This window comes from Acomys minous (genome assembly GCF_964271855.1).
Source record: "Acomys minous genome assembly, chromosome: 6".
Lineage (NCBI taxonomy): Eukaryota > Metazoa > Chordata > Mammalia > Rodentia > Muridae > Acomys > Acomys minous.
The window spans coordinates 93,170,534-93,237,559 of NC_140487.1; the positions used below are offsets into that span (position 1 = coordinate 93,170,534).

At 50.7% G+C, this 67,026-nt stretch overlaps 3 protein-coding genes across 11 annotated transcripts; all 3 read left to right on the forward strand.

Moving 5' to 3' along the window:
• Window positions 1-699: 699 nt before the first annotated feature.
• On the forward strand, window positions 700-41,998 carry MKNK1 (MAPK interacting serine/threonine kinase 1). 7 transcript variants are annotated; one of them, XM_084786625.1, is made up of 14 exons: window positions 700-793; window positions 8,658-8,810; window positions 16,674-16,780; window positions 18,841-18,942; window positions 21,462-21,559; window positions 25,007-25,086; window positions 26,479-26,552; window positions 28,376-28,480; window positions 32,167-32,222; window positions 35,306-35,401; window positions 37,031-37,225; window positions 37,859-38,023; window positions 39,078-39,121; window positions 41,899-41,998. In XM_084786625.1, exons 3-14 carry the CDS (start codon window positions 16,765-16,767, stop codon window positions 41,981-41,983), a joined length of 1,116 nt encoding a protein of 371 aa, XP_084642751.1. In that variant the 5' UTR covers window positions 700-793; window positions 8,658-8,810; window positions 16,674-16,764; the 3' UTR covers window positions 41,984-41,998. The 7 variants fall into 7 exon arrangements, with proteins under 7 accessions (XP_084642751.1, XP_084642747.1, XP_084642752.1 ...); XM_084786621.1 differs by lacking the exon at window positions 41,899-41,998 and adding an exon at window positions 40,567-41,860; XM_084786626.1 differs by lacking the exons at window positions 39,078-39,121; window positions 41,899-41,998 and adding an exon at window positions 40,567-41,860 and having other exon boundaries at window positions 37,170-37,225.
• Window positions 41,999-47,743: 5,745 nt separating this feature from the next.
• Window positions 47,744-51,293, forward strand: KNCN (kinocilin; the record flags this gene model as incomplete). Of its 2 annotated transcripts, none has more annotated exons than XM_084786674.1 (4): window positions 47,744-47,897; window positions 48,901-48,969; window positions 50,008-50,109; window positions 50,886-51,293. In XM_084786674.1, the coding sequence occupies 4 exons, from the start codon at window positions 47,744-47,746 to the stop codon at window positions 50,963-50,965; spliced, it is 405 nt and encodes a 134-aa protein (XP_084642800.1). In that variant the 3' UTR covers window positions 50,966-51,293. The 2 variants fall into 2 exon arrangements, with proteins under 2 accessions (XP_084642800.1, XP_084642801.1); XM_084786675.1 differs by having other exon boundaries at window positions 50,038-50,109.
• A 6,108-nt stretch (window positions 51,294-57,401) lies between these two features.
• Window positions 57,402-62,061, forward strand: TMEM275 (transmembrane protein 275). 2 transcript variants are annotated; one of them, XM_084787819.1, is made up of 2 exons: window positions 57,402-57,478; window positions 60,670-62,061. In XM_084787819.1, the coding sequence occupies exon 2, from the start codon at window positions 60,748-60,750 to the stop codon at window positions 61,270-61,272; it is 525 nt and encodes a 174-aa protein (XP_084643945.1). In that variant the 5' UTR covers window positions 57,402-57,478; window positions 60,670-60,747; the 3' UTR covers window positions 61,273-62,061. The 2 variants fall into 2 exon arrangements, with proteins under 2 accessions (XP_084643945.1, XP_084643944.1); XM_084787818.1 differs by having other exon boundaries at window positions 57,417-57,469; window positions 59,891-62,061.
• The last annotated feature ends 4,965 nt before the right edge of the window (window positions 62,062-67,026 follow it).

Consider the following 67,026-nt stretch of genomic DNA (forward strand, 5'->3'; position numbering starts at 1 on the left):
CCCGTCTCAGGCACCTGCAGCCTGCGGAAGTGAGGCAGGGAGACTGGTTGAGGTACTAATCTAATTAGTGTACACACACACACACACACACACACACACACACACACACACACACGGCAGAAGAAAAAGATCTTTAACAACATTTGTTTTAACTGGTTTAGTGGCACACGCCTTTAATCCCAGCACTCGGGAGGCACAGGTAAGTTTGAGACCAGCCTGGCCTACATAGTAAGTTCTAGGGCAGCCAGGGCTATCTAGTGAGACTGTTTCGAAAAACAAAAAGGTTTTAATTACTGGAAGTAGTATTTTATTCAAACCCTCGTGAAATCCTGTATACACAGACCTTTATAGAAATTGTACAGGCATGCCTGGTGGTGTGCGTCTGTAATCACACAACTCTGGAGACTGAGTCAGACTGAGGCCAGGGTATATAGCAAGGCCTTGTCTCAAAATAAACTTCACTTAACAAAGCTGCCCTCAGGTTCATAACAAGGCTCCGTCCTGGCTCGCAGAGGCAACTATGTGCACATGAGGGGTCTTCCTCTTTCCACTTGAAAAAGTTAAGACACATTAGCCAGCAGCAACCTGCCAGAGCTCGGATAGGACGCCCCAGCGCAGTGTTTTGGACTTGCTTCTTGCCACGTTTGGCCCCCAGGGCGCAGGCGTGACTCCTCCCCTCACGCCCCTTTCTGCCCAGGCCCTCCCCCTCCAGTCTAGCTCCGCCTCTTCCGCGTTCTCGACAGAGGCCGGCAGGTGGGGGTGCGCGCGGCCGCTCCCGCGGTGGTCAGCTAAGGTAAAAAGTGAGACAGCGAGGAGTCCCTCCGCGGGGACCGGGGCCGGGGTTTGGAGTGTGGCGGTGCGCCCGGGAGGGGCAGCCGGGGCCTTCTGAGCAGCTCGAGGTCATGACCCGATTCCTCTGTGGAGGGGCAGCCGAAGGGGGACATCCTTTTAGGGCTGTCCTCAGAGCTGTTTCCCTGCCCAGACTCCAGCGTGTAAAATCCCATTCCGGGGCTCTCAGCCTGTGCCCAGGGACACGCTTGGATTGTGATGGGTCGGGACCCGGTGTGTACCGGCGGTGGGAGCTCAGCCTTTATGGGGTTTGAGCCTTAGACCAAACCAAGGATCCGCTCAAAGCTGTTGCAGGGCTCAAGGCTCAGACAGTGCACTGGCATGAGCGCGTTTAAAATATGTGTACTTCGTTGTGTTAAATTAACTGTTTCCACTTATCTTGCAATACAGTGTTTAAAAGCCCATGCCACATTTTTTTTTTCAGCAGAGAGAATTAGGAGTGTGGGTAGGATGCGGTCTCTCTCCTAGCTGTAGGATTGTGGACTGTAAGAGTCTAGAAATGAGCGTGGGAGTGCTTGACTTTGGGGGTGAGCCAGGCTTTCCCATCTCCTGGGATATATATTGTATCCTAGGACAAGTCAGTTTCTCTCCCGGAGCTTTCTCTCTATTAAAATGGGTAGGATAATGTCATCGTGAGGGTTAAGTATGATTACGTGTAAACTGGCCTCCATGCAGTAGGTACCGATACACAAATAACTGTCGGGATTTCTAGGAAAGAGTGTTTTGATCTGGCATATTTCAGGGAGGCCCTAGGGGGAAAGCTGGTGTAACCTGAACCTCGGAGCCTCTGTGGGATTGACTGGTGGACTTGACCTTGAAGTATGAGGAGGGAGCTGAAACGTGTTGACCACAGGCCGTGCGTGTGCCAAGCACAAGCTCAGTGTCTAGTGTCTCCCTGGATCCGCAACCATCAAGCCAAAGAGCGTCAGCCCACCGTCCTAGATGCAGGGGCGGGGCTGTGTACAGAAGTGAGCTAGTGGGAACTTCCGAGCCCCTCCCTCGCATCTGCTCCCACCACAGCGTTCCTCCTCTTATAACCAGGGGTCTTTAGCTTGTGTGGGAATGTCATTGCTCTGGAGCTTTATAGAGTATTTGGCCATCAGAGGGCCTGGCAGCAGCCAGCCAAACCATGGGGAGAGAAGTTCTGAGAACAAGCTGGCACATTGCAGCACATGCTTAGCCAGGAAGAGCGTGGTCTCCCGGTGTGTGGTCTGGAGCGATTCAACAATATGGCACCTTTTTGCAGCCTCTCCCAGGGTGCTCACAGCACATCTTATGACCTTCTTGGTGACGCCTCTCACCCTCCTGCTGGATTAGATGCTCCTATCCAGTATCCTATAGTAGAGACTGAACTTGCAGTAGAGTTCTTAGCAAAGTCTGTCTTGGGGTACGGAAGGAGCCAGGTCCGTGTCACAACTCCTCTTCCTGGTACAGGACTGGCACATAGTAGGTCTCTGTAATGCTTGTGGTTAAATGAGTCAGTGACCTCTTTTTTTTTTTTTTTTTTTTTTTTTAATCTTCTCGCTTTGGTCCTTGTTTTACAAGCTGCCAGGATTAGGAGGAGACCTTGTGTTCTCCTTCGTGGCTGAGGAGGGCCCTGGTTTAGATGGATGATGCCCTACTTACAGGCATCAGGGGCACAGAGGTGCAGGAATTCATCAGGAGCCAAGCTTCTTCGTGGCTGTTATTGATTTCAGGCCCTGGTTTTGCTGTTGTTGAATTTAGTTATGAGAGAAGTTGTGCTGTGTTCAGGGACCTGTATAGTGTGTGATGTAGTTCATGCAAGGGAAAGCTCACAGGTGGCTGACTAATCAATTGTTCTGCCCTTGGCCTTGGTAAACAGTAGTCCTTTCCATGTGGGACCAGCAACTACAAATTCACATTTTTCCTTGCCAACAGCCCCAGCATATGGAACAGAAAGTTTTTTGTTGATCATAGGGTGTGTGTGTGTGTGTGTGTGTGTGTGTGTGTGTGTGTGTGTGTGAAAGTGACTGTGTGTGAGTGTATGTGAGTGTGTGTGTGAGTGTGTGTGAGTGAGTGTGTGCGTGTGTGTATGAATGCAGGTGCCCAAGTCCATCAGAAGAGAGTGTTAGGTTCTCTAGAGCTGCAGTTACACATCATTTTGAGCCACTCAACATGTATGCTGGGAACTGAACTCAGGTCCTTTGCAAGAGCAGCACATGCCCTTAACCACTAAGCCATCTTTCTGGCTCATTACAAAAAAATTTTTTTTAAGTTATTAATTTTAATTCTTTAGGATGGAATTTCTCTGTGATGCCAAGGCTGCCCTCCAGTTACTAAGCTTACCCTGTCTATGAGGCCTCCCCAGCTCTACATGGTTGATGAAGCTAACATTATCAAGGACTCACTATGAACTGGACTGTAGCTTTAAGTACCTTAAGCTATTTTATAGACTCAGACACCAAAGCAGATAGGAATAATTTTCATTGTTCTCAGGTCCTATAGTCTGGGTTTTTAGTACAGTTGTAATGGCAGTCATCTACCCAATGGGGTGAGCAAGAAGGGGAGCCCTCTTCTTCAGAGAGTGGAAGCCATCCTTCCAGCAGCATCTCCCTGCATGCTGCAGAGATGTCCCAAGAGGAGTCCAAGATGTCCCAGCAGGGTGGACAGAGGAAAGAAGCAAATCCACATGAGCATTAGTAGATCTGAGCTTGGAAATATAATATATTTAGAAGAGTGTTGGGCTGGCGCTATCACTCAGTGGTAGATCCCTGGCCTAGCGCTCACAAGGCTCTGACTATGATCCCCAGGAACACAAAAACCATCTGTTTATTGTTGGCTAGTAAAATGCACAGCTTTAGGGAAAACTCAGTCCTGGACCTTTCAGTAAAGATTCCCAATGTAAGATGGGAAGATTCCATTCAGCAACATATACGACACTCTTGCTGCGAGGACTGAGAAATAAGCACCAAGGACAAGGACGTGGTATTTGCTCTCCTACAGGGAATTGTCTCCTCAGAGCCTTCCCCTTCGTGCATAGCTAGGAGGATGGATCAGTACATAAATAGCTGATGGCTTGAGTAAACGAAGTTCAGAGTGTGAAACCAAGTGGGAGTTTGTGGGGAGGAGAAATCGGTCCCTGCACGGCCAGATTCCTGATGGAGAAGTTCAGCTGGAACATGGAGGGAGCAGCTCGTTCCTGGGAGAAAGGGCAGCTGGAGCCATGTCTGGAGGCAGAAATGCATGGGAAGGCGCACACACGTGCATGCGCGCGCATACACACACACACACACACACACACACACACACAGGCACGGGCACAGGCACATGGGGGAAGAGAAGGAATTCTGCTGTGCCCTGTGGGGAGAGAAGAACCTTAGCATTCATCGTGTCAGCTCTGTGGCCTGCAATGAGCCACATAGTTTACACACTGTAATTTACTTAATCCTCACAACCTCTGTAATAGAGGGATATTTATCCCCAATTTAAAGACTAGGAAACCAGACCTCAGAAGGATTAAAGTAGCTTTGCTAAGGCCGGGTAGCCAGGAAGCGACACCATGGTTCATACCAGCTTAGGAAAGTGGATTCCAAGGCTCGTTTTATTTCCCTTGTGCCACAGGGCTCTGGGTGTCATGGCAAGGCCCCTGTTGACTGTGGCTGTGGGACAGAGGCTGACTGGAACAAAGAAGCTTCCAGAATAGGGATGTGAATGAGGAGGCTTCAGCTGTGAAACCCAGGAGATAACACGTCTAAGTCTGCTTGTGTAGGTTATCTGGCTTGCACTCATGGCTGCTGTCACGATTCTGTCATTCGGTGCCCTTAGCTCCTGTGATCTTAGAAAGAGTTTATAGAGGCTGTGGGCACCCTTGGATTTCTGCTACAGATCCCGAGACACAACTGACAGTATCATAGTGCTTCAGTTTGTTTTGTTTTGTTTTTTCCACCATCCAATTCAACATGAGTCTGAAATGGACAGAGCAGGAGCCTGGCCTTGGGTCCAGGCATTATGGTCATCCCCATTGCGTTTCTGTCTTCTTCCCCCGGCGTACAGGGCTCACTTGAGAGGTCTTCTTATGCCGTGTGTTGCTTTGCTTTCCCCGCCTTGGGGCTGCCTAAAGATAAAGTAGATAGGATGGACCTGGATTCAGAAAGAAGGGTTTAAATTCCAGACCCTTGCCTGCCCCCCCCTCCCCAACCCCGGACCCCCATGGCCAAACAATAGGTAGCGTGCAGATTTGAAGTTGGTCTGTCTGGGTTTGAGCCCTGCCTCTGTCACCTACTAGCTGTTTGATTAGGACAGGTTTTTTAACTTTGCCTAGTTTCAGATTTCTTCATCTGGAAAATAGGGTGCAGATATTGTCTACCTTGTGGGGCTGCTATGAAAACTAAAATGACGTTAAACAGCTCGGTAGGAGATTCTTAGTAAACGATAGTTGTATCAGTAGCGATGTTAGTAATTGCGTCAGTACCCGCAGTGGTACTGGTTTCAGAGGGAGTGTATCTTAGGGCCGTTCTCCCCACTGTCTTCCTCTGACATTGCCGTTTTCTCTTTTCCTTGCCAAGACCGCAAGGTGACTCCATCCCAGGGTTCCAAAGCACCACGAAAAGTACCTGGTGGGAAATAGTCGCTTGATAGAAAACTCTCACGTGGCTCGTGTTTTCCACACCTCTCTCCACAGTAAATGGGACCAGAGCAGGTGTTCGTTTCCTTTTCCGCAGCCTTCAGCAAGGGCAGCAAGCAAGGCCTCTCCAGTTCCCTTGCCAAAAAAAACAACAATATGGTGTCTCCAGGAAGTTGTGTCTAATTTAGCTCCTTCCTGCTTACACCTCCCTCCCCCCACACCCCTCCTCCATGCCTGGCCTTCACCTGAGTGCGGTCCTATTGTTCTGTTCCCCATGAATATGGAAAAGTTCCCTCTGATTATAAAGGGGGGATGAGATCAAGATTTTCTCATGAGAACCTTTTCTGTACTTAAAGCCAGAATCCAGTTAGGCCTCATCTTCGCTTCTCCAGGCTACACCGCCTGGCTGCTTTCACCTCATCCTCAAAACCTATTTTCCATCGCTTGGATCCCATTGGTTATGGTTCTTTTCTCTCTCCAAGGTTTCCCCCTCTTCCTGGCGGTGACCCAGACTGTGCTCAGTCTGCTAATAAGAGTCCAGCTAAAACAGGTTAAGGGGAGGATGCTTCAGAGGTCTCTGACTCATTAGGGCAACAGCGTTGTGCCAGGTGGAGGGACCCAGAGCCGACTCAGGTTAGTCCCTAAGGGGAGGCGTGTGATAAAGCATCACAGATGCTCTGGGTGAGCTACCCACACGCGTGGGAAGCTGGGAATGATGTAGGGCAGTCAGGTAGAAGCAGCCGGTGGGCCCCTTTGCCTGCACTGCAGATAAAGACTTCTGGAAGAGAGGATAAGCGCAGTATAGGATGACGGATCTGGGCAGCGAAGGGAGGCCCGAGTCACCCCTGCAGAGGCAGTGGCACCTGTTAGACATCAGGCTCCGGTGGGCTTTTGGGATCAAGGGTGGCTTTAGCCTTGTCTGTGTGCCCCAGAGGATCTCTGTCTTGAAAGTCAAGGGATGGGTCCCTTGAGTTTCAAGCTCTTGGTGAAGAGGGGAAAAGGCTCAAAGGAGTTAGGAGCGATCGGGCTAACTGGGCTCTTAGATTCCTGTACGGATAGCTAGAAGAGCCAACCCCATCTCTGCTTCTGGCCGTGCTGACCCCATGTTCTCTCCGGCTGTAGTTTCCAGGGTGTGTAGATTGCTGTCCAGAGCTGCAGTTGCCATGGGGAAGCTGCCTCGCCAAGTATGATAATGGGAGCTGTGCAGTACCTCATAAACGCCAGGCATGGTGTCACAGTTTGATAGGTACACTCTAATTGTCACAGCACGTCGTTGTCCCTGTTTTGTAGATGATGGCGGTGAAGAGGGAGTAAGGCGTGCGTCCACTGCTGCCTTGCTAGTGGATGCCAGGGCCGGATGCTAAATCTAGGTCCTCGTGTTGGAAAGCCCATTTGCTTTCCACTTCCTCAGCCCTAGAGTGGCTCCAAACAGCTGTGGTGGAACTCTGAATCTTGCTTTTGTTTATTTTTACAGTAGACTAGTTGTTGGCAAACTATAGTTTGTGACCTTTTTATTTATTTATTTATTTTTGAAGAGACTGCAAACTAAAAGTGATTTCTTGCAGTTTTAAGTGTTCAGAGATGGAGAATCAAAGGAGGTAAACATTTTGGGAGACACGAAAAGTATATAAAATTCAATCTGCAGTATCCATAATTAAAGTTTGGTTGACATGTGTCATAATCATCCATTTATGTACAACCTGTGGCTGCACTTTTCCCTAAAAAAGGCAAAACTGAGCAACCGAAGCAACAACCATGCGGCACACAAAGTGTGAAATAGTTACTGTCTGGCCCTTTACAGCAAAACAATTGCTAGCCTCTAGTAGCACTAAAGGCAGCAGGTTAAAGGTCATAGGTTAAAGGCTGACTCTGAAAAGGCATTCGTGACCACAGGAAATCATATCAGCCAGGCTTCCTTGCGCTCTAGGAATAGTCTCACCGAGCCTGGGAGATTCCTTTGGGGATTAAAAAGCCCAATAGATAGGGCTGTCCAATGTGCTGAAGTCTCTGGCGAGCAATGAACAGGATACGCTGTGAAAGAAGCAATTCATTCAGATCCACTGGAGCCTGTTTGTGCCAGATACTTTATTAAATGCTAAAATATCTAAATGAAAATACCTACATCCTGCCTTTAAGGGGCTGGCAGGCTGGCAGGGGAATCCGGTGTGTGTTTTGTGTTGTAGTGGAAATGCCATGAGCTCGGTGAGATGCTGAGGGGGGTAGAAAAGGAAGTCTAGACTGCTTCTAGAGTTGGTAGGATCCTCTCAGTAATTTGCTGTGGGCCTTGAAAGATGAGCAGGAACTCCCCTGCAGGGAGCAATAGATAAGGCTGAGGGAGAGGCCTGGCCACTTGAGCGTTTGGAACTTACGTGGATGGGGGAGAAATGACTTAATGGTTCCATGACTGGATGACTGGCAGGATGATGTGACCAGATAGAGAAGGGGAGAAAGCAGGAGGAAGGAAGCCGTGGTGGGGGCTGGGGACGGGTCCAGCTTGGGGAATGTGATTTGAGGTAACATTGAAATGCATCCAGGTTCCAGTTAGAAACCTTAGAAATTTTGGCACAGAAGCCCAGAATTCAGACTTAAGCACATTTTCAGTGCTCCTCCCCAGAGAAAAGGGGAAGTGAAAGTGTGTTTCACGGAGCAAAAGTTGAGCAACTTGGTCACATGATAACTAAAGCCGGGGGTTAAAAATGGCGCTGGGCCTACAGGAGATGAAGTCATCACATTGGGAATCAGCAATGATTGTTTTTGGCACAAAAGTGCCTCCGTTCTCGCCACCTGCTGCTCTCAGGGTCTGCTTTATCTTGCTGGCACTGTTACCTCTTGCCTGTGAGACTTGGGCCTGGCCACCAGGAGCCAAGCAAGCACTGAAGCATCTCTCACAAGCAAGCAGCTGGGAAACGTCAGCTCTGTGTGAGACTCTCAGAGCCAAGAGAAGGGTCCACCTCCGTCATCGTGGTGAGTTGCACCTTTCAGTGTCTGTAGTCCTCAGTGGGAGCAAACCTGAAGTGTTTTTATTTAGACCCCTGACGAATCTTCCAGGGCTCAGCATCAGTATTTTCAGATACCTAGCGGTCGGCCCTTAAAGCCCGGGGCCTCTGTGTGTACGTCTGCGTCTGTGTCACTAGCAGAGCTGGGGCACTAGGGCTGATCAGGGTCTCCTCTGGGCCTGGAGAAACCAGCAGTTTCACACTGTCCCTCCTTCTGCTTCTTGAAGGTTGCCACACTGGATGAGGCAGATGGCAAACTGAAGGGCCTTAGCTGGACAGAGGCCAGCGAGTAACTCCCTGTGGCTGGAAGACAACGACCTCGGGATTCCTCTCAACCTGCGGCTTCACGAGCCTCTCTGCTGAGTTGAAGAACCGTGTGGGTAAGGCTGGGTATACAGCTCACCTCCTCCCTTTTCTTTTTAAGTCACATCCTTATTTTGTATTCGTTGGGGATAGGGGTGCCGTGCTGTGTGTGGAGGTCACAGGACAACTTTCAAGTGTTAAGTTCTCTTCTTCTGCCACGTCGGTCCCAGGGGTCAGACTCAAGCCATCAAGATTGGATACCGGTTCTTTTGTTTTTGTTTTTAAGTTTTTTTTTGAAACAGGGTTTCTCTGTGTAGCCTTGGCTGTCCTGAAACTCACTTTGTAGACCAGGCTGGCCTCGAACTCACGGAGATACGCCTGCCTCTGCCTCCTGAGTGTTGGGATTAAAGGGCCACACCACGGCTGCACTGCCAAGACAGGTTCTTTCATCCACGGAGCCATTATGCCAGCCCCCACTTTCCTTTTCACATTACTTTGTGTTGAACGTCTCCCATATTTCCAGAGAAAAGGGTGAGTTCCAGGTCATCTAAGCAGTTGATGGTTTTCAATATTTGCTTGAGCACCTTGGCTTAGCCACCTCGTGTCCCAGGAACTTCCAGTGGCAGCTACTTAGTAAACAGGTTCACATTTCTTCTGGAACAAAATAGCAGAGCTACGTAAGGGAAGTAGAACAGTAAGTAAAACGTGTTTATTTGCTTTTAACTATAAAAATAAAACTTCCACGTCGTAACAAGATGAAGCCAAGTGCAGCAGAAGTGTGGAAAGTGAAATCCTCGTGCCTGTTGAATGTTGTTCTTCCCAAGGAAATGTTGGAAATTTCTTTGGTTTATTTATGTCTCACACGTAGCTCGGATACTGAGATTGTGGCGTGTTCTGTGTTTTGCTCTAGCTGGAGGCCTCGGCATGCCTGGCAAGTTATCAGTCAAGCATCAGTGATATTTGGGAGACGTGAGGGTTGAGTAAGGTTGTTTTAGCCCGGCCTGTGCCTTTTCCTAATGCTCAGCTGCTGTATGTCACCTGTCCTCACCGGAAGCTTCCTGGTGGCCCTGTCATCTCCCCCTGCTCCCCACCTCTACCCTCTAAGCTCTCCCCACTTCTAAGATGGTACTACTGTTCTTACGGTTGCCTTTGGCTAAAAATCCATATATTCATACACCTATGTTGAGGCCCCACTCTGTGGCTGGCTCCAGGAGTTAGAGAAGAATCAAATGGTGTCCCCTCTTCAGAGCATGGTCATAAACTGTGACTCCTCCACTGCCTTGCTGTCGTTTGGCAGGACTATTTCTGCCTCTGTGGCTTCTTCCCTTCCCACCCCCGCCACCCTTGCCTCTGGTGTAGGCCTTCCTTACCTCTCTCTGGCTTGTCCCAGCCTCAGTCTACCCTGTCTCTGAGCGGTTGCTGTTTGCACTGCATACCATAGCCAGCTGGGAGGCTACAGTGCTCCCGACTCCCTCCTCATTGCCTAGAACACAGGTTCACAAGTGTGCCACACAGAAACCCTTCCAGGGGATCTGCAGGACCAGAACTCTTTAAAGTAGTGACCTAGTATTATTTATTGCTGCATAGCGACAGTGAGGAAGCTGCTGACAGGTTCGTTGCACGGGTCAGGGCAGTGGTGCAGAGCTGTGCCTGTAGCCGTGCTGTCCCTCACTGCCACCTACCTGAGAGTGTCCTTGATGAAGCAGCAGAAGGTGGTGATTTTGCTGAATCTCACCTGAGGACCATCTTCCGGTACTCTTATGTGACGTATAGAAGATGCATGTCCAGGGCACAACGATGGTGTGCCAAGGAATGGTGCCTGTAGCACTGTTTGGGTTGTAAGCTGAGCAAAAAGCAGCTGTTGTCACTCTTCCACACAAGAGTGACTGCTGGTATCAAAGGTCAAAAGAAGGCAGGGACCAGTGATGGAGGGCCCTGTGAACTGTATTAATGAGCTTGGATGGCTAGCGTAGCCTGCTGTCATCAGACTTTACACTGTGCTCCCATCCCAAGCCCTGCCCTTTACTACTGCCTCATTTCACAGTCTGTAAACACACACTTCCTGTTCCTGCTTCCACATCCCTCTGATGTCATTCCTTCCACCTGGAATTGCAATATGGCTGCGAAGGCTCCTTGTGATCCTAAGATCCAAGCAGAGGGAGAAGATGGGTCTGAGTGTCTGGGCATCTGAGTACCATGGCCTTCTTCAAGGCCTGCAAAGTATCACCCTAATGCCAATTTCACTGCAGCTGATTTGAACCGCATGGCCCAGCCTTTCTACACATGGAAGCCCAGAGGGAAAAAAAACCCTCCAGCTCTGTGGGCTCTCACAGACTTTCCTCTGAAGAAGCTAATTTCATCTATGGCTCCTGGCATTTATTGTCTGTTAAATTTGACCAGCTTCTGCTCAAATATACCCTCTCCTTTTCCCTTATACCTCGCGATGTCGTCAGAAACCACATCCAGCAATTCCCAGGTCAGACAGGAGAAGATTGTCACCTTATATACTTCATTCTGGACTGGCATGAATAATGTGCTTAGACATTGGCTTGTAGTTCATCTTCTATAAAATGACAAAACACAAAATACTACGTTACCTCAGAGCAAGAAGAGACTTCTGGAAGGTTGAAGTTCATTAATGTAGCAGTGAGGATGCGACTCTTAGGCCTTTGAGATTATAAAAGCTAGAAGCGAGCTGCCCAGCCTTTTCGACACTGGAGCACATTGTGTAAACAGTGAGCCGAGGGGCTGGAGGCCTGCTGAGATATCAAAGCCTCAATAGCACATGTCTTAGAGTTTCTGTTGCAGTGGTGAAAAAGCAAGTTGGGGAGGAAAACTTTTATTTCAGGGTACACTTCCAGGTAACAGCCCATCACAGGGGGGAGTCAGGGCAGGAACTCAAACAAGACAGGAACCTGGAGGCAGGAGCTGATGCAGAGCCCACCGAGGGGTGCTGCTTACAGGCTTGCTCCCCACAGCTTGCTCAACCTGCTTTCTTATAGAACCCAGCACCACCAGCCCAGGGGTGGCCCCACCAACAGTGGGCTGGGCCCTCCCAGCATTAAACACTAGTTAAGAAAATGCCCTACACCCAGATATTATGGAGGCATTTTCTCAGCTGAGGTTCCTTCCTTTCAGATGACTCTAGTTTGTGTCAAGTTAACAGAAGACTAGCCAGCACAGTACCAAGTCAAGAAGCCTTGTACCAAGATTCATAAGCAATAGCATTGGTGCCTGGTTGTCACCAGCTGTCACCTTTGCCTTCCGGCATTTTGTTTGAGAACAGTGTCATGATAGGTTAGAAACTTAAATTCTTAAACCAGACTCTAGGCTTCAATTCTAGCCCTGCCTCTTACCCACTGCGTGGTCATGGGAGTGTCACTTTTTGCCCATTTGTATCAGTCTCCTCATTTGTAAAATGTGGACGCTAATAATGCTTACCTCAGAGTTGAGAAGCCTGCACCAGTGAGTGTGTAGAGTGTAGTACTTGTAAAGGGCTTCAGACATGGCCTGGCACATGAGGGACACGTGAGTGTGCACTGTATGTGTTACGGTGTGCCCCAGCATACTGTCTGTTGCTACAGAGGCACAGATGACCCCGGTCTTTCTTGTCCCCTCTTCCCTTGTCTCACACGGCTTGCTGAACCGCTTCCTTATGTGCCTGTCAAACTTCCTTCAGTTCCTCCATTTCCTTTTCTGTTTATGGTTGTATTACGGTTGGTGATGTGGATGGGACCAGGGTCCACGGTCATTCCTACTAAGCTACTCCCAGCCCCTCAGTTTCCTCCCATTGTCCGTTCTCCTCAGCTGACCCTGAGGACACAGCTGGATTTGTCTGTGATTGCTTCCCCGCCCCCCCCCTCCCCGCCCAATTCTTCCTTTTCTAGAAAGCCCTTGCAGATGAAGAAAGTACTCAGACAGGTCGGGATCCTCCAAGAGCTGCGGAGTTGGGTCAGGGAGGGAAATAAGAGCTGTTTGCAAAGTTGAGTTAACCAGATGACCCTCCGGCATCCTACATGAAATGTCACAGCTGGTGATCTGTATATAGACTCTATTAAGGAATGGAGTGCACATCTGGTAACCTGAGGGAAAGTAGCCTGATGAGTCAGGCTCTGTCGAGAAATGGCAGCTATTTTGGAAAGTAGACCGTGAGGTTATCTGCTGGAGAGATCAGTGGCTAGCACCTGTTGTTATTATGGGTTGTGCCCCCACCCCAGGACTCCCTGGCATCTCCTAATTGCTCTGAGTGAAGGTCCCAGGCTAAGTTTTAGATCCCTATCCTTAACACTTGCGGTCCTTCTAGGTGCAATCTGCTCATGTGGGTGTACACGTGTGTGTGGTCTATACACGTAAGTGCAGATATACATTTGCACACGGAGGTGTGGAGGCAGGAGGTTGACGCTGAATATCTTCCTTGGTCGCTCTCCAGCTTTTTTTTAGACAGAGTCTCATTGTGTAGGCCTGCCTTGACTTTTGATTTGTAGACCAGACTGACCTTGAACTCACAGAGATCTGCCTGCCTCTGCCTCCTGAGTGCTGGGATTAAAGGTGTAAATCCAGCTAAACGTTGAATTTTTATACAGAGAAATCTAGACACAATTTGAAAAACTGTGATTAACCTCAAATTTGATAAGTTTTTTTTCCTTCCCCAGTGCTGAACATCAAACCCAAGGCCTTGAGCATGCTAAGTCAGCCCAGCCACTGATCTCCTCTGCACACTCCCCAACCCTGAGCTGCATGCACCACCCCAACCCTGAGCTGTATGCACCACCCCAACCCTGAGCTGCATGCACCACCCCAACCCTGAGCTGCATGCACCACCCCAACCCTGAGCTCCATGCACCACCCCAACCCTGAGCTCCATGCACCACCCCAACCCTGAGCTCTATGCACCACCCCAACCCTGAGCTGCATGCACCACCCCAACCCTGAGCTCCATGCACCACCCCAACCCTGAGTTGCATGCACCACCCCAACCCTGAGCTGCATGCACCAACCCAACCCTGAGCTCCGTGCACCACCCGAACCCTGAGCTCCATGCACCACCCCAACCCTGAGCTCCATGCACCACCCCAACCTTTAGCTCCATGCACTGCCACCCCAACCCTGAGCTCCATGCACCACCCCAACCCTGAGCTCTATGCACCACCCCAACCCTGAGCTCCATGCACCACCCCAACCATGAGCTCCATGCACCACCCCAACCCTGAGCTCCATGCACCACCCCAACCATGAGCTCCATGCACCACCCCAACCATGAGCTCCATGCACCACCCCAACCCTGAGCTCCATGCACCACCCCAACCATGAGCTCCATGCACCACCCCAACCCTGAGCTCCGTGCACCACCCCAACCCTGAGCTCCGTGCACCACCCCAACCATGAGCTCCATGCACCACCCCAACCCCGAGCTCCATGCACCACCCCAACCTTGAGCTCCATGCACCACCACCCCAACCCTGAGCTGCATGCACCACCCCAACCTGAGCTGCATGCACCACCCCAACCCTGAGCTGCATGCACCACCCCAACCCTGAGCTGCATGCACCACCCCAACCCTGAGCTCCACGCACCACCCCAACCCTGAGCTCCATGCACCACCACCCCAACCATGAGCTCCATGCACCACCCCAACCCTGAGCTCCATGCACCACCCCAACCCTGAGCTGCATGCACCACCCCAACCCTGAGCTGCATGCACCACCCCAACCCTGAGCTCCATGCACCACCCCAACCCTGAGCTCCATGCACCACCCCAACCCTGAGCTCCATGCACCACCCCAACCCTGAGCTCCATGCACCACCCCAACCCTGAGCTGCATGCACCACCCCAACCCTGAGCTGCATGCACCACCCCAACCCTGAGCTCCATGCACCACCCCAACCCTGAGCTGCATGCACCACCCCAACCCTGAGCTCCATGCACCACCCCAACCCTGAGCTCCATGCACCACCCCAACCCATTTCTTTTATTTCTAAGTAAAATTTGATCCAGACAATAATGGGGTAAAATGATAAATTTCAGTCACATATAATTTTTAAAATCTTCAAAAGAAGGAAGAGGGAAATAAAAACCACCATCACATAGAGCCGAACCATAAACTAAAAATGACTTAAAAGACTGTATAGACTACCCATTATAACACTATCTGCTTTGTTGGCATTCTTTACATTATAATATTACCAGGCTCATGTGTTTCTGCCTGGACTTCCCATTTCTATTATATGTCTGTGTGTGTGCATACATACCTATGCACACATAATACAGTTTTTGAAGCACATTTGCATTTGACTGTGTCATTGGGATCTTATAACAACCTGGCAAGTAGACAGAGATGGTGTACTTTTAAATTTATTCTCAAGATGAAAGAACAAGGGTTTTGTTTTGGTTTGGTTTGGTTGTTGTTGTTGTTGTTGTTGTTGTTGTTTATTTTTAAGACAGGGTTTCTCTGTGTAGTCTTGGCTGTCCTTGGCTAGCTCTATACACCAGGCTGGCCTTGACCTCACAGAGATCCACTTGCCTGTGCCTCACCAAGTACTGGGATTACATGCACCACCATGCCTGGCAGAACTAAGGATCTTTTTTTTTTTTAATGTACATTGGTGTTTTGCCTGCATGTATGTATGTGTGAGGGTGTCAGATACCCCAGAACAGGAGTTACAGACAGTTGTGAGATGCTATGTGGGTTCTGGGAATTGAACCCAGGTCCTTTGGAAGAGCAGCCAGTGTTCTTAACCGCTGAGCCATCTCTCCAGCCCCCGGAACTAAGGATCTTAAGGGGAAGAGCTGCTCAACCTCCAGGCTGTCTGGTAATACCAGCGACAGAACATCTCCTTTGCTCTTTTGACCCAGGCCCATCTGCCTTCCCTGTCTGAAGTGGGCCTCCCATTATTCCGTGTGTGTCTCCCCCTTCCCCCTCCGCCCCAGACACACAGATGTGGCCCCCGAGCCCTGCTGACCACTGCAGTATGTAAAGTGCAAAGAACTGCTCACTTCCTTTCATGTTACATAGTCTGAAAAAGGACCAGTCTTCTAGAAAACAAGCTAAGGTCATTTTGTGTCTGAGACCCTTTTGGAGAGTGCAATAGAGTTGATGGGGTTCGTAATCCAGAGCAGCCTCTCCCCACATCATCTGCAATATACATGCGTACCCACATTTCTTTCAGAGTATGCACTGTGCACTACAGGGGCCTGTGTGCCATGCACACTCTGTACCACATACCATTTCTATTTCAGTACAGTTTGTGATGAAGGATATTCGTCTGATGATCTACTGTGACTTTTTTTTAAAGTATTTTATTTAATTTTTTAAAATTTATGTGCATTGGTGTGAGGGTGTCAGATCTTGGAGTTACAGCCAGTTGTGAGCTGCCATGTGGTTGCTGGGAATTGAACCCGGGTCCTTTGGAAGAGCAGGCAGTGCTCTTAACCACTGAGCCATCTCTCCAGCCCAGATCTACTGTGACTTATAGAAGAGACAAAGGGGGTGCATAGGGGACAGTGTAGGAACACAGGGAATGATCGAGGCCAAAGAAAATCAGTGTCCTAGCAGAGCTTCTCGTAGAGGCTTGGGAACAGAGGCGGGAATACCAGCTACTAGTTCTACACAGTGATACCCCATTTGCCTCATGCCTAACTGACTTCCAGAGTGATTGATTACCCGTACATAGCTCATCTGGAATCATGGGGGAGCTGCATGGGATAAAGACTTTTGAGCTGGTTTTGATGGCCAGGAAGACTTCCTACAGCAGGGGACTCTGGCAGGTCAAGGTGCTGCATGATTGTGGGGCTCCCCTGAGGATGCGTTTGTCCAGTGTCTGGGACATATGAACCAAGGTCTCCCTGATAGTACCAGGATGTGGTCCTATGTGCTGTGAAGACAGGGTAAGTTAAGCATGCTTCTTTCATTTCACTGTTTTCCTACATTTTTCCTTCCTAGTTTCAAAAACAGCTCTCCCTCAACAAGTTCTGTTTGCAAGGAAAACCTTCCCCATTTGTCCCTCCTGGCTCGCCTTCTTCCATTGAGACCCATGCAGAATAGACCAGGTACTCTGTCTTTGTGTGTGAAGCCATAAAATCTAATATTGAGTGTGTGGCTCTGCCCAGGGGTATGCTGCTTCCACAGGAGGCTCCACAGTCCTGCTGTGCGGTAAAGAGCACGTATAAATTGCTGCTAACAGGGTTTTCTATCCAGAGCTGTAAGTATGTCTGAGGGTCCCCTGTGAGTCACAGTGCCGCCAGCTCGCCTGCTGTTCTCCACACTGCCTGCCTGTTGGCTGTTTGGTTTGTCCACAGGCCTCTAATCGGAGTGTGACCCGGGGAGGGTGAAGGAGCAGAAACCACATCTGCTCACTCCGCTCTGGGTTTGCAGCACTGGTGAGAAAATAGCTGGGACAGGGGCTAACACTAAACTGCACGCCATAGTCTGGTCGTGTCCCAACCCATCCTGTTCCCCTCCCCCAAACCTTCAGAGATGAATGGCCTTGTGCTTTATTTCTGAAGAATTCCTCACAACGTCCTGTCAGTGCATCTGGATGGCATTTTTCCTCGTAATTTGCCTCATGAGCATGGGTACTAAAGTAGCAGCATTTAGTCGTAGGGAGCTGTTGTCCCCAGGTAGAACTTGTGCTTGAAGCTCTTGGCAGGAGTAATATATTTAGATACTCTGTAGATTCTTTTTTATTCCTGTTTTTGTTCCCTTTTTCTCTATTCTGGAGTGTAATTGAGAACCTGTGGTTATCAGATCCCTAAAAATGGAAGGAGGGATGCATCTCCGCAGAGCTGTCAGGTGCTTGGCTGCTGAGCTGCGCCTTCGGGATTGTAGTGTTGGAAGTGCCATCCTGCATGCTTCTTGCTTCCCGCTGCCAAGTGCCTCTCTGTGAGTGGCGCGCATGTGGGCAGTGGCACTAAGCAGTCTTTCCTCGACTCCTTGCAGAAGGGCATGGGCCTTCCCCCCTCCTTAAGCAAAAAGCCAGATTCCATTTTTAAATTTCTCAGGAAAAACCCAACCCTCGGAGCCCGTGTTTATTGAAGTTTGGTGTAGAAGTCTCTCACTCCCTCCACCGTCAGCTCTCGGGTGCCTCTATTTTAGAAGGATGTGGAGGTTTAATCACCCTGGTGGGGATTTAGACCCAGAGACTTCAGAGAAATCTTATTATTTCTAACTGCAGGCAAAGAGTATTAAGGCCCCACTCCAGATCAGGGGCACGACATGTTCTCAAGTAATTTATCTTTAGCAGGGAAGGCTCCTAGTTAGAGTGGCCTAGAAACAAACCTGCGATTGGCTCCCACTGTTCTGCCTCTTCTCTGCCTCCTGCTGCTCCGCTCTGTCCTGACCCTTCCTGCCCAGTATGTCCTGTGTCTGTGTCTGCCAGCACGGGAGCCAGGTGCCTGCCAGGGGGAAATGATGATGTGTTTGCAATAAGTGACCTCATCCAGCAGCCTGTCTCAGACTTGTCAGCTGCTGGCCTCCCTGCACCCCTTCACGGAAGGACCAGGGAAGAGAGAGGAGGAGGAGGAGGCATTCTGTCTGTGCTCCTGGAGTGAAGGAATTGGAGGCTATTCCCATCCCAGCCGCCCCACCCCCCACCCCCGGCCCCTTGTGTTAGCTTCAAGGATAAGGCAGAGTCTCTAGGAGAATCTCTCACTGTCCCCAGTGCAGATCCATGGAAATACTGCTCATCTTTCTGATTTGCTGTCAGGTTCTGTCCCTGTCCCCTTCCTCCCCCAGGTCCTAGCCTCAGGGACCCTGCCTTTCCGATGACCACAGGTGGGCCCTGCTTGTAGATTGCTTGTTCTGTTTGGGGACTCAGGTTTGGCTGGTGGCAGATCTAAATCCATGTGCTAATGAGCCTGGCAAAAATGCCGGCTTCTGCTCGCCTCTCCTAATCTAGCTGCCTGTCTGAGTCCCTTCCCGCACTTAATGATCTCCTATAATGGCTTTGCCTTTAGTTGTGCCTCCTGGGTCCAAACAAATCAATATCCCTCACAGATATTTAAAAACCATCAGTATAAAGCTCCTGGGTCTCTCTCTTTTCTCCTTCTGGGTAAACTTACCGCTTGATCGGTACAGTGCAATTTCCCTTCTGTTCCCTCTTGTCTCCCAGAGATGGGCAGCAGCGAGCCCCTTCCCATCGTGGACAGTGACAAGAGAAGGAAGAAGAAGCGCAAGACCCGGGCCACCGACTCCCTGCCAGGAAAGTTTGAAGGTTGGTCCCTTACTCTTGTGTAGGTCTGGGTATGAGTTGCTGCAGGAGGGAGAGGCGTCTCTCATATCACATCGCCTTAGAACCAGCTCATCCATGCGATTTAAGAAGACAGGAGTGAGTGAGAAGTGAGCAAGAGGGAGAAAGGACAGGCAAACCTCTAGGGCAAGGCATTGGTCTCAGTGGTCTGAGCATTGCCTCATTGGCAGGAAACCCGGTCTGTGAGAGCTGAGAGCCTCGCTTGTGCCAGCTCCTCACCAGATGTGAGCCTTCTTCCTGTGGTTCCTGGAAGGCTAGAAGGCAGAAGAACCAGAAAAGAGGAAGTGAAAACTCCCAAGGCCACAGCTGCAGTGACACTGCAGTCTTCTCTAAGAGGGGAACTGGCCTCCCAGAGGCTGCAGCTGTGTGTGTTGTAGGTACTGCGTTCCCCCCACCCCACCAGCACCACCCAGAATCCGTTGTATCCAGGGGGACGTGATGTTGCATCATCAGACATTTGGATGCCCAGGTGCAAGGCACTAGGCTGGGGCCTGCCAGGGTTGTCTCTGGGCGCTCGGTGAGAAGATAGTAGGAAACACTGAGTGTTTCTACTAAGCAGTGAAAGGATCAGATCAGTAGCCACTTTCAGGAACAGCCTACCCCCTTCGTGTGGGTTTTCACTGTGAGGCTTGAAGCAACTTCCCCTTGTGGGCCCTCTTCCTACCCTTGCACACATACCAGCAGGTTGATGGTCTTGTAGAATGTTCCGGCAACAATCACTGTGTGAGTCAGGAATGCCTTACTCCAGCTGCTTAACGTCCTGCGGTGTGTGAGGGCAAGTACCGAAGGGTGAGCTGGCAAAGAAGCATGCCATTTAAACCACATACAAGTGGTAGCCAACAGTGTGCCATCTGTGCATGTGGGCAGCTACAAGCCCAGACCACAGTGAAACCAAGAAAGGACTTAGTATAGACGTTTATGGTTTCTTCCTCCTCCTCTTCCTCTTCCTCCTTTTCCTCTTCCTCCTTCTCTTCTTCCTTCTCCTTCTCCTTCTTTTTGAGACAGCATCTCCCTATATAGCCCTGACTATCCTGGAACTCACTATGTAGACCAGGCTGGCCTCAAATTCATGGAGAACCACCTGCCTCTCTCTCCCAAGTGCTGGTATCAAAGGCATGCACCACCACATCTGGTTTATTTGCTCTTTTTTTTTTTCTAAGATTTAAAAAAACAAATTTACTTATGTGTGTGTATGAATGTGTTTGATCCATGTGAGTGTGTGTCATATGGGTGCTTGCAGAACCAGTTAGGTTCCTCTGGAGCTGGAGTTACAGGGAGCTGTGATCCATCTGACGTGGGAGCCAGAAACTGAACTCCCTTCCTCTGGAGGAACAGTAAGAGCTCTTAAGTGCCGAGCCATCTCTCTAGTCATTGATTGTTTACTCTTGACTCAAACTGTGTGCACATGCATTGTGAGTGTATGTGTGAGTGTGTGTGTGTGTGTGAGTGAGTGTGTGTGTGTGTGTGTGTGTGTGTGTGTGTGTGTGTGTGTGTTGGGCAGTGGAGAAGACAAAAGTCCCTGGGGTTTTAGAAGAGTGAACAAATCAGCAAGTCTTTTGTTTGTTGAGCATGCAAATTTCCTGTTACTCAGGACATCTCGTGACTTAGAACGATAAGATCTGACACTGACTAAGTCTTCTGTTCAAGCAGTGAGTTTAAAGACTAGGTTGCCTCAAGAGAAAGACTGAGGGAGAGAGCAAGGGAGGGCAAGGTCAGTTCAGCAAGGGTTGTGATAGAGCCATGGCTTCCCTTGGAAAGGCTCCGAGGACTCTGTTGTTTGTGAGCTTGGGCGGGTGCTCTGAACACTCTTCCAGCCTGGGTCTATTACTGCTCTGCTGTGACCACTCTGACCTGAAACTGCAAAGCATTGTTTGCATCCTGCTCTGTCTCTGATTTCCTGTAGGTGACTTTCGGACACTTCTGAGACTCCTCCAGTGACCTCCACTGTCGCTTGTATAAAACAGTTGTATATTATTCCCTTCACACCCCCCATGCCAGGCGCACAGTAGGTGTCCAGCAAATGAAGAAATGAATGAACACTGTTCATTCAAATAATAGCCTTCTCTGAGGATCCCTGGACTGCCCATCCCCTTCCGTGGTTGCTCCTCCCCTACTCTGTGGTACTTCCCAGGATCTGGGACACTCTGGGCTGATGTGTGTGTTGTCTTCCCTTCTGGACTCAACGTTAGAGGGGAGGGACTGGATTTTGTTCCCCTCTGTGTCCCGATTGTGTTACCTGACATAGTAGATGCCCAAAAAGTAGGTTTTAAAAGACAGAAGTGAATATGTGAAATCCCTCCTCTGACCTCATCTCTGATGAGGAATCGATATTTGCGGAGTCTTGCTGAGAGTCAGGTGCTGTCTGGGAAAGCTGAGAGGTCCTTGGCACTGAGGCTGCAGAGTCACCATGGTCTCTTCTGCCTCGGTGAGCAGACCAGAGACACCGAGTGACAGTATCCCTTTCCATCATGGCTTCCCTCTAGATGTGTACAAGCTGACCTCCGAGTTGCTGGGAGAAGGAGCCTATGCCAAAGTCCAGGGCGCCGTGAGCCTGCAGACTGGCAAAGAGTACGCTGTCAAAGTGAGTGGTCCCACTGGGTCCCCGTCTCTCCTCTGCAGATCGTCATTTCTAACGTTTCCCAAACTAAATAAACTGTGTATTATGCGGCATGGTAGCTCAGAAAGGTCAGAGTGGGGAGCAACCCTGCATTCGCTGGACTCAAATCTAGGCTCCTCTGCTTGACTGCTTCGTAACCTTGAACAAGTTACTCGCCCTCTGCCCTTCAGTTTCCCCATCTGTAAAACGAATGCGCTAGAACTCTGATAGAATTATGAAGATTAAGCAAGTCAGCATGCGTAATGTCCTCACATCGGCATCTGACACGTAGTAGGCTGTTTCTGATCACTCAATAAGCAACCTCCACTTTGGAAGGAGGAGCTCTGCCTACACCTGTTTTTAAAACTCAGCTGACTGCAGGCAGCTCACCAAACCGCCTTAAAGCCTAGCTCCTCTATGGAAATGACACTGACAGCTCCTGCCCCCAGCGTCTGGCGACGTGAGTATGAAGGTGGAACTGACAATGAACCGAAGGCGGACAGACTTTATAACCACAGAGCACAGCAGCAAGCAGCATCAGGGCGGTGAGGACTAAAATCTGAAGCGGCTGAGCACCCGGCTGTGGAGCTGCCTTTGATTAGCCGCATGACTCTGGTGAGCCTCGCTTCTGAACCCTTCGGCTACTGAAGGGCTAGAGGCAGAGTTGTGCTTCTCAAGTAGGGTCCCTGGGCCAACAACACCAGTGGCCCCCGGGGAAGCATGAGAAATACACATGGTCTGGCTCTACTGCATTAAAAAGTAGGCCTGGCCCAGCACTGTGCATGTCACCGTCCAGTTGAGTGTGATCCTCAGTACAATTTGAAAACCCTGATGGAGGGCAGACTTAAACTGCAATAGGCAGGCATCAGCCAGGGAGCTGATGACACAGAGAGCCAAGTTTCTCGGTGCAAGAGAGAGCCTGAAGCTATGTCTTTGGAAAGGTGCCTCTGGGATCCTGAGACCCACTGTTTGAGGACCACTGAGCTCTGTGGGAGTCTTGCTGAACCTGGGGAGGCACGTGGGTTAAGCTTGTTCCTGATCAGCCAGCTGAGCCATCGGGTCTGTGCACTGCCTCCTTCAGGTCAACCCTGCTAAACTGGATCCAGAGACACATCGCTTCCAACCAACTCTCCTCAACCCCGGCTGTGGGTTATGAGAATGAAGAACAGTTCCACTAAGCCTTCTGGCTGGGGTCTTGTCCCACATACAACAAAAGAGCTCCTTCCATTCCTTTCCAGACACAATTACTATAAATTAAAAAGAAATTTCAATATGCCTAAAAGTGATTTGAAAACACACACACAGGGGGCTGGAGAGATGGCTCAGAGGTTAAGAGTGCTGACTGCGCTTCCAGAGGACCTGAGTTCAATTCCCAGCAACCACATGGTGGCTCACAACCATCTAAAGCCCTCTTCTGTCATGCAAGCAGAGTACTGTATACATAATAAATAAATAAGAATTTAAGAAAAAAGTATACTCCCTCAAAGAAAAAAAGAAAAGGAAAAACAAACAAACAAACAAACCACATACATAAATGGTAAATTGAATGGAGCCCATTGTAGTAGCACACACTTTTAATCTCAACACACAGGAGGCTAAGACAGGAAAACCTCTGAGTTTCAGACCATCCTGGTCTACATAGTGAACTCCAGGCCAGTCAGAGGTATAGAGAGAGACTCTGTCTCAAAAAGAAAAAAAAAACCATGTAGGGATAGATAGATAGATAGATAGATAGATAGATAGATAGATAGACAGACAGACAGACAGGCAGACAGTCAACAGGTCTGTTTCTTTGAGGGTGAGTCATAGAAGGAAAGCATGACCATGGTTTGGATCTAAAAGCTTTGGATAACCTAGAGACAAGCTAGATCTCCCAGCATGGCTCCCCAAGATGCGCGGTCCACTACTGCTTCTCTGAGCATCCACCTCATGACCTGCAGAGCTAGGGTGGACCAATCCGACAGTCTAACCCACGCTGCCTCTAACTAGTTATCCATGGTTTGCTACCAGGCTAGTGCTCTGAACCCATTGGTTATCTCCTCAGAAAGTTGTCCCGCCTCCTGGAGAGTTGCCCTTAACTTCAACTATCCCTGCTTAATGAAAGCAGCTGTTCCCCAGCACTGCACCTTGCTGATTGTATTTAAAAAAAGGGGGGGGGGAGGGTCCAGAGTAGCTTCCTAGCAGGTGTGACTAACCTCCCGGTTACAGTTGGATACACATGCTTATGCTACTGCACATTAGAAGAATCTTTTGAAGTGTCGTGCCAAGCAGCTAGAAGGAAGGGGCAGGATGTTCCCTTCTGAGCTCTACAGAAGGCTTGCCTGCAGGCTCTGTTTACAAAGCTCTGGGGCTCCTGATAGCACTGGAGGACTTTTCAGGATCAGCCAGACCCTACACAACCCTCTGCTGCGTGGGCTCAGGTGTTCCCGTAGGCAACACTTGCCAAGCAGCTCCAAGTGGAGACGCAGCCATGTAGCAGGAACTGCCCACAGTATGGGAGGAAGAGGGAAGCCTCTTGGTGCTGAAGGAAGCTATCTAGGCTGGGAGCAAGCGTGGGCTAGAGAGGACTGGCAATGGACAGAAGACAGGCCTTCCTTATTTTTTTTTTTTTTCATTTTTCAAGAGCAGGTTTCTCTGTGTAACCACCCCGGCTGTCCTAGAACTCGCTTTGTAGACCAGGCTAGCCTCGAACTCACGGAGATCCGCCTGCCTCTGCCTCCCAATTACTGGGATTAAAGGCGTGCACCACCATCGCCCAGCCCAAATATCTAATTTTGTGTATGGGGGCGGGGGAGGGCGTTTGTTTGTTTGTTTTTTCTGAGACAGGGTTTCTCTGAGCTCTGGCTGTCCTAGAACTCGCTCTGTAGACCAGGCTGCCCGAGAATGCATGGAGATCTGCCTGCCTCTGCCTCCCTAGCGCTGGGATTAAAAGCGTGCGCCACCACCGCCCAGCCTCTCCCTTATCTTGTTTAACTTTGCTGTCGCGGTTGACCAACACAGAATGTCTAAATTACTTACACAGAGCTTGCCAGAGAGTGAGGCTAACAGAAGAGAGGGTGTCTATCCAGTGGACAGTCTTTGCTTCCTCTCCACCCTGCCCTCCCTCATCTTTGCCCTTCCTCCATCTCAAGAAAACAAAAACAAAAACAACAAAACACCTGCTCTTTGGAATAAAGAGGCAGTAGAAATTGCTTTGTTTCACTGGTTGCTCCGGGAGCTGCAGCTTCATACGCATCCCTGATACTGCGCATAGGCAGCCACATGGAAGCCCTAGGGCTGGTGTCCCACTTCCCGAGCCACTGTGGCCCACGCCAGACTCCCGCTCCAAAGGAGACTTGGTCTGTGTCTAACCTCGCCTCCTCTCCGGGGCGTTGCCTGGGGATCCGCCTTGAGGTCAGGGAGCATACATGACAGGTTTCCTTCTCCCCACAGATCATCGAGAAGCAGGCAGGGCACAGTCGCAGTCGAGTGTTCCGTGAGGTGGAGACGCTGTATCAGTGTCAAGGGAACAAGTGAGTGTATTACACATCCTCCGGGGGACGGGGGATGCTTGATCAAGAGGGGATTACTTCCTGCCATCCCTGACTCCAGCATGGCAGTGCTTCTCCACAATTGCACGTAACTCCTTCCATCTTTCAAGGGGGAGAAAGGACAGCAGTGGCCCCAAAATACTATCTCGTCTTGGCTGAAATGCTGTAGTCCACATGGTACAAGGGCTCCCCACCAGTGTCTGCTGGAGGAAGAATGGGGTTTCATTTTCTCCCAGTGTGCCTGTGTTCTCTGCTGGCTCCTGTTCCAGTGTGAGATTGTCATTACAATGCTGAGGGTGGAACCAGCACTCTTTGCTTGGTAACTGGGCCACAGTAACCTTTAGCCCTGTGTTACACGGCTCCAAATGAGTGGTCCTCCCACTGTGGCTTTAAATCAGGGTCACCTCCAAGATTTGTCCGTCCCCCCCTTCCTTGGCAGGGTCAGCAGGGAGCCAGTGGCCTGGTATTGATGGCTTTGTCATTAAGCTTGGAGGATGGGGGCCCGCTGTTGATTTAACTCCAGGCACTGCCTCTACAACCTTCTTTCAAATTAGGCCATTTTGGCCATCTTATTTGGACGCCTTCACACTAGTAAAAGCCTGGTATCTCCCCAAGTGGTCAGCATTTTTTTACGAGGGACAGATTTTTATTTTCAGCCCTGCAGCTTCTTAGTTCAGCATTAGAGACTCTACTACGTTTATTTCGATCTTCTATAGGAAAAAAAAAAGCCCCCAACACCTCCAGTATCCAAGCCGGTGGCTTCCCCACTGAGTTACATGACGACCTTGTTGGCAGAGCACTGCAATGCTCGGGCAGAGAGAGAGTGCTCACCGGGGAAGGCCACAAGTGCTACGGTGGCCAGGAACGCGGCGGTTTCATTAAGCAGCGCTTAGCAGTTAGGGTCTAGCGGTGCCCACGTTAGGCCCCAAGTCTATTTGACAGATGTTTCCATTTTCTCCAGGCAATGTAAATACTGCCTCGTGATTTATGGGCAAGAGGGAGGGCAAGTAATTATTTGCTGCTTGCCTCCAGGACACACACCTACTATTCAGTGTTATTAGCCGCAATTGCTTCCAGTCGGCTGCAGATTTTATTCAGTTTAATGTGACCAGGACTTTTTATAACTCTACCTAGTGGGTTTTAGGGTTGGGGTTTGACAGCCCAGACTTGGTGAAAACACCAGAGACTAAACATTATGGAAAGATAAGGTGACCTGAATCTTGCTAACACCGTTGGCTGCTTCTCAAACATGAGTCCTTAATAAGCATTCTGATTCCAAGTCGATGTCTGCCCGCTGCAGCCACTGTATATTTGTCCGTTGGATATTTGTGAGTGGACTTTAGCATCTAATGCTCCCCCTCTTCTCTCTTTAAGGAATATTTTGGAGCTGATTGAATTCTTCGAAGATGATACACGGTTTTACTTGGTCTTTGAGAAACTGCAAGGAGGTACGTCTTGTTGAGTATGTGTTTGGACTTCGGATTAAGACCCAGAGTGGGTGCTCATCCATCATGAATCCCAGAGACTTCTAAAGCGAGTCAAGCTAATAAAAAGGATGAAGGACTTAGCAACTGCCCTTGGTTTGCGAGAAGGGAGGCCGGAGGGAAGGATGATAATTAGCATTTTGCAGAGCTTAGAATGTCACCTGTGTGGGTCGTCTAAAAATGCCTTTTCATTATAATAGGAATCATACATAGATATTGCCAGTGGTCAATTTATCGGTCCCCTGTTTTGACACATTCACTATTTAACTAAATTAATTATGAGGTGGAAGCGTCGGCTTACACTGTGAAGTCTAGAAAGGCTAAACAGAGGAGAGGAGGGCCCGTTGTTTGGAACACAGACTCGGGGTACGGCGAAGGACAAGAACACGCCACCCTTCTGGTAGAAGGAAGATGCCTTTTCAGCCACCACACTGCCATCACTGGAATGCACATTTAAGTTGCTCTTTTGTCATGGTGAAAGCAAACAAAAAACAAAAAACAAAACCAACACCTTCCCTCCCCTTTGCTCACCCAGCCCTAGGACTCATTTGCAAGGTGGAGGTTACAAGAATGTGTGGGGCTGAGTAGACAGCTACATAGAGGAGCTGAAGTCACACTTATCAGCCACCGTGACCTCGGAAACCTTAGTTAGCCTTTTCCAGATGGTATTCACATTAGTAAAATGGAGCTATTGGTAGCACCTGCCTCACGGTGCGGTGCGGCTGTGAAGACAGAAAGAGACGGTGCTTGAGAAGCAGTTAGCACCAGGCTGATAGGCACAAAGGGTTCCATAAGTGCTGGCTGTTGGTATCATTAAAACAACTGACTGTGCTTAGGGACACCTGGGAAGTGTATTAAATACTATTCTCTGCCTTGGTTTTTAAGTAAACTTATAAACAACAGACGTACAACAAGACAAAAACCATAAAAAGTAAGCATGAGCCATTTTTTTAGGACCCAAGAATGACACCTTCAGCCCAGAAATACTGGCTTCCAGTAGTTGAGTATAGGCTGTGAATTACATGTTAAGAAAACTGGGTGCAGCTAGGATCCTCTTACGCCATCACTTAGGGTGTTACTCAAGTGAGGCCAGACCATGGGGTAAAGGGGACATGGGTGGGCTCGACTGCCCATCCCCCAGCAGTTGGACCACAGTCCTGTGGAAAGAAAGTGTGCACAAACTCTGAAGGTGGATTTACTGGACAAAAGTCATGGCTCCACCACTTGCTGGCCTGTGAGGTTAGGCAAGTTGCTTAACCATTTTCGACAGAAGTTGCCCATTCATAAAAGGAGGGTAATTCTTCTATAAATGTTGTGCATCTGTGGTAAGATAGTGTATTTGAAGAGGATTGAACATAGAGGTCTTGGCACATAGTAAATATTCAATAAATGTTAATCATTGCCAACAAAATTAACGATAGCATGTAAAAGAATACTTAGGAGGAAAAGCGATCCTGTGTTTTCAGTGTCCCCACTCCAGGACTTTACTTATACAGTGGGGGTGGGAAATTTACACTGGAGGGCCTGTCTGTGTTCGTCTCAGGAGGAAATGTCTCTAAGCCCCCCACAGCCCTGTGTTTTCATTTTTAGTTTCAGAAACCAGACCAGCCCCTGTGGCATTAGAATCCTTTTGCCTTGTATATAATTCTTCTGCATCTGAACTTGTCACACGCAGGCGTAGAGAGTAGCAATGAGGAAGCCTGTGTCCCTTACCTCAAACTTGTCCTTTAAGAAGTTGTACTTACAGAGCCTACAAAGCCATTCTTTTTTGTCCCTCTGCTCCCCAGGCTCCATCCTAGCACACATCCAGAAGCGGAAGCACTTCCATGAGCTAGAAGCCAGCAGAGTGGTGCGGGATGTTGCCACTGCCCTTGACTTCCTGCATACTAAAGGTGATCCAAGCCTCTGCTTTAGGTGGGCAGGTTGGGCTGGCCAGACTCTGGGTACCAAGGCAGAGGGCACAGTTCTGGCAGGGAACCTGTCCAAGAGGTGGTACATCTGGCACCTCATGATGCAAACTTGTCCGCCTAGAAAGGGGAGGTGGTGTGACTCCAAGGCTTCACTGCAGATGGTGGGGCATGGCAGAGTGACAAGATAGAGAGAGGTATGGGGGGCGGGGAATAAGGGGTTAAAAGACTGGATTTCACAGTGCCCAAAGCATCTGTGACTTTGTGTACTGTGGCTCTATGTAGGTAATGTTTTTTTTTTTCTTTCTTAAAACCCACTTGATTTTCAATTATGCATGTATGAGTCTGTGTAGTGGTATATGCAAGTGGAATGCCCAAAAAGGCCAGAAGCATCAGATCCCCCCTCTCCCCCCGAGCTAGATTTATAGGTGGTTATGAGCTAGCTGCCTGATATGGATGCTGGGTGCCAAACTTGTGTCCTCTGGAAGAATGATTAACACTCTTAACCATGTCGCCATCTCTCCATCCCCTCCTTCTCTTTACAAATAGTATAAATTCACAAATCCATTCCCATTTTTAGCATTATTCCTCATCTTTTTTCTTTTTTTCTTGTTTTTCGAGACAAGATTTCTCTGTATAACCCTGGCTGTCTTGGACTCATGCCGTAGACTAAGCTGGCCTCGAACTCACAGAGACCTACCTGCCTCTGCCTCCCACGTGCTGGGATTATAGGCGTGCGCCACCACAGCCTGCTCCTCCTCCTCTTTTGAAGGATATCACCTGTATCTCTTTCACAATGGCCTGATAGAGTTAGGTAGTCTTTTAATTTTAATTTAAGAACTTCTGTAGTGAATTAAATCTTTTTGCATAAGTCTGTTGGTCTATTACATACATTTTTTAAAGATTTATTTATTATTTATACAGTATTTTGCATGCATGTCAGCCAGCAGGCCAGAAAAGGGTACCAGAACTCATTATAGATGGTTGTGAGCCACCATGTGGTTGCTGGGAATTGAACTCATGACCTTTGGAAGAACAGCCAGTGCTCTTAACCTCTGAGCCATCTGTCCAGACCTACTTTTTTTTTTTAATGCCACAGAAAACTGAGTTACCTTCTTGTAACCCTCTTGTGTTCTTTCGGTGGTAGCACCCACCCACCCTGTGGCGTTACAGCAAGAATTAGGAGAGATGACAGTGTCCTCCAGGGTCGCTAACACATTATACTTGTTGACTGTATCTTCTGTATGTCTTATGACCATACATGTGCATACATGTCAGAAACTATACACATGTATAGTGATAGGGTGCTTGTGCACAGTTCTTGTCATGTATAAGTGTATATATACAGTATGTACAAAAGATTCACACAGCTACATACACAAGTTCATATATAATAAAAGCTTAGAGCAGTGCCATACCTATGTATATACACATGTATTATATTCTATATATAACACATATTATATATGGGCTATAATTATATATATATATATGTAACCTTTGGCATAGAGTAGTCCTCTGTTAAATGTTACTTCTTCTACCCTCTCCCACTAGACATAAGAGTTTTTATTTCTAAAACTACTTTCCTTGAAGTAAAGTGTTCTGCCTGCTTTGGGCTGGGGAACGGAGGTAGAGTGAATAATTTGTGAGTTAGCTCCACTCCCTACACAGCTGTGGCTGTACGTGCCTAGACCCAGCCGTAGGCGTGACATACATGCATCCCACTCAGTGTCAGGCACATAGCAAGCACATCCAGGTGTGGCAGGTGAGCAGAGGTTCAGGCTCATGGACTCCTCCCGGTTCCTCGGTGGCTGACAGTGGTCTGCAGACTGCTGGTGTCCATGCTGGGGCCCTGACCCTGCACCTGGCCTGAAAATCCCTAGAAGGGGGTGTCTGTACTTTGCACAGCATGATGAATGGAAGCGGTTCTGTTTCTGAAAGCTGGGATGCATGCAGGTAACACCTGCCTGACAAAGATTTACAACTGCTCCCCAAGCTGCCTCTCTGTAGATTGCAAAACTGGGTCACGCTTTTCACAGGAGCCATACCTTGGAGGAGGGGTAAAGGCAGTTTTATTTTATTTATTTATTTATTTATTTATTTATTTACAAAAACCGCACTGAAGGGGCTGGAGGCCAGTGGTGTCTTAGGAGTCCTGAAGTGCCTGTTACCATGTAGCTGGCCCCCTGCCCATGTGACTAGAAGTTGGAGGGGATGAAAAACGATTTCCAGCTGAACTTGGCTGTTTTCTAAATAACTTCACGCCTGGAAGATGAATTGGGCAAGAATGGGTCAGCCCCGAAACAAGTTCACTACGTTTAAATACTGGACACGGGGCAGCTTAACCTCAGGGAAATGGAGCTCGAAGGCTGGCGCGCTCGCTCAGGCAGGCCCATTATTACAGCCCGGCTCCCCGAGTTCTCGGGCTGAGGACCAGGCGGGCCACGGGCACCTATTTGGAGAGTAAGGCTTCCTGTGCGGCCCGTGATCTTCTGTGGGAGCACTTGCCATAATGGAAAATATCCTTCACTTTTAGTGCAATGAGCCTGACTCAAATTGTGCAGGCCCGGGCAGAGTGGCTCTGGGTTCTCATTCAATTAGGGGGCTGATGAAGTTACTTAGGCTGCCGGAGCTCAGCTGTTCCTTCTCTACTGAAGTGACTTCAGAAAGCTGGGCCTGTTGCTAGGGAACCGGAGAGCTGCCGAGAAGTTGATCCAGGGAGTTGCAGTTGCAGTGGGTGCAGGTTCACTTTCCCCACTGCTCTGTATCTTCCTTCAGTTGCTTGTTCGGGCTTCCAGGCCCTGCGCTGTGGTGCTGTGTGTGCTGTGGGGGCAGGGGCGGGGAGGGAAGAACTCTGCTCTGTGTCAGAACACCATGGCCTCATCTGACAGCTCTGTCCCTTTCTGTGGTGAGGAAGAAGATGCTTTCCCCCCCCCCCCCAGGTACCTTCTTGGCCGTTCCAGCAAAAATCAACCCCCGCATGGGTCAACTGCCATCTGCAGGTCCCTACAGGAGTCTGTCCCAAACACTGCGGTGCTTTCCCTAAAGAGCAGTGCGCTCAGCTAAAGCTCTGCTGCAGGCAGGGTGGCCACAAACATGCCTGCCATGAGGAGGATGTAAGAAGAGCCTAGAAGCCTTGGGAGAGCTGCAGACTAACGCTTGGTCCTCTGAGTACTCCAGGAGTCACATTGGAGGAATCTTTCTCCAAAACCAGTTACATGAGAAGAAATGGGGGGAGAGCCATCCAGGCCCCCCCCCCCCAGATGCCCTCAAACAAGGCACTAATTATCTCTGCATCCACTCTCCCAAGCCCTGACGTTTGCAGGGCCAGTCTGCTCTGCTTTGTGTCAGGTGGCACAGTACCAGGTCTCAAATTCTCGGTTGTCTCTGCCTCTGCGGTGCTGCAAGTGGGCTGGCTGGGATTCATTTAGTGCTTCTTATCCCTGCCAGACTTCTGAAGCCTCCACTTCAAAAGAGCTTGCAGAATCAACGGGTGCTTCCGGCTTGTGTCTCTGGTTACCACTGCCTCCTGCAGCTCGTTGGTTTTTTAATGTACCATAATTGGGAATTAATCTGCGAACAACAGCATTTGGAAAAAAAATTAATTGTGTGTGGAATGTCTGATAATTATGTGCATACGTTAACCCCTTCTTTGCCGCTGGTCACTCCAGGCATTGCTCACCGGGATCTGAAGCCAGAAAACATACTGTGTGAATCTCCAGAAAAGGTACGTAGGGCTTGGTTTGAGGTGTCACAGTTCATGTTGATCAGGAGTACCTCCCTACCTCCATGCAGGAGTCAGGCGTTCCTCTGTCCACGTAGCAAGTGCAGCTGACTACGTACACCTGAGAGTGTTGTGCCTAATGTGTAATGTTCCCACATTCCAGCCAGATGTAATCCCAGCTCTCAGGAGGCTGAAACAGGAGTTCAAAGCTGAACCATGAGTTCAAAGCCAGCCTCGGCTACAGAGTAAGACCCTGTCTGAAAAAAAAAAATTCCAGGTAGTTAGTAGCCCTTGTGCCTTTTTGATCTGATCATCTGTATGACTGGCTTCAGCCTGCAAGCTTGTAAAGTATGTGAGCCGCGCACAGCGTCATTACTGTTTCCTGTCACAGTGCTTCAGAGCAGTTGGTGTGAGTCAGAGACAACCCAAAAATGTTCTTTTATACGGCTATGCCCCTGCCCATAAATGCTAGTTGTGGTATGGTATTATGCCAGATGGTGACCACTATTAGAAGTGATAATTAGGGAGCAAGTTCTTGATAAGAGTTTGTTTCTATTCCTAGCTCCAAAGGTGTTCATTAAAAGTAAAACATTAATGCTTGTGTTGAACAGTGTAACCTGTGTAAACATTACCATAGCCCATCTACTGATAAATGGAAGTCATTGCATTGCCTTAGGAGTATATGGATTTAACAAATTCTATGTTAGAAGAGGTTGATGGAGGCCGGGCAGTGGTGGCGCACGCCTTTAATCCCAGCAATCAGGAGGCAGAGGCAGGTGGATCGCTGTGAGTTTGAGGCCAGCCTGGTCTACAAAGCAAGTCCAGGACAACCAGAGTTGTTACACAGAGAAACCCTGTCTCAAGAAAGCAAGAAGAAGAACAAGAAGAAGAAGAAGTTGATGGTACCAGTAGCCCACATGCACAGCTCATGTGTGTGCGTGCACATACTTATGCAAGAGCAATGTGTCTTGGTGCAGAATCCTTAGCTCATAGGTACGGAGCAGCTGGAAGAGACTGTGTGAGCAAGTCCACCACACACAGTTCTTGGCGGGGATGTTAATGTATTACCTCAAGCAAAACGTTGTGACCTCTGCTGGTTGAGGTAATGCACATCTTTAATCCCAGCACTCGGGAGGCAGAGGCAGGCAAGATTTCTGTGAGATCAAGGATAGCCTGGCCCTACACAGTGAGTTCCAGAACAGCCAGAACTACATAGAACCTGTCTCAAGAAACAAAGACTTTGTGACTGTGCCTTCCTGTCAATGGTTTTGGCATACACCTTCATAATGCATCATTATTACGATCATTAATAATTATTACAGTTAACATTTCAAGTATTCACATTGTACCAGGCACTTAAGCTTATTTAGTATTTCTAAAACATCTTAAGATAGACACCACTATTATCTTCATTTTATAAATGAGGAAACTGGCACTTAGAGAGGTTTGAAAAATCCTTACACAAAGTCATCCAGTGGCACATGGAAAGGCCTAGATGAACACTAAGGTAACCAGGCCCTAGAGCCCTATGTGCTCAGAACTTGCCATTACTGCCTCTGACTTACAAGGTGTTCTCAGGTCCTGTGTTTAGTTTGTTCTCCATGGTACATCCTTATTGCCCCTTTTTATGGTTGAAAAAAAAAATCTAAATTTTAAGAGAGGCTAAATGTCAAAAGGCATTATCAAGAAACTTAAAGACTAACTTAACTAATAGGAGAACACATTTGAAAGTAATCTATCTGATAAGGGTTTAATGACCAAAATATATAAAGGCCTCCTAAAACTTGGCAACAGAGCAGCAACTCAGTTCTGAAATGGTCAAAAGGCCTGAATAGACTTTCCTCAAAGAAGATTGGCAGATGGCTAGCAAGCTCATGAAAAGATGTTCTGCATCCTTGTTAGAGAGCTGCAGATCAAAGCAACAGTGAGACACTACTGTACTCCTACTTTTTTTTTTTCAATAGAAAATGATTCATGATGGTGAGGGTGTGAGTAAGTTGGAATCTTCATACATTGCTGGGGCTGCGAAGTGTGGGAAATGGTTTGGCAGACCCTCCAAAGGTTAAGCGTAGATACATCATCTGAGGCACTTCTCTGAGGTATGTGCTCAAAACTGAAAGGTGAGACAGGACCAGTTATTTGTGTGCTAATCTATATAACAGTATTATTTATACTAGCCACCGTGGAAACAAGCCCGTGTCCATCAATAGAATGGATAAACAAAATGTGATCTCTACAAACAATGGAATATTACTCAGCCCTAAAACAGAATGAAGTTCTGATACCTGCTCTAACATACATGAATCTTGAAAACATTTTTGCCAGGACTGCAGATAAGGCGAGAGTACTAGCCTAGCATGCACAGGCCTGGGGTTCCACTCCCAGTACTTGCCAAAACAACAACAGTAAAAACATTTATGCCGAGTGAAAGGAGCTATATATACAAACATTAATGTTCCAATTACGTCAAATATCTAAAACAGACCAATTAGTCAAGGCAGAAGTAGGCTAGAGTTGCCTGAGCTGGGGGCCAAAAATGAGCTGTCATTGCTAGAGTTTAGTCCCCACTTGGAGGGATGGAAGAGTTTTGGAAACTGATGGTGGTAATGGTGTATATTATTGGTGACGCTAGGCTGGTCATACATTTAAGAATTGCTAAAACGGGGAGGTGTGGTGACACCTTTAATTTCAGCACTCAAGAAACAAGCAGGTGGATGTCTGTGAGTCTGAGACCAGCCTTCCTGGCCGTCCTGGAACTCACTCTGTAGATCAGGCTGGCCTCAAACGCAGAGATCCACCTGCCTCTCCTTCCTGAGTGCCGAGATTGAAGGTGTGTGCCACCAGCACCTGGCTAGGTCACGGCGATCTTAACGCCATCTAGTTCAGCCTCTTCTCCCCTAGGAAATTAAGAGTGTGGAGAAGAGAAGAGCTGGGAGTCAGTCCTCAGGTGCCTAGCTAACCCAAGGACAGGAAATATGGCCTGGTAGACAGAGCAGTTGCCATTGACAACCAAGCCTCTGTTTGCCCTGCTGCTGTCCCCACTAGCCCCAGCTTCTTAGGACAAGCCCTTCTGTCTTCCTTTGCAGGTGTCTCCAGTGAAAATCTGTGACTTTGACTTGGGCAGTGGGGTGAAACTGAACAACTCCTGCACCCCTATAACCACCCCAGAGCTGACCACTCCAGTAAGTATGGCCTAGCACCTTCTGCCCCTGCTACTGTGTGTGTGGAGTGTCTGAATCTATGACACCCAGACCAGAGGGATAGGAAAGGAAATCCCCTGTCACACCTCTCAGGCCTGAGTGGTCCTTTGCCTCTCAAACGCAATCCCACCCAGATGCTAATGAAACTGCCATGGGAGGTTTCATTTGGGGTGGGTCCCCTCTGCCAAAGGAGAGCCATCGACTCCTCAGATACAGGCTGCATCCTGACTCTTGTCCCAGTGAAAACAGACACTGCACAGCCTGCCCTGTTATCCCCACTGAAGTCAGCGCATCCCCCTTGCGGTAGAGGATAGGAGCAACCATCCCACGGCTCACGCTGTGGGAAAACTGAGGTCCCAGCCCAATGCACAGAGGATCGCTTGGCCTATTGCTTCTCCTCCTCCTTCATATTTCACATTTCACATTTCATACGCTGGCTCTGGGAGCGGCTCCTGCAGAAGACGTGTCCCCACACATATTTAAGACTGTAATTAGGATGGTTCTTTTGAGGTTTGCATGCTTCATCAGTGAATTTTCCTAATAGCCTTTTAAAAAAAAAACTTGTCTTTAAATATGCTTAAATCATGTCTTATTCTGAGCGACATTATTAAAAATGTTTCTATATCAGCATCCAACATATAGTGTTCCCTTCTTCTCAAACTCATTACCTCTAATTGCCAGTAACAACAAAAATACTCTCTGTTCTTGAGGGCACTCACCATCTTCTAATCAAATTAGTTAGGAGAGGCGGGTAGAAGAGTGGGTAGGAGCTGGTGAGCCTGGAATAATAAGGGAGACGTAAAACACATGTGTTTTATCTTTCTCAACAGTCTTCTGTGCAAGGACCAGGGGGTCATGGCCCAAGACTGCCAAGGCTCTGACGCCATTGTCCATCCTGAACCTTATCTTTCTAAAGGGCAGGGAGATTGGACATTTTATCGGAGTTCTTCAAGACTCAATGGCCTCTGATTTTTTTTAAGATTTATTTATTTAGTATTATGTATACAGTGCTCTGCCTACATGTACACCTGCAGTCCAGAAGACAGCATCTGATCACATTATAGATGGTCATGAGCCACCATGTGGTTGCTGGGAATTGAACTCAGAACCACTGGAAGAGCAGACAGTGCTCTTAACCGCTGAGCCATCTTTAACAGCCCAGCCTCAGAATTTTAAAGCATTAGGTTTCCTTCCTCTGAGCTAGTGGGGAGCTGGGCAAGAGTCACTTTAAACACTCCCTGCAGGATGGAGGCATATCTCCACAGATCGCCTCCCGTGCCATTCTTGGCATTTAAGCGTATGCACACAGGGTCTGCTTATAGACAGGGAAGTAGGGAGGCACTCCTGGGATTCCTTAACTGGGCACCCAGAGAAGGACCCAAGAAGGGAACCTGGAGTTGGCCATGAGAGCCATAGAGGATGATGCCTCAGCTGAAATTTCTATTTGTGTCTGAGTACTGGTGAGCCCTGCCCCTTTCCTGAGAACTTCTGTCTGTGACTTCATCCCTCCATCTTCCTGCTTGAGTTACGTCCTGCACTTGGCCATCTGCTCACCCATGAATTCACCCTCTCTCTTTGCCATCTCCCCTCCCCCATGCCCTTATCCTACAGTGCGGCTCTGCAGAGTATATGGCACCTGAGGTGGTGGAGGTCTTTAGGGACGAGGCCACTTTCTATGACAAGCGCTGTGACCTGTGGAGCCTGGGTGTGGTCCTCTACATCATGCTGAGTGGCTACCCCCCCTTTGTAGGTCACTGTGGGGCTGACTGTGGCTGGGACCGGGGAGAGGTGTGCAGGGTGTGCCAGGTAAGTGCTGCCCGGGCCTCCCACTGGGCATGGGTGGGGGTCGGCGTGTTTGTGGGGTACCAGACAGCTTTAGGATAGGAGACTGTCCTAAGTCTTGGAGGAGTTTTTTGGTACCCTCTTCTGGTAGGGAAGCCAGAGGTAAAATGGAGATAGACATTCAGGCAGCTGGCATTTTGGGGGAGGGTTGTTGAGAAAAGCGGACATGAACAATACCTGGCGGGGGGGGGCAGGGGGGGCAGGAGACAAGGCCTGCAGGCAGGATGAGCACAGACCCAGACACGGAGGCACAGCAGAGGAGGAGAGGGGCTGCATGCTGGCTGTGGCAGGAGGACAGGGGCTGCATGCTGGCCGTGGGAGGATGTTGCCAGGAGCCAGGAGTTGGGCTTTGTTCCATGGATGCTAATTCACACATCACCTCTCCTGTCCGACATGTAGCATAGCCGAGTTGGCCTTCCAACATCATTGAGTATTACTGGGGGATGAGGGAGATTTAGGGAGGAGGCTCTGCTTGTGATATTCTCAAACGATGAGCAACACTTCTAGCAGAGTTGGAACCAGGGTTACAAGATCAGTGGCAGCATATCCTGCCCATCCCTGGCCAGCGTGACCGCAGAAGGAACTCTCTTTGGCTAGAACAAGCTATTCGAAAGCATCCAAGAAGGCAAATACGAGTTTCCCGACAAGGACTGGGCTCACATCTCCAACGAGGCCAAAGACCTCATCTCTAAGCTCCTGGTTCGAGATGCAAAGCAGAGACTCAGCGCGGCCCAAGTTCTGCAGCACCCGTGGGTACAAGGGGTGAGTGACCACAGGCTGGGTGGCCTACAGGAGGTGTCGCAAGGAAACTCTCATCCCAGACAGTGTGACTGCCCCCAAGCTGAGTCTAGGTGGGACAGCAGCTTCAGTCACCGTATGGCAGAAGGAATTGACTCCTGGCTTAGCACTCTGACATGCCAAAGATTTGCCTCTAGCCTTGGCCACAGACCAAACCCCTAGAGCCCTGTGAGGATTTGACACATGGATCCCTGTTATCAGAGACACACATCCTAGGAAGCAGTCTGGAGTTGCCATTCAGGGTCTATGATGTAATATGTTACTAGCTAAGAGCACCCAGAGGGAAGCAAGGTCCAACAGCCTATGTGGCTGCCTTAGGGTCATGTGATTCTCCTTGCAGTTGGGAGTTAGGGTTCAGGAGCCTCAAGGGCAAGTGGTGGTATTTTCCATAAGTTCAGGAGCCACTATAGTCCTCACTATAAAACTTTAAATCCTTCATGGCCAGTCACAATACCTGAGCTTTTCCCCTCTGAGAAGACTAGGTGTCCATGCTCTCTAACCAGCCTCCATTGCCCCAACACTGGAAGGAGGCAAGCATTGTTAGTCCAGAGAGATGTCAGAGTGGCTCAGTAGCTGACTCCCATCCACTGCGTGTCAGAGCCACGTAGACAGAGAGGAACAAGGCCCAGGACTGTCTTCGCGCTCCAGTGGAGAGAGGTAGACCTTGTAGAACAGTATGACGGATACCGGGAAAGGGCAGGGGACACAAAGGAACAAGGACTCTGCTTGAAATGGGGTGTGAGGTTGGCAAGGAAAGTGACCTTTGAACTGAGCCTTTGAGAGTGATTAAGACTTTAACAGGAAAAGGGAAAGAGGGGGCTGTCTGCCCAGGCAGCTGTGACGTCAGAGGACACCTTCCTTACTCTCTGTCTTCGGAAGATCTGACCCTGCAGCAGGCATAGCCAAGTCCCCTGCTGGGCCAAGCACCTGTAGTAACCTGCCCCTCTGCTGGCCTGGGTGGGGGAAGCTCTTGGAAGGTGGGGGCAGCATTACCCACAATCTGTCCTTCCCATTCTAGCAAGCTCCAGAAAGGGGACTCCCCACGCCGCAAGTCCTCCAGAGGTAAATGCTTTGATCTCACCCACTGCTCTCTCACCTTGGCCTTCCTTTCCCTCAAGGCCTCAGCTATGTGTGGGACATGGGCCCATCTTCAGCCTGTGATGCCCTCTCCAGAGAGCTCTCTGGCCACTTGCCCTCAGTCCTCTCACTGATCTCCACACAGAATGCCTCTCTCTCTCTCTCTCTGAGCTTCAGCTCAAGCCCTCTTTGCAGGAAAACCCCTGTTTTCCACTCACTTGAATGTGACTGTGAAGCACCATTTATACCCCATGGGTGGCCCTTATCTGTGGGTCATTCTCGCTGGAAGGTCCTGCTCCCAGCATTGGTAAAAGGAGAGGCCGCGTTCAGGGCCACTATTAAAGCAGAGGGACAGGTTGTCACGTATACTGTTAGGCACACAGGAGTAACAATGGCCTCTCTGTCTTAAATGCTTACCACATGTCCAACGTGACACTAAAGGCATTTCACACACAGCCGTGTGTTGCTCAAAGACCAGGGTCCATCCTGAAAAGTGTACTGAGAGAAACGCAGTTCACTGGAGTGGAGGGTAAAGCATCAACAAGGCCCTGGCTTCAGTCCCCTGCCATAAAAACAGAAAAGAGAAAAGAAATACAATTCCATCATGTGCAATCATCAGAGATGACACTGGGTGGTGCAATCACGTGCTACACATCAGCAACTGAAATAAATGCCATGCAGCAGATGACTGCACTCTATCCGTAGTCTTCACAGCAAACTTAGCCTTCCAGAATCCACTTCAGAGATGGGAAGGTAAGAATCAGTGGCCTCAGGTTAACATAGCCGCTGCAGATCAGCTCCTACCAAGCTCTGCCCATAGGGATAGAGTAGGCTGGACGGGAACCCCCTTGGGGACCAGCCTCATGCAAACCCATGTTCAGCATCCATGGGGCTCTGAAGCACCGCAGCTCTCAGAAGGAACTGCCCAGAAGAATCTCCCTCTGTCCACCCAGGCTGCCGTTCCCACCTGACTGAAGCTGTTGCAGATGCCTGCAAGTCCAAACCCCAGGCCCCTCTTAGATGATCATTCAACAGACTCAAAGTGCCTGGCAGGTGCCGGCCCAGGCTGGGCTCAGGGAGCACAGATAAACATAGCACAAACCCCACACCAGAGCCCCTGCCTACACGGGGCAAAGGAGGCAAGTGCAGCGCCTTAGCTTGGGAAGAGCTGGGACAACGGTAGAGCCTGGAGGTGGGTCCTCTGAGAAAGGACCATTTGCCCTGACTGTCCAGCCCGTGAGGCTCACAGGCCTTTCTCGTCTTAGTCAAGCAAGGTTCTAAGCCAGAAGCAGCTGCTTTGCAGAGAGCAGCATGACCCAGGAAAAGCTGCTGGGTTGTGGGACCTGGCAGCGAGTAGGTACATCCCAGAGCCTTCCTGGCTGACCTCAGTCCTGCTGCCCTCTTCTCCATGCCTTTCCTGGCCCCTACAGAAACAGCAGCACCATGGACTTGACCCTCTTCGCAGCTGAGGCCATTGCCCTTAACCGCCAGCTGTCCCAGCATGAGGAGAACGAACTGGCTGAGGAACATGAGGCCCTAGCTGAGGGCCTCTGCTCCGTGAAGCTGTCCCCTCCATCCAAGTCTCGCCTGGCGCGAAGGCGAGCCCAGGCCCAGGCTGGACGGAGCACAGATGCAAACCCGTGTTCAACACCTGCGGGCCTCTGAACCATTGCAGGCGCACCTTGTAGGCCTGTCAAGGTGGTGCTCCCTGGAAACCTGTGAGGTCAAAGGGTGTAGCAGGCAGAGGGCCTGCCCTGCAGCCCCAGGCAGGTCTTTTCCATCCACAAAAGGCTCCCTGGGTTCCCACCCATCCCCCATTTCCCTTGGGTCCTTAGAGGAGAAAGCTTTTTCCAAAGGGGTTGTCTTTGAAAAGGAAAGCAATCACTTGTCACTTTGCATAATCGCCTGCAGCAGGAATGTCTCTTCGCCCAGGCTCCAACCGCTCCCGGTGTGCAGATCCCAGATCCAGCTCGAGGTGGGGGCTGCCGGGGCTCAGCCTTCAGGGAGCTAGCTTCCAGGAGCTGACAGAGGCTGCCAACACACATGCCTCTTCTCTCCCTGCACTGTCACCTTCTTCTGGCGATCCTCCCACCTTCCTCTGTCCTACAGACGTCCTCTCTGCCTGTCCTCTCCCTGGCTGAGCAAAGCCATCCCCTCAATTCGGGAAGGGCAGGGAGCCAGAGCAGTCTTCCAGTCTATAGCACGGAGAAGCGCATAATCTTTCTTTGCCGTGACCGAAACGTGTTCCTCATTTATCATCCTTTTCCATGTTAGGGATTGCTGCTAAAGTCAGTATTATTTCTCTTTTTAAAAAGATGTTTGCTTTTAAACTGTGTTCTTCCCGCAGTCACAGAACTTCACACTCCCACTGCAAGCCCCTGGCTTTCCCCAGGCAGGGTATCCATGCACTTGGCTTTTAATGCTTTCTTCCCAACTGATTTTAAGCTGTTACTATGATGAAAACTGTAAAGGCAGTGTCTTCGGGTCTGTTGCTGCCTACTCCCTGCACATTTGTGGAGAGAGGCGCTTACCCAGGGCAGTTAGACTGCTGTGACTGAGGTAGAGCCCCACTGCCCCAGACATGAAAGCACAGCCATTGTCTGATAAGCTGTGGAGTCACATAAAGAAAACAGATTTGCATATGTGACACACAACATTAGTCAACCACAATCACCAATGTCCTCTCATAACTTGTGCTTGTTTTAATAAATAATTTAAAATCCTGCCTGTGGCAGCCTTGGTGGTCCTTTCTTCAACTGCAGACCTGAAGAGGATGCAGGCCTCCGGATGGGGGCTGAGCCTGGTGAGGCTGAGGGAAGGAGTTCCCTCATTGGATCCGCAAGGTGAGATGGAGACTTTTGCTGTTCTGTTTGTAGTTGGGGAAATAAAATTCACCAAACACCACTTCTACAATAGACAACTCTGCTTTTTAGGGGCTGCGAATCAAGAAGAGGCTGCAGCAGGGTCAGTAGCCACCCCACAAGTAGATTTCAAAAGGAGCTCTAATAGGTGCTCCTGTGCCTACCCCACAAGGCCTAAAGCCTTAGTCTGCCTTTATTGGGGACCTGATGAATGCCCAGGACTGCACTTATCCTACCAGAGTTGATGACAAAGAGAAATGGTGCCTTCCACCCATAGCCACACTAGAGAGAGCTGGGTGGGAAGGAAAGGGCCTTTATAACTTCCCAAGATGACAAAAGGGAATCTGGCTGGGTGTGGTGGCGCACGCCTTTAATCCCAGCAGCACTTGGGAGGCAGAGGCAGGTGATCGCTGTGAGTTCGAGACCAGCCTGGTCTACAGAATGAGTCCAGGACAGCCAAGGCTACACAGAGAAACCCTGTCTGAAAGGAAAAAACAAGAGGGAATCTGGGGTCAGAGCTCAGGTCATGGGCTACCGGCTTATCCTATAGCATGACCGTCTGCATAGTGGTGGCATGCTTGATGGGCCTCCCTTTACATCCCTTCATTCCCCCCCCCCCCCCGAAATGAGGCCAGCTAGAAAAGCAGACTGACAGAACGGCCCAAAGGTCCCCAGCCCCTGGGCATCCAGAACTAGAAACTGAATAGTCTGTGGACTTGAACACTAGCCTGGCCAGTCCTCCAACAAGAAGGTGTCTTCAGGTGCTTCCCAGGTCAAATACGCCCCACCACCACCCTCAATCTTGCTGCAGTCCAAGACCCCAGACTCTCATCCTTTTGGCCTTTGCTCAAGCTCTGCCCTCCCACCAACCCCCCCACCCCACTGGCCTACATGCTAAGGTGCCTCCCTTGAAAAGCTGTTTAAATGATTCTATGCCAGCTTTGGTTTTGCTAGCAATTATAGTAGGTCCATTCCATGGAGTTAACAGGCATTTTATTTGCACAGCTGTCCTATGGGTACATGCTATTATTTTATCCCCACTGGACATGAAAAAAAAGGCAGAGAGCTGGAAAGCTAGGAATGAATGGTGGGACTTAAATTCCTTCCCATGAGGCTTGGGGCCCAAAGCCTTGCTGCTTTGTCCCAAGTGCCAGCTCAGCCACTCACAGACTTTGTTTCCCTGACAAATTACTGAGGAGTTTGTTTCCTAGCACTAAATGAGGAGGATGGTGTTTAGCTCACCACGCTGTAAAAACTACAGAGTAATGAAGGTGAAGGGTCATGCTGGTCCAGGTGCATCCAGTAGGTAGTTCATCATCTTTGATTATCTTGGCTCTGCCTACCCTGTCTCCTGAGTGAGATTAGTAAAACTTCAGCACCAGGTTGGAAACAAGCTGTCCTCTTCCTTGCCCAGGGAGCCCCCTGTGCGGTATGCAGATTGAGCTGACTTTGAGATGAGCCAGGCCTCTGCACCACCACCTTATCTTGGTTGGCTGCTCTGCCCACCACTCTGTCCTGGGATCCCTGTCAGAGGGGCAGCGTGGTGCCAGGTGGTGTCTGTTATTAGAAACCTGAGGTCCTGGGTTCTAGTCCTGCCTGTACCACCATTCACTAGGCTACTACTTGGATTTCCTAGCTCTGCTGGACAAAGACAGGTATGGTGGGTGCTCTGAGGGAGCTCTGGGATGGCAGAGCCTTGTCCAGACATTGAAACTTGGGAGGGATGGTAAAAACCAGTTTTCCAGCTCCCGGAATCACACTGGGCTGGAGTCTCCAGAGAGCCAGCTTCAAGCATCTGACAGGCTGTCAGGATTCTGTCAGGATTCGTGCCTCTCTGTCCTATCCAGTTCCTCTGGCAGCCCCTCCACCTTGGAAGGAGAGAGCTGGTCCCAGCCCCCTAGAGTGCCTCAGACCACAGGCCTCATTTCTCAAATCCAGCTAGAGGACATTGGTCTAGGTCCAACAGTAGTTTCAACTGGACCCTGGGAGCTCCAGCCATAGGATGATCAAGTCTTTGGGCTTCCACATGTCCGCCTTGAACCCTGGGACCTCTTCTCCCTCCTGGTCCACTGCCCCTTACCAGACCCAGCTCCACAGAGAGCTTATATTGGTCTCATGCCAACTACTCCAGCAGCTTCAGGTCGGGGAAGGACTCTAGGAGCAAGGTCCCCACAAGGCTGACATCCTCGTTTCCATGGTAGCAGTTGCCTTGGAAGCTGCTTCCCTGACTTCAGCTTCTGAACCATCCAAGAAAGCTGCCCGTCCCCCCAAGGGACCAGTGAATTAATCACATTGTTCCAGGGTTCTCACCCTTCATGGAAAATAAGTAGAACCAGACCAAGCTGGGGCTTGTTTGACCACTCTTCCTCCACACACTCAACCCACACTTGGACTTGGCCCTTCTGAGGACAAAAAGCCATAGACAGACCTCTTGCATAGTCAGGTGCCTCCATAGCAGACAAAAGCCAGGCAGCTCTGTAGGCAGACACCTTCTGAGCCTTTACCCCACTGGGAGACAAGAGATTCTATGGTGGGACCTAGTATGTGCCACGGCTCAGTGATGCTCTGAGTCTTATGGCTCCAGGAAAACCCAGGCTCCCATGGGAAGGACTGTGGTATGCGGCTTGGTCTGCTGCAACGCACTGTCCTCCACAGACAGCTTCCTCAAACTCATCTATAACACCAAGTGGATCACTCCGGCATCAGCATGTATTTTCCTCAGGGGTTGTCTAGCCTACACTGAAGAAAGAATGGGAGAGCCTCCCTCTCTGGTGTGTGTGTGTGTGTGTGTGTGCGCGCGCGCGCGTGGCCAGAGGTCAATCTCAGATGTTCCTACTCAGGAGCCATCCATCCTGGAGCTTTGTTTTGTGTTTTATTTTGTTTCTGAAACAAAGTTTCTTGTGGGGACCTGAGACTTACTGGTTTGGATAGGCTGACTGGCCAGTGAACTTCCGGGACCTAACTGTCCGTGCTCTCCACAGCAATGGAATTATAAGTGCACCTTTTAGTGCTTTTTGTTCTGGGAAGCAAACTGAAGTCAGCTTGCGCAACAAGGGCTTTACTCACCGAGCCACCTCCCCAGCGCCTCTACGTCTAAATTTGAATTTGAACTCTGGGTTCTAGAGATCAGACGGTTTGCTTTGGTTTGGTTTGGTTTGGTTTTTCAAGACAAGATTTCTCTTAGCTTCCCTGGACTTGCATTATAGACCAGGCTGGCCTTGAACTCACAGAGATCTGTGGGCCTCTGCCTCCCGAGTGCTGGGATAACAGGCGTGCACTGCCGCACCCGGCTAGATCAGAATGTTCTTAAATCTGGGATTCACAAAGCAAGGCACCCCTGCCTCTGGCTTGCAGTACAGTAACTGGTACAGATGCTTGGGCTAAGACAGAGCACGTGACGAGGTCCAGCCCGGCCCCAGGTGCATTTCGCTGACAGCGTGGGACAGCAACTCTCAGCCTTGGACCTTGAGAGGAGCTAGTACTGGCCCTGCTAACCCTTAGTAATGCCAACACTTAAGGGCGAGTGAGAGGCAAGGCATTGTGAAAGGTGTTGAGGCTCCTGAGGAAACACATTCATGGCCATTTATTTTGATAACTCCTTTTAAAGGTAGCCCTCGGAGATATTTCACAAAGAACAGAGACATGGGGTATAAACTGATGCCAAGTTAGAGGAAAACTCATTTTCATGAGTTTTTATCCTGGAAACGAGATGGTGGTGGAAGGCCTGGCTTCGGGGGCTCCGTCTTTATGAGACCTGAGGGGCCATCCATGCTCTGTGGTCCTACAACCCAGGCTTCCTTCATGGGACCCTGGGACCCTGTGTAGCCCTTCTGCCCCACACTGTACAGCAAGAGACGACTGTTGATGAAGATGGCCTACTTGTCACCCTCCTCCCTGATGCCTCAAGGTGGAGATGCAAGGCCAAACCCAGAGCTCTGCCCTATATCCAGAAGCTTCAGGCGGGACTCTGTGGCCATGGCATTCCGCAGAGCTCACAGTCTCCAGAAAAGGCAGAACAAAGAAGAACAGGGAGCCCTGCGGGTGGTGCGGCAGAGCAGCCCAGGCGTGGTCCTGAAGGCTGCACAGGAAGGGCTGTTTGTGTAGCTCTTGAGGGACAAGGAGAGAGGTTCACCAGACAGCAAGCACCAGGCAGATAGATGTTCAGCAGAGAGAAAGAGCGAGGGGCGTGAGGATGGAGAAGCAGTGGAGGCAGGGGATTTTGAAGCTGGTGGATACTGCAGGCGTGGTAGTAAGAGATTGGCAACGAAAGGGAGGCTGGAGATTTGGAGCGGGGTAATGTGACCTTGGAAGTGTCTTCAGGTCAGAGCAGGGAACAGGACTGTGCTCTAGGACTGGAAATACCCTAATACATATAGTCCAGCAAATGCAATTAATAATGAGGGTTAGAAGCCTGGCATGGTGGCACACACCTGTAATCCCAGGACTCGGGGAGGCAGAGGCAAGTGGATCTCTATGAGTTCGAGGCCAGCCTGGTCTACAAAGCGAGTCCAGGACAGCCAAGGCTACACAGAGAAACCCTGTCTCGAAAATCCAAAAAATAAAATAAAATAAAATAAAAATAAATAATGAGGGTTAGAGCCAAGCTCTAGGAGAGAGGACCAGGGATCAGGACTAGACTTGACTGGGTTACCGCTACTCAGGCTCAGGTTGGTGGGTCCTCCGAACCAGTTGGCAAGGTCAGCCAGGCTGGGTAGAGGTACTGAAGCTGAAAGGTCCCCACCATGTCCCAGCTTCATGACACTTCTCGCCCAGTTCCTCTGTCCAACCCCATCCTACCCAACTGGCTCCTCCCAGCCAGGAATCCCCAGGGGCTTAGTGTTTCCTCCAGTTAGCAGCTAAAATGTGTTATGCCAATGCCCTGAGATGTCTTAAGCTCAAGGCTTTGGCTAAGACCTCTCAGGCCTATCTAAGGCCAGCAGCTGACAGGATGGTGGGAGAGACATGGGAGAGACTGAGAAGAGAGTAGACTTGGAGGATTATTCCCTCCTTCCATGTCTCCAAACAGGGCCCCAGCTGCACCACTAAGCCAAGGGGCATAGTCAGCTTTGAGCATTCGACTCAGGAGTCACCTCACATCCCTACCCTCTGAGTGCCATGGGAGGCCGTAAGCCCAGTCTTCCTGCTCAGGAACCAGCAGTGCAACCTGGCCTGCCTGCCGTTGGACCTTGGGGACGCAAACAGAAGCTCACATTTCAGGCTCGTGAATAACTCATCACCTGCTTGCTGCCTGTACCTCTGGAAAAAAAAAAACCTATGTTCCCTAGGCCTGCCCCTGACCCTGCCTTACATTTCTTTAAACTTTAATTAGGCCCATGCTCCAAGGCGACTGAGCAGGGTCCGCTGAGCTGGCATGAAAGTCTTGAGCAGGAGAACTTGAACCCAGCTTCTTCAGGGCTCCCCCTTCAGGGGGGACCCCATGAGGCAGACCCACCCCCCTAAAACTCTAGCCAAGCTAGAAATGTGGCCAGGCAGGAATCCCAAGAGTGGCCTCTGGCTTCAGAGCCCTTCACAGGAGGAAGAGTAAGCTGGGGTGTGAGGTCAAGCTAGGCCTAGGGGCCCCTGGGAAGCTGTGGGATAAGGTTGCAGATAAACCCCAGAGTTACCAGCCTAGAGACTTACAGCCCGGAAGTTTCCACCCTGGATGTAGTGCTCCAACAAGAAGGCGTCTATCCGAGAAGCCCAAGACTCCCAGGAGGCCTGGAAGCAGTGCCCTGGGTAGGCCTGCATGGACATCCCCATCATCAACCCCAGAGACTTCCGCTGCCTGCAGCTGGCCTGTGTGGCCCTTGGCCTGGTGGCCGGCAGCATCATCATCGGTGTCTCCGTGTCCAAGGCTGCCGCTGCTGTGGGTGGTATCTTTCTTGGTGCTGCTGGGCTTGGTGAGCGGGTATTGGGCTGGGGGTGGGGGGGGGGAGGATTTTTCTGGGAAGCAGGTATCTTGAAGAGGTAAATGAGAGATGGAAGGCAGGGCTGGTCAGTGGGAATTGGTTGAGGAGAGTGAAAGACAAAGTTGTAAATAATGCAAACGCAGAGTGAAGGAAGGAGAGCTGGTCCAGGGCCCCGTTGAGTGTGCTGAGATGAGGGAGGACAGACTTGGGGTCCACACCTTTCTGACTACCTAGTGGGATCTTGTGTTGGTGGCACCATTCATCAGCCTGGTCGGAGTGGGGTGACAGAGGCCTGCAAAACGGAACGTCTGAGACAAAAACCCTTCTCTCCTCCATTATGTCAGGAGCAGTTCTGTCTGTCTGTCTGTCTGTCTGTCTGTCTGTCTGTCTGTCTGTCCTGGCTAGGCTCATTGTTGTAGAATGTCATCTCTCACCCTACTCCCTTGTCCCAAGAGAACCTGGAGCTCTAGGCTGGGGACTCCAGGCACAGCTGCAAACACTGAATGCCAGGATCACTCGCTCCCAGAGTACAGCAGGGCAGGACCCCACCCTGTGACTTCCTGGCCATCAGGTTTGATTGGGAAGGAACAGCAGTGAAGCCTAGAAGGTCACACAAGAGGTCTTGGGAGAGGAGAGAGAAACAGGGGCTCAGTGAGACTGGTGCCAGCTGGCCCAGTTCTAGCCGAATAAGAAGGAAAAGTGAGCAACCTGTTCTTCCCTAAGCAGAATGGAGCAATGAGCCTGCAAACCTGTGGCTGCATAATCTGTAGTCCCTTCCCCAGATAGGCACTGAATCCCCAGCCAGGGCTGAGTGCTGGGGAGACACACACACACACACACACACACACACACACCTCCCATTTACACACCCACAGTCCTGACCCTCTGTACCTGTGCCCTCCTACATCACCCTCATAAACCACCCATCCCAGCCTCCTGCATCTCACACCAATCAGGCCTTCCCCATCACAGCATCCTCTGTGTCCCTCCTCAGGGCTCCTCATCTTCGCCTACCCCTTCCTGAAGGCTCGGTTCAACCTGGACCACATCCTACCTGCTATAGGTGAGCATTTTCCTCCCCCACAGACCCTTTGACAAGAACTGTGCAAACCCTTTGTGTGCAAACCTGTGAGTGACTGTCACTGAATGTGCCCACGTGTGAGACTGCTTCTGGTTGAGTATTGGAGGAGGGAGGGGGAGAAGAGAGAGAGAGAGAGAGAGAGAGAGAGAGAGAGAGAGAGAGAGAGAGAGAGTTGTATGCCATTGTCACCATGGCTACAGAGTAGCAGAATCCAGCCAGTTGCCTGAGCAGACAAGGCTAAACCTCAGGAATCTGTCTCCCTTAAGAGTTTTTCCACTCCCTGAAGTTTCCAAGATCTCCAAATGACACACTTATCCTCAGCCCCGTAAAGACCCTCTACCTCCTCGTAGGTCTCCTGGCCTCTTAGTAGTTCCCACCTTACTTCCACCACCTACACCCAGATTCCCAACACCCTCAGGCCGGGGGGAGCTTCACATACTCCTAGTTCCCTCCTTAAAAACCTACCACCTCTGGCCAGATGTGGTGGCACACGTCTTTAATCCCAGCATTAGGAGGCAGAGGCAGGCTGTCTCTGAGTTTAAGGCCAACCTGCTCTACAGTGCGAGTTCCAGGACAGCCATGGCAACACAGAGAAACCCTGTCTCAAAAACAAAACAAAGCAAAACAAAGCCAGATGTGGTGGCACAAGCCTTTAATCCCCATACTTGGGAGGCAGAGGCAGGCAGATCTCTGTGAGTTTGAGGCCAGCCAGGTCTACAAAGAGTTCCAGAATAGTCAGGGCTATTACACAGAAAAACTCTGGTTTTTTTTTTAACCCTGTCTTGAAAAACCAAAACCAAACCAAAACAAGACAAAATAAAACAACACACACACACACACACACACACAGAACCCACTACCACTTCATTCAAGGACTCATTTCTTCTGCCCCTCTCGAAATTAGCCTAGCTAATGTCACCTAAAGGGACATAGTAGAGCAGGGACAGCCACTGATGGAGATTAGGTAGCAGAAAGAACGTCCTCTCTCAAGGTAGGCTTGATTAGGGAATGACGCAAGAGATGGGAATTTGGGGTGCTTTCCTCCTGCAGGAAACTTGAGAGTCCATCCTAACTCAGGACCAGACCATGGGGAGGGAAGGCCCAGCAACACCAGTAAAGAAGGTACGTGCCTGAAACTCTGGACTCTGTCACCTCTGCTCTCTGACTGGGCAGGCTTGTAGGGAGGGGGTCCCAGCCCAGGGAAGCAGTGAGGTTGGGTCAGCTTCCATATGTGCAACCCTTTCTCATTTGTCTTTAGGGTTTCCTTGTCCTGCCTAGCACGGACACAGAGACAGAGGGCTCCCCTAATTTGCCTTCCCTACTGCTGGGCCTCACACCCTGGTTACTGTCCAAGCTGTTCCTGGTGCTGAAGTCTGGCTCTTGGCACTGATACCTGAAACTAGGCATCTTCTCCCTTCCTGACCCTGTTCTCCACACTGGGAAACCCCAGGGAGGAGTGTCTCCAAGGCAACCCAGCCGCATCTGCTCCCTGTGCTTACTCAGCAAAAGCACCCAGTCCGGATGCAGTTCTAACTGCTTTACATACACTAACAGCTTGGCTCTCACAAACCACAGGCAGGGAGGTGCTACAGTAAACTTCAGTGGTTTTTTTTTTTTTAATATGGGACAACTGAGGCACAGAGACATTACATGACACATCCAAGATCACAGCTAAGGAGGCAGTGGGACCAGCACTGAAACAAGAGCTCCCCAGTCCTGCCCTCCTCACATTGTACTTGGTCCCTGGACTCCTCATCTGTCCCCCAGCTCTACCTTAGGGTCTTGGAGCATTCTGACACCCCCACCCCACTCTCTTTGGGCTCTCTGACCTGACAGCTTAATAATGTCTAGACTCAGCCTCCCCTCTCCCCCACCCCCCGCCCTGCTGTTTCCTCCAGGAGCCCGTAGTGGCCTGTCCACTGTGACCAGAACCCTGGAGAGGCTGAAGGCTGGAGGCCGGACAACTGAAGAAGCATAAGGACCACCCCTTCTCCTGCCCTCCCCTCTTCCCACATTCCTGTGTCAGAGCCCTCCTCCTCCAAGCCAGAAGAGGCAGAGACAGCCCTGGGGTCGCTGGACCCACCTCCTCCTCCAATGAGGCTCTTCCTACCAGATTCCTTCACTCCTGACATCATCGCCAGAGCCACAGGACTCCGGAAGTTTCAGCTTCTTCCCTGGCTCATCACTCCAGACAACATCTCAACTTTGTTCCCTCCTTGATCTCTTGTTGGAATTTGGTCCTGGGCCCCGACGACAGCCAGAGATGGCTATTGTGTCCCAGCCACAGAAGCTGACCACAGGAACCACAGATGGCGGGCGGGGGGCGGGGGGGGCCCTCTAGCTGAGACTGCTGTGTCTATGTCAGGAGCAGAGACAGACCCCTGGTAATGTAACTTTGCAGCTAAGCCCAACGCTGATACTGTTGCAGGCTTTGAGGCCCCCAGCATTTCCTGTTCTTCCCACTCTTCTTTGCAGGAAGAGATCTCCTTGCTCCTTCTAGAAGGCCATCTCAGAATCCCGTAGCTACGTGTCCCCGTTGTCCTATTCTAGCAGCCTGTGTGCCCCTCTCTTTTGGAGCCTCGAGGAAGGTTTGAATTCTTTTTCACAAAATCAGTTGTGTGTGTTTGTTTGTTTTAAGATGGCATCTCACCTTATGTGCCTAATCATGCCTGGCTGAAGTTAGCAATTCTATTTGTTTTCTATTCTAAGTATTGAATCTGTGGTCTTGTAGATGCTAGGCACTCTACTCAGCTATATCCTGAGATCTCACAAGAGCAGTGCTCAAGCCTACCTAATATAATGAATGATGTTTTTCCCCCTAGTCCCTAGCACCGAGCAGGGTGCACAGTCGTTACTCAGCAAATGTAGTGGTTTAAATTAAGTTAAAAAACAAAACAAAACAATGACCCGCTAGGCTTTCCTGGAGAGCTACAGTATGGCATCTCCACAGTAAGGTTTGAGCTAGGGAGGCTCAGGTGCCCATAACCAGGCAGATGGCTGCCCCAACCTCCACATCTGTGCCTCCAGGAACAACAATACTGTTTGATCTCTGCAGACACCTGCTCCTTGTCCTGCTTTGAGGAGAAGACAAGCTAGGAACAGTCTAATTCTTGCAGGACCCAGGCAAATGAGCCCTCCCAGAAGCTTTCTCTGACATTGCCCCAATAGCTCCAAGCTGACCACTTGAGTGGCTCTGGTCTATCTCTCCATGTTAGACATGAAGGCAGAGAGCCAGGCACACAGAAGACATCCAATGGATGTTGGAAAGCAGACCACGTGGGAGAGCCCATCGTGGACAGAGGAGAAAGCTGAGATGTCACAGTATAAAGGACTCATTAGATGCCCCAGAAAAAAAGGGACGGAGTCAAGCCTTGCAACCAGGTCTCCTCTCCTCTGCACAGCCATAGAGCTTGGCTCCCTGCCAGCAGGGGGCCAACACCCACAAGGGGTGGGTTTCACAAACGCTGGCCAGATGTAGAGACTAGTTCCTCCAGCTTTCTCTCCACTGCCCTTTTGTCTGTTCCTTGTTTTCTCTCTTCTTCCTTTTTCTTAGCGCCATCACCACTCAAGCTCTTCCTTGATGGATGAGAAACCCCTTCTCCTCTTCATCAGCAGATTTCCCTCTGTGCTCCAGAGAGATCCCCAAAGGTGGTACGTAGGAATTGGAGCTATAAATCTAAGCTGAGCAGAAGGTGGCTCCCCACTATTTGACCCTCCCAGGCAGGATCTCCCTAAAATAGGATATAGTAAACTTAATGCTTGAGGGGCCAGGCACAGAGAAGCACTTGTGAGCATTAAGGAGTAAATTTTTAAAACAATCACATGAGGGGCTGGAGAGATGGCTCAGTGGTTAAGAGCACTGTCTGCTCTTCCAAAGGACCTGGGTAAAATTCCCAGCACCCACATGGCAGTTCACAACTGTCTGTAACTCCAGTTGGATGGCATCTGACACCTACATACCAATGCACATAAAATAAAACTAAATAAAAATTCTAGAAAAAAAAATAATCACACACAAAAAAGCAAGAACTACATCCCTTGGAGAAGCTGGCAGAGCCTTGACGGGATGGGGAACTGGGGGTTGGGTGTGGGGCTAGCCCTTCCATTCCCCACTTTTCCCTGCCCTGGGCTTTCTGGAACCTCCAATTCCTCCGGCACAGATGGATTTTCAGATGCAACCTTTCCAGTAGCACCCACTCTCCCCAATGGCCCCTGTGAGGCACACCTTCTCTTCTGGCCCTGTGGGAGAAGGGAGGAGGTGGGGCCAAGCTAACCGGAGTTTGATATGTAGTTCTTGGTTACTACTTGAGGAACAACGGAACCTTCCAGTGGCTCAGCATGGGTGCTGGAGTGGACAGTGGGAGTGGGAGCCCTTCCCGGAGTCTATTAAGAAAGGAAACTGGGTCTTTCTAGAACTTGCAATGCCTGGGCCTTGGGCTATGGCTGAGCTACTCTGGAGAATACAGCAGTAAAGCAAAGCTGGGTGAAACTTGGTCTAGGCAGCCCCTTGACCTTACGTCCTTAGTGGGTCTGTCTGGAGTAAAGCTGCTCCACCCAAGGGAAGAGAGATGAGACTCCTGTCTTGGTTCAGGCCTCCAGGGGCTAGAGCAAGAAGCTGGGAGCCTTGGGATCTGAGCGTCCCCATCTGCAAGTGGAGGATGGCTGGGCCGTTCTCACTGGCCCGTGCTCTAAAAAGGATGTAGACACGTCAGGTGGATTTGTGAATGCATTTATAGATGAATGAAGGGTCTATCCAGGCCTCTCGGCAACAAAGTCCAGCCTCAAGATGCCTCTACCCAATGCGTCTCCTTGAACCTATAGGGGCATGTGGCACACCCCATACTAAAGTGCTGGACACATGACTAATTGGGGAAGAGATGCTGAAAAAAAATCCATCCCTGGGAAAACTCTTCCTGCCCCCTCCGGAGCACCGGGCCCTTCAGGCAGGGGCGTCCTCAGTGGAGGACTGTTTCCGCTCAGGGTGAGAAAAAAATGCAGCCTAGACAGTGTGGGCGGTGGGGAATTAGTTGCTGGGGTGCTCGCAACCCACAAACCCAAAGGAGCGAAGGCGCGAAGGTGCGAGGCTTGTAGGCTGGAGGAAGCCGGTGGGAGCTGCCGGGAGAGATTGGCCGCCCACGCTGGGAAGGGGCTCCAACCCGCGGCGCGAGGATGCTATGGTCCACAGCCAGGCTTTGCTGTCCCAACCCTCGCCGCTGTCTCCCATCCACCGCGGGTGCTGTCACCGAAGGCGCTCAGACCCTACAGAGAGGAACTGACTGCTCATCTCAGCCTGCCCCGCCCACCCTCCTGGAGCCCCTAACAGCGTTGTTGGATGATCCAGCTCCGCCAGGCGGGGAGCCCGTGCTTTGAGCCTAACCAACACAGCACACCCGGACTCTCTTGGCTCAGGGGTCAGCCGGGTCACAGCAAGGGAGTGTCCACGAGCCCTCTCAGGCAAGTGCAGTTGCAGAAATTTGGGGGTGGGTGGGTGCTGGGGGATTGCTGAAGAAAAAAAGGGAAGATGCTTATCCTGCGCCACCGAACTCCTAGAGAAAGGAGGGTACCAGGCAAGGGGCGAGCCACCTCAGATTTTGAGAAAACAAAAGTGAAAAAGAGAGAGAGGGATCAGAGAACAGGAGCCACACCACGGGCTGGCTGCCGGGGCTCCCCTGCTGTACCCTGTAGCTTCCCTTGCCGCTCTACACTTTCTCCAGTGCCCAAAGTGGGGAGAAAGCTGAGGGAAAAGCTGGCAGACAGCAACTCCAAATCTGAGAGACAAGTGAAGCCAAGAAGACAGACAGACTTCCTCAGCTTCTAAACCAGTGTTCCCTTCCTGTTTGTTTCGCTAATATTCACTGAGCCCCAAGAGGAGGCAGGTACCCCAGGTGGAGCTTGTGGCCCGGGACACAGGAAGCCCCATGGCTAGGGAAGCCTGAACTGAGAGGCGCACAGGAAAGTAGAGCTGGGGCAGCTAACTGAGAGCAAGGCTGACTTGGAGACCAGCTTTTCAGAGCTGGTGAGCTCAGCCCCACCGATAGCAAAATCAGGAGGGCTGCCTGGAGGAGTCTGGGCTGAGGGAGCAGCAGTTGGGGGGTCCCAGGGCTGGGGGGGTGGTGGTTTAAAAGTGAGAAGAAATGGGGAGTTGGGCAAGGTCAATTAGTAAGTCAAGAGGAAAAAGAAAAAAGATGAACTGGAAAGATCCTTGGCCCCCAAGATGAGTTGCAAGTGTGTGGACGGGAGCTAGAGGCTGTGGCGGAGGTGGGAAAGGGAAGCGCTGAGGAAACCTATACACAGAGGCAGTGTTCCCAGGAAGCAGGGCTCCGAAGGCTTCAAAGCAGAGACAAAGTGCTGGACAATGCTCATTAAGCTCGATGACAAGAGGTCACTGATGATGTTGGTGAATACAGAGGCAGGAACATGATGAGAGAGAGGATGGCCTTGGGCAGGAAGTGAGTTGTGGAGTGTAGGCCATGTGTTCAAGAGGGGAAGAGACTGCTAGCTCAAAGCCTTGATTCGGTTGGATTGAAGATGAGGCAGGCAGCCCATTCCCGGGAGCAGGTGTGGGCCACTGAGATGCTCACTCAGGCCAGGAAGGGGAGTTGGGAAGATGCAGGGGGCTGGTGTGGTCCAGTGGGGTCTCTTCACATCTCCCAGCTTAAAAGTTTGTATGAAGAAGACTTGGGAAGGCAGGAATCCGGGCTGAGACAGGGTTGAGCTTTGCTGGTCAGCACTGGACCAGCAGAGATGAGACAATCACGAAAGTAACTAAAGCAAGCCGGGCATGGTGGCGCACGCCTTTAATCCTAGCACTCGGGAGGCAGAGACAGGTGGATTGCTGTGAGTTCAAGGCCAGCCTAGTCTACAAAGGGAGTCCAGAACAGCCAAGGCAGAAAAACCCTGTCTTGAAAAACCAGACACACACACACACACACACACACACACACACACACACACACACACACAAAGTAACTAAAGCAAAGTCAGTGTGGGTCACAGGCGGACACAGATTCAGTGACACGGAAGACCATGGCAGCCAAGAGGTAAGGCTCTGGGGACCGCATGCTGTCCAAGAGCGGTTACAGCAAGGGGCAGTGTGCAGTCCTGGAGCTGCAATGGCTTAGGTACAGGCTTGGGAGACACAGCCTAGATTTTTGATGAGGCTCCAGGTTTGTGACCTTGGATAGTGAATTTAACCTGAATCTATATTTTCTTACTTGTCAAAAAGGGATGAAAATAGGTTTACTTCTTAAGATTGTCATGAGATTAAATGAATTCATGTATATAAAGGGTTTATTTTTTTTTTAATCATTCATTGTCCATTTTCCAGTGCTGTAACAATACCTAAGACTGAGTAACTTACACTGTCCTGGAGACTGGGAAGCCAGAGAAAAGAACACTAGCCTACATTCCCTCATCCTCCCCGCCCCTTTGTTTTGGAGACAGGGTCTCACTATAGAGTACTGCAATTAAAGGCAGTTCCTAATCACTTTTTATAGTGATCGGCCTTACATCCAAGCCCCACCACTAAGAAATCTGAGATTGGAAGAGACAAGTCATACTCGAACCATAACAGCTTGGAGAATCATTAGACACACAGTAGGTGCTATCATAGTTGTTCAGCGGTGGGCACACAGTAGGTGCTATCACAGTCTGCTCAGCAATGGAAATAGGGGGACCACGGAGAACAAAATGGAAGGCTTTTGCCAAGGTGGGCTGGTTCAGGGGGATGCCGAGGGTGATAAAGTCCTGGAGGGCGCAGCGGGCGGGAAGTGGGGAGGGGGCACGTTCTGGAGGGCACCGGGCCTTGGCAAGCTAGAACGGGGCGGAGGAATAAGTGGAGCGAGACACAAAGCCTTGGAAGGAGGTTAAGGAAGGACAGCCTCACTGCAGCAGTCTAGCGTCCCCGTGGACTGTCCCTCCTGGAGCTCCAGGTAGCTGAGTTTCTGTTGTGGAGGCAGAGGCCTAGTCTAGGTCTGCCCGTGCACGCCCCCTGGCTAGGGACTAGAAACACAGCTAAGAGCTTTGGTAAGAACCGAAGGGAAACAAAAGACCCAGGGCAGTGGAGCCGCTGGTGCCTGGATGGTCCAACGGGCACAGGGCTGTGACTGATGCAGAACCCTTTGTCACTCTGGCCGTCTACTACGCTGGAATGAGAGCCTGCGACGCCTGAGGAGACCTTCCGAATGGCACTCCTACCTCACAGGAGGAATGACCCATGAGGAGCTCTGGGACTGCGGGCTGGCTAGAGGCATAAGGACCACTGTAAACAGGAGGGCATCGTAGGAGCACCTGAGTCAGAGCTCCCCACCCCATCCCATCCCCTCTCCTGGGGCCACTGCTCTCACGCACCTCCCCCACCCTCCAACCACCACCAAGGAGGAAGTATCTAAAGACACCGCCGCTAAGCAGAAGGTCATCTCCACCAGACTGGGACGCGTCAGCCTATGTCTGCAGCTTGGCATTCGATGCAGCAGTGTTCTGGGTGTGTCTGGTCCATGAGTACGCATGTAGTGAGTGGGTCAGGGGGAGTGGGTGACACACAGTGGGAGACAGGATGAGACAGCCCAGAAGTCACAGTCAAACTAGAAAGCCAGGCCTTTCAAACTTCCTCCTCAAGGGTTGTTTTTAGATTGGGGAGTGTGTGTGTGTGTGTGTGTGTGTGTGTGTGTGTGTGTGTGTGTGTATGTGTGTGTGTGTGTTTGCATATTTCAGAGAGTGAGAAAACTCCCGGCCATTATCTGGGAAGGGATGGTGGTGTCTCTCTGGACCCTGGGGAGGCAGAATCCATTTGGCAAAAGCTGAGAACTTGCAGCACAGTGAGTAAGCCCTGGCTGGCAATGAGCAGCAGTGATGTGGGCGGTTCCCTGAGGATGGGGTAGAGTTGAAGATAGGGTGAGCATTAGGTCTGGGCTTCTAGACGAGAGGCCTTGCCCAAACTTTAGGGACTAAGAAAAAGAGGAAGTTTTCCCAGTCAAGGGACAATAAGGGCTTTAACTGAGCAAAAAGACTGGGTCACACATGGAGGACAAGGCTAGAGCCCGTAGCTAATATCTTTGCCAAAGTCCCTGGCTTTTACCCAGAGAATTTTGGAGCAAGAGCTAGGAGGCCTAGCAGCCACTGCCAGCCAGGCAGTTGACAGGATGATGACTCAGGGCCTTCAGGCAGAAATTTTCCCCCAAAGAGCTCTTAGCTCCATCTATTGATGACCACCTCAGGTACTGATGGTTTCCTAGGTAATTATAATCAATGCTTACAATCGTGTGTGTGTGTGTGTGTGTGTGTGTGTGTGTGTGTGTGTGAAGTTTCCTCTGACCTACACACACACACACACATACACACACACAAGGTGGGGTGGAGAGGAAAAGGGAAAAGGAGAGGAAGAGGAAGTGTCAGAACCAGGGCCAGCAGTGACTTTTTAGGGAAATAGCTTAACCCAGCCCAAAGCAAATAATATGGAGAAATAAACTAGAGCAGCCATATTACTGGTCAGTGTGTTCCTTTTATGATCCCTTGTGATATTTTGATAGGGACTTCTGAACAGGCTCCTTTTTCTAACTTCGCAAACCTCAGGTAGTTAAGCATGAGGCATCAAGTTGACAAGAGACCTCAGTCCAGTGATAACATCCCCATTACATCCCTCACTTTATGGTCAGACAGCTGAGGTCCTGGAGAGAGGCCCCAGCTATTCCAAGTTGCCTATCAGCTCAAAATCCAAACTTATGGTGGCCTCTGAAGCCCAACCCCAAGTTCCTGCCCCTGCCTCTGCCCCAAACTGCTTCTATACCAGACTCCCAAATAGAGATCACAAGGTCTTCCTGGACACAGGCAGGCCAGCAGAAAGGGGAAATTGCTTAGCCAGGATCCTGGGCAGCAGACATTAGTGGTCAGGCCCTGTGTGTGCTGGGGGTGGGGCGTGGGGGGTGTAAGCTGTGTTCCGGCTTGCCGCAATCTCCCTCCATGACTTTTCTCATTCCAAGCCTCAGTTTCGCCCATCTATAGAGGAGTGTAGGGTAGAAGGATCACAAGTTCAAGGCCACCCTAGGCAGCTTAGCAATTTAGCATGACCCTGTTTAAACAACAACAGCAGAAGTCTAAGGATGTAGCTCAGTGGTAGAGCACTTGACTTCTGCAGATTGAAACCCTGGGTTTAATCCAGAGCACAGGGCGTGGTCTAGATGCTCTCCACAGACTGGGCAACTTGGAGGAGTCACTTTCTTCAGAGCAGTGGCTGTTCCTGTGCTCAAGTGCTGGACTTGAGGGGCTCTAAATCGGGACAAAACACGAAAGGCCTGGAGGACTTACAGCAGCAACAGAATAAAGTCGAGAGGGTCCAGCTTCCAAATCCAGTAGTTTGGCTTAGGGATGACATCACAGTTCTTTGGCCAGGATACGCTGCTTTAACATGTACCCAGAAAAGAAGAAGCTCAGCTGGACCTGGCAGGACAGGCCTGGGAGCCAAGCTGCTTAGGAGGATCAAAGGTTCAAGGCCAGCCTGGGAAACTCAATGAGCTTGGGTCTCCAAAAGTTTAAGGAAAAAAAAAAAAAAAGGAAGGTGAGGTGGGGAAATAAAAGAGCTCAATGCTTTAATCGCAGCACTCAGGGTTAGGGTTAGGAAGCAGAGGCAGGTGGATAGCTGTGAGTTCAAGGCCAGCCTAGTCTACAAAGTAAGTCCAGGACAGCCAAGGCTACACAGAGAAAGCCTGTCTCGAAACATCAAAAATAAAAATAAAAAATAAAAAGAGCTCAATGCTAAGATAGGGCTCACCTGGGAAGTGAGTCCTTAGCCTAAATTCAGTCTCCACCACCACCAAAAGAAAAACAAGAATGAACCCAGGATTACAGACGCTGGCCTCCAGTTCCTGCTTTTTAAACTTGTTTCAGGGGTGTTTTATTTGTGTTCCAGGAATCAGACTCAGGTGGTCAGGCTCCGGCAGCAAGCACTGTTACCTACTGAGCATCACCCCAGCCCCATAGATGAGACCTTTGAAGCCAAGCCCGACTGCAGAATCCTGGGTGGTGACATGGAGGCGGGCCTGGAATTTACCAGAACGCACTGTCTGGAGAGGACACAGGGGGTCGAGACCACGGGGACACTGGCGGCTCAGTGAACACCTGAGCATCAGAAGCTTCCTCACTCTCACGGGGCCTCATCTGATGCTCAGGAAAGTGTTATTGCTGCGCCTGCCGGAGTCGTGTATGGGGGAAGACAGCAGGTCAAGTAGGTCTGAGTCTTGAGTAAACTGCCAGGTGTCTCCGAGCTCCATTTTCTTCACATGAGCAATAAGAAACCAGACTGGAACTATCCCCAGGCCTCCACCTCTTGGAGGGTGAGAGAACTGCTTAAAACCCCAAAGCTGCCCTTTGCTTAGAACTAAGGAATTGGGGAAGGAAAGAAGAATCATTTAACAAGCAACTTGCTGAGCACTTTGCCGTTGGTCTCTTAATTAAAGCCTGAAGGCTTCCTGGAGAAGTGGTGAGGGTTAAGATTAGAAGTGCCCGACTCCAGGAACTGAATGAGAAACCATCTGTAGATTCTTCCCGTTGGATGGTTGTTGCCCAGGGCTGTCCAAGACGACCTGGGCCAGACTTGCAGACACTGCCGGTAGCCACAGAACTGACCCCAGGTTGGAGGTTAAAAAAGACTCCTCCCCTCTGACTAGCCCTCTTGCTGTGTGCCCACAGGACCACCACGAGTTTGCCCCTGACATGTGTGTCATTCTGGACAGGAAGCCGGACAAAGCCTGAGGTGTGGGCGGGCCAATGCCGCAAGCGAAGAAGAACACAGCGCCTCTGGCCCCAGGGCCTCCAGGCAGGGCCCAAGACCAAAGACTGTGGGCCTTGCCGTCCCCCGCTCTGTGCTGCGCCTGTGGCTTGTGCGTGCTACTGGCGGGCCTGAACGTGACCCTGGTGGGAGCTTTCGCCACCTTCCTGCCGGGGCACAACGCGCCGCTGATGGTGGGGCCAGCGCTGCTCGTACTGGCTCTCGGCTTCTTTGCTGCTTGTTGCGTATGCAGCCGCCAGTGCCCAGTGCCCCGCGCGCGCTCCCCAGCCACCAGCGGGCGTGCAGGGGCGGTGGCACTGGAGATGGAGAGCAGCGAGCGCACAGCGCAGGACACGACGGCGGTGCAGCTCAGTCCAGCTGCCTCTGCCGCATCTTCCAGACGCTCCAGCCCCGGCCCAGGCCTCTTCGTCCTGGACCCTCCCGCACCTGCAACCACGGCTGGCTACTTGCCACGGACCGAAGGGACCCAGCTCAACTTCCCTCCCATCCCGGCTGCCTTCTAGTGAGTGGGCCAGACGAAGGGGGAGGAAGGGGGAGGAAGGACGAGGAATGAGTACCAGCGGCCTCATCTGTCCCGTCTCTAGAACTTCCAAAAGACAGTGTAGCGATGGGATTAGTTCTCACACCCCAAAGAGAACAGCGCTTTGACCTCTTAAGTTGGGTCTCTAAGCTCTGCTTCCTCCTCCCCTCCTCAACTCCACACTGATGAATGATGAAACTGGACCCTGGGTCTGGAAACCTGTCCCTCCCCACGGCGAAGGCGGTCGGGCACTGTGGAGGACACCTCATGCGATCTAAAGGATCTAGTTATGTCCTGGCGTGAAATGAGAGATGAAGGTCGAGCTAGCTCTAAGAAGCCCTGTAACTGGCATCTAGCCTCCTGCCCTTTCCTCTCCTTCTCCCTACTCCAACATGCGCTTTAGGTTTAACTGGGGAGCAAAGGTTCTGAATGGTCCCTGGGATGGACTGGATAGAGCACATCCACCCTTTTCTGCCTGACGATGGTCGGGGGAGCTGAGGCTAAGGTCCTCAGTGGTAAGGTGGCTTTTCAGTCCTGAAGGGACCTGTGTGACTTTTCACTGCCAACAAGACCCACCGCCATGACTCTGTCCCACCGCGTGCATTCATTCCAGCTGTGCCTCGCTCAATAAAGCACCTCTGAGTCAGCGCCCTGTGATGTGCAGGAGGGGGAGGGGCTGACTGGAGGCCTCTGATGAACACCTGGATCCAGAGATGACGGCAGCTAACACTTCAGTACCCTGGCACCAGCCCTCCTTGGAAATCTAGAAGGAGATTCCCATGGAAAAGGAGTGTGTGACCAAATAAGACGGTCTCTGAGATTCTGTGTGCCTGAAAGGTTCATGGGAGAAGCTGTGTCAGATGTGCGTATGGGTGGGGGTAGGAGTGGCCGTGAGTGCACTTGCTTGGATGCTATAAGAGTGTCAGTATTGGGGTTGGGGATTTAGCTCAGTGGTAGAGTGCTTGCCTAGCAAGCCCAAGGTCCTGGGTTCGGTCCTCATCTCTGGGAAAAAAAAAGAGTGTCAGTATTTAGACGACTCTTGACATCACATATGTGTGGGCGAGTGAAAAACGTAGCAGCTGAGAGTGTGGCCACCCAGCAAACAGAAGGAAGGAAGGAAGAAGCACTCCCGGGGGGCCATGCAAAGCCCAGACCTTCTTCATGGCTAGCTGGGCTTGCAGTTTGGGCCCAGCCTGTAATCTGACCAGGTGGGTGAGGACTCCCGCAGTAGATATGAGGAGGCCCGGGGAACAGAAGACCCGGGGAAGGCTTTTGACTCTGAGCCAGTCCTTCCTCTCACTTCAGGGACCCAAGCAAGAACCGGTGGTGGCCATGCTGGCCCTCCATCCCTTGACAGTGGTAACTCCTTGCCCAGCCCCTTGGGGCTTCATCAGCGCGCCTTTCTCTTTCCATGGTGGTGGGCTCAGCTGCTCTTCTGGTGTGGACCAGGGACTTCCCAGCAGCCCTGGGGCTCTTTCTTCCTCTTTCATCTGCTGCCTGTGTCCTCCTCCTCCTCCTCCTCCTCCTCCTCCTCCTCCTCCTCCTCCTCCTCCTCCTCTCCTGCTGTCTCCCCACTCCAGGAAACTAAAGGAAAGCAAATTTCCCAGCAGATGTTCAGTAAGCCATGCTTCTCAGCTCTCACAGGCCAGCAGTCTAACCTTTGAATCACTGGGCGCCTGAAACATCTTGCCACCTCTGTTGGGTAAGTGTTGGTGTGTGTATGTGTGTGTGTGTGTGTGTGTGTGTGTGTGTGTGTGTGTGTGTGTGTGTGTGTGTGTCCACCATTCCCAGGCTCATATTCTTCTAGATTAGTTAGTTCTCTGAAGTTCCAAACACCAACTGCTTCCACTTCCTTGAAAGTAGCCAGAGAGAGAGCCCCCCCCCCCCACTGATGCCGCCTTACCTGTGATCGGGACCTCCCTTCTCCCAGCACCTTATGAGGTGACACCCCTATACACCCTGCAACGCTAGGCTTTGCCCAAAACCCTCTCCCAGCTGACAGATGCCCTGAATTACATTCTCAGGGCTCTCCCCACCTTCAAGAATCTCCAACCTGTTCTGGAGCTAGCTACCCAAGAGGAGAATGGACTTCAGCTAAGAATTCCAGTCAGTGCAACAACAGACCAAAAATCAATGGTGTGAGCAGAATAGTGCGAGAGAGAATGCGATGGAGGTGCTGACCCCCCCAGAGTCCCTTCCTGCCACCCCCAGCCGAAGATAATTATTTCTTTCATTCCCATTCCACCTCCTCAGTCACACGAGTGCTCCAGGGCCCACTTTGCAGTCAGTCCCAGCCAAGCACCCTCCAGGGCTCCAGGGCTCCAGGGCTCCAGGGCTCCAGGGCTCCAGGCCTGCCACCCAGCATCTCCTCCCTTCATATAATGTTGCCAGGGAGAGCTAAGGTGCAGACCCTTTCAGGGCACTATGGCTGGTGAGGCCCTGGAGCAGCCCCACTCTCCATACATGGTGGAATCAAAGAAGAGCTCTGGCCTCCCTGCTGCAGGCCTCTCCCAGCCGGCCCGGCTGGGGGACTATTTCTGACAAGGTGAGGCTTGGGTTCCGGCAGCAAGCTCCCTGACCTCAAGGAATCCTTGAGGGACTGGCAAGGCCTGCAAGAGGCACTGCAGAGGACTAAGCCCTCTAACCTGGCCCCTTGGCTCCCAGAGAAGCAGGGCTGCAGGGAGAACACAGAGCAGATCCTTCTGAAAGGATAGGGCTCCCTAGGATTTGCCACGGGGAACTTGGGGTGGCCCAGAGAGCCCTGCATCTCAGAGGAAGCTACTGCTGACCTGGACTAGGGAAACCATAAAGGGTCAGAAACTGGGGTGTCTTCCTCCTAGTCCCCACGAGAAGAAATGAGGGCGGCCACTGAAAGCCAATGTTTACAAATGAACCCTACAGATAATCCCTGAACCTTACCCTGTGTCCAGCACTGGGCGTTTGCTTTCTACCTGGGGAAGCAGACAGTAGACAAGACTGGAGAGATGGTTTAATAAGCAGCAGTGCTTGTTGCCGAAGCCCACATTCCAAAACCCACCTAAAAAGCCGGATCTGGCCATGTCCTTGAGCCTATCACGAAGTGCACTGCTAGGGAGAGTGGAGTATTACTGGGCCTTGCCGGCCACCAACAGAGCTTCCGATGCAGCTTGAAGTGTCCTGCCTCAAAAGCGTGGGCAGAAAGTAACAGAGCAGGACACCTCATGTTCTCTTCTGGCCACTGCATCTGTGCACACATGCATGGGCATCCATGTCCACACGTGTACATATCACACACACACACTGGAAATCACAATAAGAAGGTGTTTCTTAGAGGCCTAGGTAGTCAGAGAGGTCTTCTCTGAGAGAAGCTAAATTCTGAGTGAAGTGAAGAGTCAGCCATGCAAAGGTCTGAGGTGGGAACACTTTTAAGTTCAGGAAGTGATGACTGAGAAAACACAGAGGTAAGCATGAACTTGGCCTCTGTGTGTCAGAACCCAGGAGAGGGACTATAGAGATTGGAGGAAGTGAAATTAGAGTGCTGTGGAGCGGGTGGTTGCCCACCCCATGGCAAGCATGGGAAGGACGGGGTGAGAATTCTGTTGGGATTTCCTTCTCTGGGAGGCAGGAGCCGCTGAAGGGTTTTAAGCACGGAAGTGGCATGGTCTGGATTGTGGTTATAAAGATCACCCACCCGCTGCGCAGACAACAGCCTTGAAGGGGGAACTGGGAACCAAGGGGCAGGTTAGGAGGTTAGTGTAAAACCTGAGGTGGGGCTGGGGTAGCCACTGTGAGCAGCCACACCATTCTCTGAGGTAGATGGGACAAGTCACCTGCTGGGTTTCCCTGGGGGAAGAAGGGAAAGGAAAGACTCTAAAAGAAAGTACTAGAATTTTGCCTGGAGCAGCACTGACGGACCTGGGTCCCCGGGCCTGGGTTCTGGAGACCTAGAAGCCTCTGGCCGATAGCTGGTGGTGTGTGAGGAGAGGTAGTGGGCAGAGACCTCGAACCCAACTTAGTCTAACCTGCAAGTTTGGTGGAGAAGGGCTCTAGGACCCTCTGTGAGCCTCTATGAACCTTCAGCTGATGCCAGGGAGCATCTACGAGGGCTGTGGTCAGGAGCTGCCGATTAAGAAGAGGAATATGAGCCAGGAAGTGGAGACCTTTATTATATTCACTCCTAACCCTGTCACAGGGAGGTGAACCATAATACCTGTCAAACTAGTGACTAAAAGATGTAACTCATCACACCGCTGAGACGTAGATCCCTGCTAACAGGAGCCTGGGGGTGTCCACTGTCCACTTGCAGGTTTCTCTGTATCTATTCCTTGGTTAGGGCAGTGGGCAGTAATGCAAGAGCATATAGGTGGCCAGATGGGCTTCCAAGGCGACAGCAGAGGACCAGGCTTCCCAAAGGCACTAGAGGATCAAGCTGGAGAAAATCAACACTACTAGAGACTGCCACCAGAGGGCACCCTGAGTACATGACAGCGGACTCCAGCCTCCTGACCAATCTTGCCATTTTCTCTTCTGAAGGCCAAAGACCCTGAGGAAACTGGGAAAGGGAGGAAGGGAGCTGGAGTTGGAGGTTAGTCCCCCAAATGTATTAAGTAAATTATCCGTTTCCACAACTAGAAACTACTGAGGAAGCCTTGACCTGGAAATAGAACTCAAGTCCACAAAAAAGTCCTGAGCCTATTGTAGACTGAACCCTAGCCTTGACCTTGAGCCCTCACCTTGATCCATACTGAGTCCTGGCCCTTGACTACAGAGTGAACTTGACCCTGATCACCCTCTGAGCCCTGATGCTGTTTTGCCAGGATATGGAACCCAGTCTTTACCTGTCTCTCACCCTGTTTCTCAGGCTAAACTCTGACCTTTATTATATATTGAACTGGGACCTGGACATAGACTAAAGTTTGATCATAAACATACATTATCCTCTTTTGGGTCCTAGACTGAGCTCTGGCCCTGGGAACAAACAGCCCTCACCCTGGTCCATATACTGAGCCCTAACTCTGGCCATTGACCGCTGACACTTGACAATGGTTAAACTTTTACCACCGTCCTACTCAGTCTTGATAACTAAGGCTTGCTCTCCTGACCTCCCATGGACATGAAGATATGCTAAGGCTCCCATCAGGCCCAGTTCCTTCCCCCAAAGGAAGCAATGCCTAGAGCCACTTCTGTAGGGGACAAAAGGAATTCTAGGTCCCTGGGCTGCCCGGGATCTTCATGTCTTTGGGTCTCTGGCAGGGCAAGCGGAATAAGGCTTGTTGTCCTAGTAAGAGCTGTCCTAGACCACCTGGGACATAAAGGAACAGGGGCAACTGGGCTTCTCAAGGTATCACAATTGCTCCAGAGTGGGTCTAGCTGGGAAGCCAGCCGAGGGGCCTCTTCCATCTGCACCTGTGACGCCGTGGAACCTTGAACAAGTCCCTCATGCTTCCTGGACCCCCACCCTCTGCTGCCTGTCGTAGAAAAGGTAAGATGGCATTCCACGTAAGAAAAAGGAATCCGGGCACAATGGAGACCTCAAAACCCCCCAATGTGCCCTCACAGGAAGAGAAATCCTCTCCTTCTAGAATATTCTTTTGGTTGGTCACTCTAAATAGGCAAGAAAAAAATCTAAGGCTTGTCCAAATTAGCCTCGGGTTGACAGCGGCTATACATAGCAAATGAGCAGGAGAAGCTCCCCAGGTTTCTGGTTCTGGGGCCTGATGTGTGTTAGGGATTGTAGGCCCACAAAGGGACACGTCCC

Excerpts from the sequence above, each read along its gene's own strand:
- MKNK1 (XM_084786621.1), top strand. Across the intron at positions 21,560-25,006 it reads GCAAAGAGTACGCTGTCAAA|ATCATCGAGAAGCAGGCAGG; the intron begins GTGAGTGGTCCC and ends TTCTCCCCACAG. Across the intron at positions 26,553-28,375 it reads CTTTGAGAAACTGCAAGGAG|GCTCCATCCTAGCACACATC; the intron begins GTACGTCTTGTT and ends TCTGCTCCCCAG.
- TMEM275 (XM_084787819.1), top strand. The coding sequence starts at position 60,748 with ATGCCGCAAGCGAAGAAGAACACAGCGCCTCTGGCCCCAGGGCCTCCA.